The sequence below is a fragment of the Triticum aestivum genome, chromosome 3D (genome assembly GCF_018294505.1).
Source record: "Triticum aestivum cultivar Chinese Spring chromosome 3D, IWGSC CS RefSeq v2.1, whole genome shotgun sequence".
Classification (NCBI taxonomy): Eukaryota; Viridiplantae; Streptophyta; class Magnoliopsida; order Poales; family Poaceae; genus Triticum; species Triticum aestivum.
The window spans coordinates 583717686-583789774 of record NC_057802.1 but is presented as its reverse complement, the minus strand read 5'-3'; the positions used below and the strand labels follow the sequence as shown (position 1 = coordinate 583789774).

The 72089-nt window shown below is 44.8% G+C and overlaps 1 protein-coding gene and 1 pseudogene across 1 annotated transcript; both read left to right on the top strand.

Annotated features, from left to right (window-relative positions):
- Nucleotides 1-29900: 29900 nt before the first annotated feature.
- Nucleotides 29901-47309, top strand: LOC123075629 (L-type lectin-domain containing receptor kinase IX.1-like). Its single transcript, XM_044498186.1, has 3 exons — nt 29901-31309; nt 45560-45844; nt 47063-47309. The coding sequence occupies exons 1-3, from the start codon at nt 29901-29903 to the stop codon at nt 47307-47309; spliced, it is 1941 nt and encodes a 646-aa protein (XP_044354121.1).
- Nucleotides 47310-58872: 11563 nt separating this feature from the next.
- LOC123076581 (L-type lectin-domain containing receptor kinase IX.2-like) lies at nt 58873-63875 on the top strand (annotated as a pseudogene).
- The last annotated feature ends 8214 nt before the right edge of the window (nt 63876-72089 follow it).

Genomic DNA, 72089 nt, shown 5'->3' with positions numbered 1-72089 from the left:
TAAACTTGGGGATGCTTGATACAAATAAAAGATTGCAAAATAGTAGACCAGAAACAAATATGATGGAAAATAGACCCGGGGGCCATAGGTTTCACTAGTGGCTTCTCTTATGAAGGCAAATAATACGGTGGGTGATCAAATTACTGTCGAACAATTGATAGAAAAGCGCAAAGTTATGACGATATCCAAGGTAATGATTATGCATATAGGCATCACGTCCGTGTCAAGTAGACCGACTCCTGCCTGCATCTACTACTATTAATCCACACATCGACCACTATCCAGCATGCATCTAGAGTATTAAGTTCTTTAAGAATGGAGTAATGCCTTAAGTAAGATGACATGATGTAGAGGAATAAACTCAAGCAATATGATAAAAACCCCATCTTTTTATCCTCGATGGCAACAATTCAATATATGTCTCGCTACCCCTACTTTGCCACTGGGTGAAATCATGCAAGATTGAACCCGAAGCTAAGCACCTCTCCCATTGCAAGAAAAACCAATCTAGTTGGCCAAGCCAAACCGATAGTTGGAAGAGAAATACAAAGATATCAAATCATGCATATAAGAATTCAGAGAAGATTCAAATATTATTCATATTTAATCTGATCACAAACCCACAATTCATCGGATCTCGACAAACACACCGCAAAAGAAGGCTACATCGGATAGATCTCCAAGAACATCGAGGAGAACATGGTATTGAAAATCAAAGAGAGAGAAGAAGCTATCTAGCTACTAGCTATGGACCCGTAGGTCTGTGGTAAACTACTCACGCTTCATCGGAAGGGTGGTTTATGTAGATGCACTCTGTGATCGAATCCCCCTCCGGCAGGATGCCGGAAAAGGCCCCAAGATGGGATCTCACGGGAACAGAAGGTTGCGGCAGCGGGAAAGTAATTTCGTGGACTCCCCTAAGGGTTTTGGAATATATGTGAATATATAGGACGAAGAGCTAGGTCAGGGAGTCACCGAGGGGCCCACAAGGTTAGAGGGGTGCGCCTCCCATAGGGCGCGCCCTCCACCCTTGCGTCCGCCTCGTGGCTCTTCTGACTTGGACTCCAAGTCCCCTGGGTGTCTTCTGGTCCAAGAAAAATCATCATGAAGTTTCATTCCGTTTGGACTCCGTTTGGTATTCCTTTTTTGCGAAAATCAAAAATAAGGAAAAACACAGAAACTGGCACTGGGCTCTAGATTAATAAGTTAGTCCCAAAAATAATATAAAATAGCAAATTAATGCATATATAAAATCCAAAATAGATAATATAATAGCATGAAACAATCAAAAATTATAGATACGTTGAAGACGTATCAAATATGCCAATAATACGATTCTTTTTATGAAACATGACCTTGGGAAGGAGAGAAATCTGAAACTTTTTTTTCCAACTTTTGAGCAAATCTCAGGCTTGAAAATTAACTTCCATAAAAGTGAATTGTTCTGTTTTGGAGAAGCCAAGGAGACGGCTACACAATACTCTGACTTTTTGGCTATGCACAATGCAGAGTGGCAACACATGATGAGTGATTGGAGAAACAGTTGAGCAATTGGAAAGGCAAGTTGCTCTCCATTGCAGGACGACATGTTTTGATCAATTTTCTCCTCACAAACATGGTTCTCTACTTGCTCTCATTACTTCAGGTCCAGATTCTTTTAAAGTATAGGCCAACCAAATGGAGCGTCATTTGTCAACCGAAAGACCATGGATGCTTAAATTAGGTGTTGAGGACCTCCGGGTCAAGAATGATGTCTTACTTAGTAAATGTCTATTCAAGCTATTTACCGAGGATGGTGTTTGGCAACTCTATTGTGCAACAAGTATTTAGGCCAAAAAGGCATTGCCCCATGCATATTGTAAGCCCGGTGACTCGCATTTTTGGGATGGACTGATGGTGGTAAAAAACATCTTTTCCGCTTCGAATCTTTCGCCATAAAGGACTGCTCAGAGATACGTTTCTGGGAGGACAAGTGGCTAGTAAATGCCGTTCTCCGAGAATAGTACCCAGCCTTGTATCACATTGTAAGCGATAAGAATGATACTCTTACGCAAGTGATGAGCTTTTCCCCACCAGATATATCATTTAGGAGGGATATGATTGGCCCCCGCCTTGTGTCATGGCAACATCTTTTGTCCCGTTTGGACTCGATTAACTTGATATAAGGGTGGGATGTGTTTCGCTGGAATCTTACTACATATGGTTCCTTCACAGTTGACTCTATGTACCGTGCACCCTCGCACAAAGAGATTTCAGTGGACAATAATAAACAAATCTGGAAATCAAAGATGCCACTAAAAGTTAAATTTTCATGTGGTATCTATGAAGAGGAGTTGTACTAACTAAAGACAACCTTGCCCGACGTAACTGAAAAGAAAGCAAGAAGTGTAGTTTTTGTACTCATGATGAGACAATCAAACAACTCTTCTTTCAATACAGGTTTGGGCGTTCTACATGGCCGGTCATTCAAATAGCATCAAATTTGTATCCACCAAAAAGTGTTGCTAATATATATAGACACTGACTTGATGGAATACCAAATATGTTTAGTATGCTAATACGGGTGAAGCGTCTGCCTTACTATGGTCACTTTGTCTATGTAGAAATGATTGTATTTTAATGGAAAAATCTCTTCTCCTATGCAGGCTATTTACTGTTATACACATTGGCTTTGTATGTGGCCTACTCTGCATCGAACGGAGTACCAATTACTGTCAAGGCGGTGTGTATGCGGTTGGAGCGGGTGGCCATTTAGTTTTTACCCAACATGGGTGGCAACATAATCTCTGAATTGGTCCATCTTCTCCGTTGACATAGGCATAGTTTCGATCTCATATGACTTTACTGTTGCCACTTTGTCATTTTTATATTCTTTGTCAGACTGTTCGTTTGATGGTTGTGTGCATCTTAGCTATGCAGATGCTGGGTGTTGCTCTTTATACTTGATATCCGCTTGATGCTACATTTGAGTTAATAAAAGCGTCCTTTATCGAAAAAAGTGGATTACATCCCATTATCTCTACTTGCTTAAATATCATCTTTTGCCTATTTGCCTTCCTATTTTTGCAATGGAATTATTTGTGCCTGAGGATCTAACTAACTTTTCTTCTATAAATCATGTCTTTGTGATCTGTCATCTATAAATTGTAAATACCCTCATGCATCTCTTGGTTCTTTAACCACACACAGGTTTTCCAAAGTTTTTTTTTGGAGGATTTAATCTGTATACAAACTTTTCCTACAAGGCCTGTTCGATTCATAGAATTGCAGGTAATAGGGATTTTCCTTGGCATTTATTTGCACTGGATTTAATAAGAAATCTTCATCCACTCCAATATGTTGGAAATAGTCCTGCATTTTTCCTATGCACAACCAAACAATTTTTTTGCGGGAACAATCAAACATCTTTTGATCATGCGGTATTCAAGATGATATGACACTCTAATCATTTGTTTTGGAAATCATGTGAATCAAGGAGGTTATATGGCTTACAGTGTCCATGATTCTTGATGTATCTTGGTCAATCTTTCTACCGAAACCTACATATTCTTCTAGTCGGTAGATTGCGCTTCACAACCCGTGAGCTTCTCTCTTTGCTGATGACTCCCATATTATTGGTTTTAGCAGAACTGTGGCAGAATCTGGTGGACAGTCCTCAAAGCTGGTGGGACAACCGAGCAGACAAGGTGAGTCTTGGAACATTTTGTCTTGATTTATCTTTTTATCCACATCTACTCCTAATAGTTATTCTATCTGTTTGGAATTAAGAGGTCACCTAAAGCCCCTGATTTCAAGCACAAGGACACCGGCAAGGCTCTTTGGTTGAGCCCCAAGACACCAAGTTGGTTTACAGGTGCGCTGCCACTTGTGAAAGGAGGTCACCTATCTTTTTCAACATAGTAGTGGACATGTTGACAATTCTGATAGGAAGAGCTAAGGAAAATGGCCAAGTAGGTGGTCTCGTCCCGCATCTAGTGGATGGTGGAGTGTCCATTCTACAGTACGCCGATGATACTATTGAAGGAAATATGCCCTAGAGGCAATAATAAAGTTATTATTTATTTCCTTATTTCATGATAAATGTTTATTATTCATGCTAGAATTGTATTAACCGGAAACTTGATACATGTGTGAATACATAGACAAAACAATGTCTCCCTAGTATGCCTCTACTTGACTAGCTTATTCATCAAAGATGGTTATGTTTCCTAGCCATAGACATGTGTTGTCATTTGATGAACGGGATCACATCATTAGGAGAATGATGTGATGGACGAGACCCATTCATTAGCATAGCAATGTGATCATTACAGTTTTATTGCTATTGCTTTCTTCATGACTTATACATGTTCCTATGACTATGAGATTATGCAACTCCGGAATACCGGAGGAACACTTTGTGTGCTACCAAACATCACAGCGTAAATGGGTGATTATAAAGGTGCTCTACAGGTGTCTCCGATGGTACTTGTTGAGTTGGCATAGATCAAGATTAGGATTTGTCACTCCGATTGTCAGAGAGGTATCTCTGGGCCCTCTCGGTAATGCACATCACTATAAGCCTTGCAAGCAATGCAACTAATGAGTTAGTTGCGGAATGATGTATTACGGAACGAGTAAAGAGACTTGCCGGTAACGAGATTGAGCTAGGTATGAGGATACCAACGATCGAATCTCGGGGAAGTAACATACCGATGACAAAGGGAACAACGTATGTTGTTATGCGGTTTGACCGATAAAGATCTTCGAAGAATATGTAGGAACCAATATGAGCATCCAGGTTCCGCTATTGGTTATTGACTAGAGATGTGTCTCGGTCATGTCTACATAGTTCTCGAACCCGTAGGGTCCGCACGCTTAACGTTCGGTGACGATCGGTATTATGAGTTTATGTGTTTTTATGTACCGAAGGTAGTTCGGAGTCCCGGATGAGATCGGCGACATGACGAGGAGTGTCGAAATGGTCGAGACGTAAAGCTCGATATATTGGACGACTATATTCGGACATCAGAAAGGTTCCGAGTGATTCGGGTATTTTTCGGAGTATCGGGGAGATACAGGAATACGTGAAAGAAGTATTGGGCCTCATGGGCCAAGTGGTGGAAGGGAGGAGGCAGGGCAAGGCAGGGCGCGCGGCCCCCCTAGCCTAAAACGAATTGGACTAGGGGGCCGGCCCCCTTTCCTTTCTCTCCTCCCTCTCCTTCCTTCTTCCCTCCTTCCCTTTGGTGGACTCCTACTAGGACTTGGAGTCCTAGTAGGACTCCACACTTGGAGCGCCCATAGGGGCCAGCCGGCCTTCCCTCCTCTCCTCCTTTATATACTGAGGCAAGGGGTACCCCATAGATATACAAGTTGATCAGTTGATCTTTTAGCCATGTGCGGTGCCCCCCTCCACCATAATCCACCTCGGTCATATCGTAGCGGTGCTTAGGCGAAGCCCTGCGTCGGTAGCATCATCATCACCGTCATCATGCCGTCGTGCTGGCGGAACTCTCCCTCGAAGCTCTGCTGGATCAGAGTTCGTGGGACGTCACCGAGCTGAACGTGTGCTGAACTCGGAGGTGCCGTGCGTTCGGTACTTGGATCGGTCGGATCGTGAAGACGTACGACTACATCAACCGCATTCTCGTAATGCTTACGCTTATGGTCTACGAGGGTACATGGACGACACTCTCCCCTCTCGTTGCTATGCATCACCATGATCTTGCGTGTGCGTAGGAATTTTTTTGAAATTACTACGTTCCCCAACAGTGGCATCCGAGCCAGGTTTATGCGTAGATGTTATATGCACGAGTAGAACACAAGTGAGTTGTGGGCGATACAAGTCATACTGCTTACCAGCATGTCCTACTTTGATTCGGTGGTATTGTTGGATGAAGCGGCCCGGACTTACACGAACTGGTTCTACCGACGTGCTTCGCACATAGGTGGCTGGCGGGTGTCAGTTTCTCCAATTTTAGTTGAATCGAGTGTGGCTACGCCCGGTCCTTGTGAAGGTTAAAACAGCACTAACTTGACGAAATATTGTTGTGGTTTTGATGCGTTGGTAAGAACGGTTCTTGCTCAGCCCGTAGCAGCCACGTAAAACTTGCAACAACAAAGTAGAGGACGTCTAACTTGTTTTTGCAGGGCATGCTGTGATGTGATATGCTCAAGACATGCTGCTAAATTTTATTGTATGAGATGATCATGTTTTGTAACGAAGTTATCGGCAACTGGCAGGAGCCATATGGTTGTCGCTTTATTGTATGCAATGCAATCGCCCTGTAATTGCTTTACTTTATCACTAAGCGGTAGCGATAGTCGTAGTATCAATAGTTGGCGAGAAGACAACGATGCTTCGATGGATATCAAGGTGTCAAGCCGGTGACGATGGTGATCATGACGGTGCTTTGGAGATGGAGATCAAAGGCACAAGATGATGATGGCCATATCATATCACTTATATTGATTGCATGTGATGTTTATCTTTTATGCATCTTATTCTGCTTTGATTGACGGTAGCATTATAAGATGATCTCTCACTAAATTTCAAGGTACAAGTGTTCTCCCTGAGTATGCACCATTGCCAAAGTTCGTCGTGCCGAGACACCACGTGATGATCGGGTGTGATAAGCTCTACGTTCACATACAACGGGTGCAAGCCAGTTTTGCGCACGCAGAAATACTCGGGTTAAACTTGACGAGCCTAGGATATGAAGATATGGCCTCGGAACACTGGAGACCGAAAGGTCGAGCGTGAATCATATCGTAGATATGATCAACATAGTGATGTTCACCATTGAAAACTACTCCATCTCACGTGATGATCGGACATGGTTTAGTTGATTTGGATCACGTGATCATTTAGATGACTAGAGGGATGTCTATCTAAGTGGGAGTTCTTAAGTAATATGATTAATTGAACTTTAATTTATCATGAACTTAGTCCTGGTAGTATTAGCATATCTATGTTGTAGATCAATAGCTCGTGTTTAGCTCCCCTGTTTTATTTTTTGATATGTTCCTAGAGAAAACTAAGTTGAAAGATGTTAGTAGCAATGATGCGGATTGGATCCGTGATCTAAGGATTATCCTCATTGCTGCACAGATAAATTATGTCCTTGATGCACCGCTAGGTGACAGACCGATTGCAGGAGCAAATGCAGACGTTATGAACGTTTGGCAAGCTCGATATGACGACTACTTGATAGTTTAGTGCACCATGCTTTACGGCTTAGAATCGGGGCTTCAAAGACGTTTTTGAAACGCCACGGAGCATATGAGATGTTCCAAGAGTTAAAATTAGTATTTCAGACTCATGCCCATGTCGAAAGGTATGAGACCTTTGACAAGTACTTTGCCTACAAGATGGAGGAGAATAACCCTACTAGTGAGCATGTGCTCAGAATGTCTGAGTAATACAATCACTTGAATCAAGTGGGAGTTAATCTTCCAGATAAGATAGTGATTGACAGAGTTCTCTAGTCACTATCACCAAGTTACTAGAACTTTGTGATGAAGTATAATATGCAAGGGATAACGGAAACGATTCTCAAGCTCTTCGTGATGTTGAACTCGACGAAGGTAGAAATCAAGAAAAGCATCAAGTGTTGATGGTTGACAAGACTACTAGTTTCAAGAAAAGGGCAAAGGGAAGAAGGGGAACTTCAAGGAGAACGGCAAGCAAGTTGCTGCTCAAGTGAAGAAGCCCAAGTCTGGACCTAAGCCTGAGACTAAGTGCTTCTACTGCAAAGGGACTGGTCACTAGAAGCGGAACTGCCCCAAGTATTTGGCGGATAAGATGGATGGCAAAGTGAACAAAGGTATATTTGATATACATGTTATTGATGTGTACTTTACTAGTGTTTATCGCAACCCCTCAGTATTTGATACTAGTTCAGTTGCTAAAGATTAGTAACTCGAAACGGGAGTTGCAGAATGAACAGAGACTAGTTAAGGGTGAAGTGACGATTTGTGTTGGAAGTAGTTCCAAGATTGATATGATCATCATCGTACACTCCCTTTACTTTTGGGATTAGTGTTGAACCTAAATAAATTTTATTTGGTGTTTGCGTTGAGCATGAATATGATTTGATCATGTTTATTGCAATACGATTATTAATTTAAAGTCAGAGAATAATTATTGTTCTGTTTACGTGAATAAAACCTCCGATGGTCATACACCCAATGGAAATAGTTTGTTGGATCTCGATCGTAGTGATACACATATTCATAATATTGAAGCCAAAAGATGCAAAGTTAATAATGATAGTGCAACTTATTTGTGGACTGTCATTTAGGTCATATTGGTGTAAAGCGCATGAAGAAAATCCATGCTGATGGGCTTTTGGAATCACTTGATTATGAATCAGTTGATGCTTGCGAACCATGCCCCATGGGAAAGATGACTAAGACTCCGTTCTCCGGAACAATGGAGCGAGCAACTGACTTATTGGAAATAATACATACTGATGTATGCGATCCGATGAGTGTTGAGGCTCGCGGCGGGTATCGTTATTTTCTGACCTTCACAAATGATTTGAGCAGATATGGGTATATCTACTTGATGAAACCAAAGTCTAAAGCATTTGAAAAGTTCATATAATTTCAGAGTGAAGTGGAAAATTATCATAACAAGAAAATAAAGTTTCTACGATCTGATCGTGGAGGAGAATATTTGAGTTACGAGTTTGGTCTTCATTTGAAACAATGCGAAATAGTTTCGCAACTCACGCCACCTGGAACACCACAGCGTAATGGTGTGTCCGAACATCGTAACCATACTTTATTAGATATGGTGCAATCTATGATGTCTCTTACCGATTTACCACTATCGTTTTGGGGTTATGCATTATAGACAGCTGCATTCACGTTAAATAGGGCACCATCTAAATCCGTTGAGACGACACTATATGAACTGTGGTTTGGCAAGAAACCAAAGTTGTCATTTCTTAAAGTTAGGGGTTGCGATGCTTATGTGAAAAAGTTTCATCCTGATAAGCACAAACCCAAATCGGAGAAATGTGTCTTCATAGGATACCCAAATGAGACTGTTGGGTGCACCTTCTATCACAGATCTGAAGGCAAGACATTTGTTGCTAAGAATGGATCCTTTCTAGATATGGAGTTTCTCTCGAAAGAAGTGAGTGGGAGGAAAGTAGAACTTGATGAGGTAACTGTACCTGCTCCCTTATTGGAAAGTAGTCCATCACAGAAATCTGTTCCTGTGACTCCTACACCAATTAGTGAGGAAGCTAATGATGATGATCATGTAACTTCAGATCAAGTTACTACCGAACCTCGTAGGTCAACCAGAGTGAGATCCGCACCAGAGTGGTACGGTAATCCTGTTCTGGAGGTCATGTTACTTGACCATGACGAACCTACGAACTATGAGAAAGCAATGATGAGCCAAGATTCCGCGAAATGGCTTGAGGCCATGAAATCTGAGATGGGATCCATGTATGAGAACAAAGTGTGGACTTTGGTTGACTTGCCCGATGATCGGCAAGCCATAGAAAATAAATGGATCTTCAAGAGGAAGACGGGCGCTGATAGTAGTGTTGCTATCTACAAAGCTAGACTTGTCGAAAAAGGTTTTTGACAAAAGTTCAAGGTGTTGACTACGATGAGATTTTCTCACTCGTAGCGATGCTTAAGTCTGTGCGAATCATGTTAGCAAATTGCCACATTTTATGAAATCTGGCAAATGGATGTCAAAACTACATTACTTAATGGATTTCTTAAAGAAGAATTATATATGATGCAACCAGAAGGTTTTGTCGATCCTAAAGGTGCTAACAAAATGTGCAAGCTCCAGCGATCCATCTATGAACTGGTGCAAGCATCTCGGAGTTGGAATATATGCTTTGATGAGTTGATCAAAGCATATAGTTTTATACAGACTTGCGGTGAAGCCTGTATTTACAAGAAAGTGAGTGGGAGCACTAAAGCATTTCTGATAAATATATGTGAATGACATATTGTTGATCGGAAATAATGTAGAATTTTCTGGAAAGACCTCGGTGAAGCTGCTTATGTATTGGGCATCAAGATCTATAGAGATAGATCAAGACGCTTGATTGGACTTTCACAAAGCACATACCTTGATAAAGTTTTGAAAAAGTTCAAAATGGATCAAGCAAAGAAAGGGTTCTTGCCTGTGTTACAAGGTGTGAAGTTGAGTCAGACTGAAAACCCGACCACGGCAGAAAATAGAAAGAGAATGACAAGTTATTCCCTATGCCTCAGTCATAGGTTCTATAAAGTATGCTATGTTGTGTACTAGACCTATTATGTACCTCACCAAGAGTTTGGCAAGAGGGTACAATAGTGATCTAGGAGTAGATCACTGGACAGCGGTCAAAATTATCCTTAGTGGAATAAGGAAATAGTTCTCGGTTATGGAGGTGATAAAGAGTTCGTCGTAAAGAGTTACGTCGATACAAGCTTTGACACCGATCTGGATGACTCTAAGTCTCGATCTAGATACATATTGAAAGTGGGAGCTATTAGCTAGAGTAGCTCCATGCAGAGCATTGTAGACATAGAAATTTGCAAAATACTTACGGATCTGAATGTGACAGACTCGTTGACTAAAATTATCTCACAAGCAAAACATGATCACACCTTAGTACTCTTTGGGTGTTAATCACATAGCGATGTGAACTAGATTACTAACTCTAGTAAACCCTTTGGGTGTTGGTCACATGTCGATGTGAACTATGGGTGTTAACCACATAAAGATGTGAACTATTGATGTTAAATCACATGTCGATGTGAACTAGATTATTGACTCTAGTGCAAGTGGGAGACTGAAGGAAATATGCCCTAGAGGCAATAATAAAGTTATTATTTATTTCCTTATTTCATGATAAATGTTTATTATTCATGCTAGAATTGTATTAACCGGAAACTTGATACATGTGTGAATACATAGACAAAACAATGTGTCCCTAGTATGCCTCTACTTGACTAGCTTATTCATCAAAGATGGTTATGTTCCCTAGCCATAGACATGTGTTGCCATTTGATGAACGGGATCACATCATTAGGAGAATGATGTGATGGACGAGACCCATTCATTAGCTTAGCATTGTGATCGTTACAGTTTTATTGATATTGCTTTCTTCATGACTTATACATGTTCCTATGACTATGAGATTATGCAACTCCCGAATACCGGAGGAACACTTTGTGTGCTACCAAACGTCACAACGTAACTGGGTGATTATAAAGGTGCTCTACAGGTGTCTCCGATGGTACTTGTTGAGTTGGCATAGATCAAGATTAGGATTTGTCACTCCGATTGTCGGAGAGGTATCTCGGGGCCCTCTCGGTAATGCACATCACTATAAGCCTTGCAAGCAATGCAACTAATGAGTTAGTTGCGGGATGATGTATTACGGAACGAGTAAAGAGACTTGCCGGTAACGAGATTGAGCTAGGTATGAGGATACCAACGATCGAATCTCGGGCAAGTAACATACCGATGACAAAGGGAACAACGTATGTTGTTATGCGGTTTGACTGATAAAGATCTTCGAAGAATATGTAGGAACCAGTATGAGCATCCAGGTTCCGCTATTGGTTATTGACCGGAGATGTGTCTCGGCCATGTCTACATAGTTCTCGAACCCGTAGGGTCCGCATGCTTAACGTTCGGTGACGATCGGTATTATGAGTTTATGTGTTTTGATGTACCGAAGGTAGTTCGAGTCCCGGATGTGATCGGGGACATGACGAGGAGTCTCGAAATGGTCGAGACGTAAAGATCGATATATTGGACGACTATATTCGGACATCGGAAAGGTTCCGAGTGATTCGGGTATTTTTCGGAGTATCAGGGAGATACGGGAATACGGGAAAGAAGTATTGGGCCTCATGGGCCAAGTGGTGGAAGAAAGGAGGCAGGGCAAGGCAGGGCGCGCGGCCCCCCTAGACCAAACCGAATTGGACTAGGGGGGCGGCCCCCCTTTCCTTTCTCTCCTTCCTCTCCTTCCTTCTTCCCTCCTTCCCTTTGGTGGACTCCTACTAGGACTTGGAGTCCTAGTAGGACTCCACACTTGGCGCGCGCATAGGGGCCGGCCGGCCTCCCCTCCTCTCCTCCTTTATATACTGAGGCAATGGGGCACCCCATAGACATACAAGTTGATCAGTTGATCTTTTAGCCGTGTGCGGTGTCCCCCTCCACCATAATCCACCTTGGTCATATCGTAGCGGTGCTTAGGCGAAGCCCTGTGTTGGTAGCATCATCATCACCCTCATTACGCCGTCGTGCTGACGGAACTCTCCATCGAAGCTCTGCTGGATCGGAGTTCGTGGGACGTCACCGAGCTGAACGTGTGCTGAACTCGGAGGTGCCGTGCGTTCGGTACTTGGATTGGTCGGATCGTGAAGACGTACGACTACATCAACCGCGTTCTCATAACGCTTCCGCGCTTACGGTCTATGAGGGTACGTGGATGACACTCTCCCCTCTCGTTGCTATGCATCACCATGATCTTGCGTGTGCGTATGAATTTTTTTGAAATTACTACGTTCCCCAACAACTATCATCTTCATGGAGCATGATCTGGCAAAAGCAAGAAATATGAATCTTGTGTTATGCTTATTCGAGCAGTTGTCGGGGTTAAAGATTAACTTCCATAAAAGTGAATTGTTCTGCTTTGGGAGAGCTAAAGAGGAACAAGAAGCTTACAAACAACAGTCTGGATGTGGGTTGGGTTCGTTGCCTTTTACATATTTGGGCATACCGATTCACCATCGCAAGCTCTCTAACAAATAATGGAAGTGCATTGAAGATCGATTTGAAAAGAAACTAATTTGCTGGAAGGGCAAACTTTGTCATATGGAGGCTGACTAATTCTCATCAATTCGGTGCTCACGAGTATGCCAATGTTTCTCTTGTCCTTCTTCGAGGTACTAGTAGGGGTACAGAAAAGACTGGACTTCTATCGATCGCGTTTTTTCTAGCAGAGTGATGAGTTAAAACGAAAATACAGACTTGCCAAATGGGATATTATTTGTAGGCCAAAAGACCAAGGTGGTCTTGGCATTGAAAATTTAGAGGTGAAGAACAGATGCCTTCTCAGCAAGTGGTTGTACAAGCTATCTGTAGAGACTGATGCCACATGGGCCCAGATTCTGCGTAATAAGTACCTTCATTCTAAAACCTTATCCCAGGTGATGGTCAGACCAACCGATTCGCCGTTTTGAAAAGGACTGATGAGAGTGAAATCAACCTTCTTCCATAGGAAATTTTTTATCGTTGGTATGGTACTTCCACGAGATTCTGGGAGGATACGTGGCTAGGGGAGACACCTCTAGCTATCCAATACCCTTCTCTCTATAATATTATTCAGCGTAGAGATGCTTATGTTGCAATAGTATTACAATCCAATCCTCTAAATATTCAATTCAGGAGAGCGGGAAAACGTTCGGAAGCTTGGCTCCATCTTGTGAGAAGATTGATGGATGTTCACCTTTCTCAACAGCCAGATCAGTTGCACTGGAAACTAACCAAGAATGGAGTGTTTTCGGTAAAATCCATGTATTTGGATATTATCAACACTCGCTCTATCCCTCGATCTGTGCATATTTGGAAAGTCAATAGTGCCCTTAAAAATTAAAGTGTTCATGTGGTTTGTCCAAAAACAAGTCATTCTCACTAAGGACAATTTGGCAAAATGTAACTAGACAGGATCTCGAAGATGTAGCTTCTGTGATCGTGATGAATCTATCAAACACCTCTTTTTTGATTGCCCAATGGCAACATTTTTATGACGGTCCGTTCACATAGCGTTTAACATTACTCCTCCAAATAGCATCCACACGTTATTCGGGACATGGCTAAATGGAGTTGAGACAGAAATAATGAAACATACCCGTGTAGGAGTATGTGCTTTATTATGGGCTATATGGAACTGCAGGAATGATTTGGTTTTTAACAGAACAACACATATTCATTTCTTGCAGGTTATTTTCCGGGCCACTACATTGATCCGTATGTGGTTGCTACTCACTCTGACGGATGCCAGGGAGCGTATGGTTACTGGGTCTATCCGTTGGGAGACGGTAACGAGGGCTATCTTCAACCGGTTTGGATGGCGGTCATGTAATATGATAGGTATTTAGTTTCCTATCTATCTTTATTCCACCGGTTGTGGCTATCTCATTTTCATATTTTTAGCTCTTTGTTTTTTTTTGAGAATCACCGGGGGAGGAGTCCCTCCACCTGAATATATCACTCAGAGTGGCCATAATGCCAGGAGAGTGATCCAGTTTATAAGGAAAACCGGATCGAAAACCTTAACAAATTGACCCTGTTTATGAGGAAAACCGAGCCGAAAACCAGACAAGTAACAAGTGTTACAAGGAAAGGAGAGGAACAAGACGCCCAACATAAGGAAAGACCTAACTAGCATACTAATAGGACCAGGTAGATGAGGGGTGCGTCGAGGGATCACAATACCAATACTCTACAAACAGCCTAACGCACCGCACCGGCGTGCGTATCAAACCCCACAGCACAACAGAGGAGCATCCACAATCAACGAGTGCCAAAACTTAACACGAACCTTGTGCCAAAGCTTAACACGAACCTTGACTGAGCGCTCCGCCACGGAAGTTCAAGACGATGGCAAGGCGGGGAGGCATCATTGCTTCGTCATTGAGCAAAGGTGAACCAAGATGAGACCAAGAACCCGAGGCTCGCCTCAACAGAACAGGGTCATGAGCATGCATAGAAGCAGGCCGGAGACTGATACGTCTCCAACGTATCTATAATTTATGAAGTATTCATGCTATTATATTATCCATCTTGGATGTTTAATGGGCTTTACTATGCACTTTTATATTACTTTTGGGACTAACCTATTGACCCAGAGCCCAGTGCCAGTTTCTGTTTTTTCCCTTGTTTCAGTGTTTCGCAGAAAAGGAATATCAAACGGAGTCCAAACGGAATGAAACCTTCGGAAAAGTTATTTTTGGAAAGAAAGCAATACAGGAGACTTGGAGTGCACGTCAGGGGATCAACGAGGAGAGCACGAGGCAGGGGGGCGCGCCCACCCCCCTAGGCGCGCCCTCCACCCTCGTGGGCCCCTCGTAGCTCCCCTTACCAACTTCTTTCGCCTATATATTCCCATATACCCTAAAACCTTCGGGGAATAGAATAGATCGGGAGTTCCGCCGCCGCAAGCCTCTGTAGCCACGAAAAACCAATCGGGACCCTGTTCCGGCACCCTGCCGGAGGGAGGATCCCTCACCGGTGGCCATCTTCATCATCCTAGCGCTCTCCATGATGAGGATGGAGTAGTTCACTCTCGGGGCTGAGGGTATGTACCAGTAGCTATGTGTTTGATCTCTCTCTCTCGCTCGTGTTCTTGAGGTAGTACGATCTTGATGTATCGCGAGCTTTGCTATTATAGTTGGATCTTATGATGCTTCTCCCCCTCTACTCTCTTGTAATGGATTGAGTTTTCCCTTTGAAGTTATCTTATCGGATTGAGTCTTTAAGGATTTGAGAACACTTGATGTATGTCTTGCCGTGCTTATCTGTGGTGACAATGGGATATCACGTGATCCACTTGGTGTATGTTTTGGTGATCAACTTGCGGGTTCCGCCCATGAACCTATGCATAGGGGTTGGCACACGTTTTCGTCTTGACTCTCCGGTAGAAACTTTGGGGCACTCTTTGAAGTACTTTGTGTTGGATTGAATAGATGAATCTGAGATTGTGTGATGCATATCGTATAATCATGCCCACGGATACTTGAGGTGACATTGGAGTATCTAGGTGACATTAGGGTTTTGGTTGATATGTGTCTTAAGGTGTTATTTTAGTACGAACTCTATGATAGATCGAACGGAAAGAATAGCTTCATGTTATTTTACTACGGACTCTTGAATAGATCGATCAGAAATGATAACTTTGAGGTGGTTTCGTACCCTACCATAATCTCTTCGTTTGATCTCCGCTATTAGTGACTTTGGAGTGACACTTTGTTGCATGTTGAGGGATAGTTATATGATCCAATTATGTTATTATTGTTGAGAGAACTTGCACTAGTGAAAGTATGAACCCTAGGCCTTGTTTCAACGCATTGCAATACCGTTTACGCTCACTTTTACCATTAGTTACCTTGCTATTTTTATATTTTCAGATTACAAAAACCTATATCTATCATCCATATTGCACTTGTATCAACATCTCTTCGCCGAACTAGTGCACCTATTCAATTTAGCATTGTGTTGGGTGTGTTGGGGACACAAGAGACTCTTAGTTATTTGGTTGCAGGGTTGCTTGAGAGAGACCATCTTCATCCTACGCCTCCCACAGATTGATAAACCTTAGGTCATCCACTTGAGGGAATTTTGCTACAGTCCTACAAATCTCTGCACTTGGAGGCCCAACAACGTCTACAAGGAGAAGGTTACGTAGTAGACATCAGAGACCATACGTAGGACAGCCGAAGAGAAACACCTGAAGAAGAAACACCACCCTCGGTCCTGAGCAGGCCGCACCACCACCACCAAACGCACCACCCACAACCACACACAGCAACAAACGCCGTTGTTTGGGTCTCCAAGACGACGCCTCCAAGGAGGTAGTGTTGTCGAGCACACAACACCGTCATCTGATCCGGCAAGCCCGATCTTGAGTTTTTACCCGGAGACCACAAACAAAGAACTGTAGGTGATGTAGCTCCACGACGGCACCTCCTACGAGGAAAACGACGTCCGTAGACGCCGCTGCCGCCGGCATCAGCATAGCCGAGGCAGGGTTCTCACCCGGAGTTTGAGCACAACCTACAGCAAATACGGAAGCCGACCACCACCGCCGTCGAGCCCTCCAACGATGAAGAAGCACGACGAACCGCCTCAGCCAGTCGCACCTCGCGGAGACCACTGATGGCTAAACTCAACACTAGACGCCAGATCCATCAATGGCAGGCCGGACGCAGAGCCACCGGACGCAACGTGAGCCACCGTGCCCCACCAAGCACCATGTCGGCAAGGAGCAGAGGGGCGCTGCCCGAGGCCAAGAACCACCATGGTTCCGGGTAGCAACCATACATCAGGCACGCCTACGCGCCCCACGCGCGCCACCGCACACCTGCCGGAGGCCAGAACTGAAGCGCCCGCTGCTACCTCTTGAGCACTGCGTTGGTTTTCCATTGAAGAGGAAAGGGTGATGTAGTAAAGCAACGTAAGTATTTCCCTCAGTTTTTGAGAACCAAGGTATCAATCCAGTAGGAGACCACGCACGAGTCCCTCGCACCTACACAAACAAATAAATCCTCGCAACCAACGCAATAAAGGGGTTGTCAATCCCTTCACGGTCACTTACGAGAGTGAGGTCTGATAGATATGATAAGATAATATTATTGGTACTTTTATGATAAAGATGCAAAGTAAAATAAAAGGCAATAAAAATAGCTAAGTGTTGGAAGATTAATATGATGGAAGATAGACCCGGGGGCCATAGGTTTCACTAGTGGCTTCTCTCGAGAGCATAAGTATTACGGTGGGTGAACAAATTACTGTTGAGCAATTGACAGAATTGAGCATAGTTATTAGAATATCTAGGTATGATCATGTATATAGGCATCATGTCCGAGACAAGTAGACCGACTCCTGCCTGCATCTACTACTATTACTCCACACATCGACCGCTATCCAGCATGCATCTAGAGTATTAAGTTCATAAGAACAGAGTAACGCTTTAAGTAAGATGACATGATGTAGAGGGATAAACTCATGCAATATGATATAAAACCCATCTTGTTATCCTCGATGGCAACAATACAATACGTGCCTTGCTGCCCCTACTGTCACTTGAAAAGGACACCGCAAGATTGAACCCAAAGCTAAGCACTTCTCCCCTTGCAAGAAAGATCAATCTAGTAGGCCAAACCAAACTGATAATTCGAAGAGACTTGCAAAGATAACCAACCATACATAAAAGAATTCAGAGAAGATTCAAATATTGTTCATAGATAAACTTGATCATAAACCCACAATTCATCGGTCTCAACAAACACACCGCAAAAGAAGATTACATCGAATAGATCTCCACAAGAGAGGGGGAGAACATTGTATTGAGATCCAAAAAGAGAGAAGAAGTCATCTAGCTAATAACTATGGACCCGAAGGTCTGAGGTAAACTACTCACACATCATCGGAGAGGCTATGGTGTTGATGTAGAAGCCCTCCGTGATCGATGCCCCCTCCGGCGGAGCTCCGGAAAAGGCCCCAAGATGGGATCTCACGGGTACAGAAGGTTGTGGCGGTGGAATTAGGTTTTTGCCTCCGTATCTGGTAGTTTGGGGGTACGTAGGTATATATAGGAGGAAGAAGTATGTCGGTGGAGCAACGTGGGGCCCACGAGGGTGGAGGGCGCGCCCAGGGGGGTAGGCGCTCCCCCCTAACTCGTGCCCTCCTGGTTGATGTCTTGACGTAGGGTCCAAGTCCTCTGGATCACGTTCGTTCCGAAAATCACGTTCCCGAAGGTTTCATTCCGTTTGATATTCTTTTTCTGCGAAACTCTGAAATAGGCAAAAAACAGCAATTCTGGGCTGGGCCTCCGGTTAATAGGTTAGTCCCAAAAATAATATAAAAGTGTATAATAAAGCCCATTAATGTCCAAAACAGAATATAATATAGCATGGAACAATTAAAAATTATAGATACGTTGGAGACGTATCACCCGCAGTGCAGACTGAAGGCGGGGGGATCGAACCTTGCTGTTGCAGCACCACCACCAAGAGCCGCAGCGGGCGCGACGCACACCACCAGACGAAAATCACCAGGCGAGGAGCACGGGCTGCCACCCCGAAGCTCCGGATCAAGCCGCACGAAGATGCCACCACGAGCTGCCACCACCAGATCCACCCGAAGCTGCCACACAAGCTCCAGCTCCAGATCCGCCCGATGCTGCTCCAGATCCGCCCGCCACACAGCCACACGACCGCCGTCCCGCTGGAGGTCGCCGGCGAGGACGACGGGGTACTCCAGCCGCACCTCCGCCGCGCACCAGCCTCCCGCGCGGGGCCCCCACGACCGCTCGCCCTGCACCGCACCAGATCTGGGTGAGAGGGCCCCGGATCCGCCGCCTTGCCGGAGAAGAGGACCTCCGGCCGCCGACGCCGCTCACAGGACGAACCACCCGCTGGCTCCTGCATGAACCAGCCACGGGTGCGCCCGTGCCCTGGAGAAGATGAAGCCCCGCCTCCGCCGCTGCCACACGGCCTTTGACCGGCGGCGCACCCCGGCGGCGGCGAGGGGGAGGACGGCGGGGAAGTGGCTGTCGGTGGCTGCTAGATTCGCCGTCCGTGTCGCCCGTGCGGAGCGACGCGTGGGCCTCGCTGTGTCCAATCGGTCCAAATGCTGTTACATTTTTAGCTCTTTGTGAGCCCTTTTGCTTTTTGAGACTTGGCGACTTTTTTAAACTGTTTGCTTATTAATAAAATAGCCGCATGCACCTTTCTGATGCAGAAGTTGGGGGATAACCTCCTTTAAAAAAAAACCGTTGAAAGGAGGAGGTACCAAAGGAGCTAGAAGGCCGGAGACCCTGCTCTCTTGACCTATCTGAGGTGGCCTTGGCTGTGCGACGTGCGTTGGCTCAGCTCTATTCTTTTGCTAAATACTCAGGCTGTCTCGGTCTGCTAACTTATGCGAGTCCGGTAGAGACCAGTAATCTATCTCTAATAATAAAGCATGTGTTGACTCTGTGGGTTCACCGTCACAATATACTTCTTCCCATAAATTTACGCTTTCAGTTTTTGTCACCTATATTATTATTTTCTACATCCGAGATGGTACTATTGCTTCTTACCATCCAAAACTTAGTGCGCTACTGTCCAAACGAAACCTGATACGTACGCCACAACCAGCTAGCGTGGGCTCAACCCATCAAACAAACCAACCAAACGCAGTCCTGATGGGCCTCTACAGGAGGAAAAAATTAATGGTCTGGTGGGGACCGAACCCAGGACGTTTCTTTCCATCTCTTAGCCTACAACCAATCACGCCATGTATTGCCTGTGCTAGGCCGTCCAGTTGTACGAGCATCAAGCAACCAGTGGAAAAAAGAGACGGCCTATAAAAGAAGGACTCGGGGGACATGCATGGCTCTCCCTGCGAGAAGAGCAACTTAATTATATAGAGCCAAGAGCCATGCATGCCCACAATCACGTCCCAGCCACCATGGAGTTTGACCAGGGAGTCACGATGTCCATGTCCGCCGTATAGAAGAGCTACGCAGCTGTAGTTAAATAGGGTCAGCCACGAGATTTACCTATAAAAGAGCAGCCGCATCAACAAACAAGCAAAGAGAGCGATATTATAAGAAAAAATCCGCTGCACAACACCGGCCGCTTGTAAGAGTACGGGACTCCTTAAAAGAGCAAAAGGTGCAGCCCAGTCCCAGTGTGGGCGGGCACACGACGAGAAGACCTCATGCGGGCCGCTTGCTCAACATTTTTCTTGGTCACTGTCTCCCTCCAATCAGCAAGCAGTACGTGTCTTAAATTATTCTTTTTGCGGGAAACGTGTCTTAAGTTACTATTTTTATTCCCCCCAATGACAGTGCCCTTAATAAGCTAAGCATATTGCCTCGGTGTCAAGGAATTTCCTATTACGTGTGTGTATGCAGCGTGCTCCCATTAAGTGGATCCATTATGCATTTTTTTCATGATTGATTCCGTAATGTACCTCTCCATAAACAACAACAGGGCCGGGCCCTGGTGTATGGCCGAAGCGGCGACCGCCCACGGCCCCGGCCGGAGGAGGGGCCCATGATCTGGTATGCTTGTATAAATAGGAAAGAAAAAATGGAGGAATCGAGATGGGCTAGGCCCAAAGAGTTGATTGCTAGGGATAGGAAAACATGATTAGGTTTGGCTCAGAAAAAGAAAGAGAAGTAAAACGTGATTTGTTGGGAATAATTTAGGGTTTATGGTCTACCCATATTCCTCCGCGCTTATCCGTGGTGCCGCACACACTTCACATATTTGAAGCTAGGGTCCCAAAAATCTCAGGACCGGCCCTGCACAACAAATAATAGCTTTTAAAAGATTAAATTAAGTCCAAAAGTATTGAAATTTTTTACGCTCGTCTTGCATAAGGAGAGTAGGTCGCCGAGTACGCAATATCAAATGGAAGATGTAAAGGAACAAATTAATTTGGTTGAGTTACGAGCTTGATCAAGTGAATTTAAACAAGCGATGCGGATGTAGATTAAGTTTGAACTATCACTACTGGAATTTGCTTATTTGCCGTCTGCCTATTCTTTGCCGTCTGCTGGCGGACGGCAAAGAAGGTCTTTGCCGTTAGCTTGAAAAAACGGACGGCAAAGAACTGGCTGATGGCAAAGAATGTCTTTGCCATCAGCCAATTCTTTGCCTTCTGCTGGCGGAAGGCAAAGAATCTTTGCCGTCAGCTGGCGGACGGCAAAGAGAGAGGTGGGCCCCACTAACGAGCTGCTTAGAAAAAAACCTAACGGCCCCCTTCTTTGCCGTCTGCTAGCGGAGTCTGCTAGCAGACGACAAAGAGCAAAAAAGCGGACGGCAAAGGGGGGCGGACGACAAAGAGACAACCTAACTAACGGCCGTCCCCCCACCCCGCTCCCTCTCTCTCTCTTTCTGTCCTCCCCACCCCGACGACCACTGCCGCACCCGCCAGCAGCCACCTGCCGCCACCGCCACCACCCGCCGCCACCACCCGCCCACCCACCGCCTCTCGCCCCGTCGCCCCGACCACCCGCCGGCCCCCTTGCCCCGTTGCCCCACCGCCCGCCGCCGCCCCCTCGCCCCGTCGCCCCGCACCCCTCCCCTGCGGCGCCCCTTCCACGTCGGCCAGCCGCCCCCTCCCCTCCCCTGCATGGCCGTCCCCGCCCCGTCCCGCCGCAGCCTCCCCCTCCACCGGGCCGCCGCCGTCCCCACCCGCCGCGGCCTCCCCCTCCACCAGGTCGCCGCTGCCCCCACCCGCCGCGGACTCCCCTCCACCGGGCCGCCGCCGCCCCACCCGCCGCGGCATCCCCTCCACCGGGCCGCCGCCTCCCCCTCCACAGGCGATCCCCTGCGCAGGTGAGTGATCTTCCCCCCTTTTTTTAGTTTAGTTTGTTTTAGTTTAGTTACTTTTAGTTACTTTTAGTTAATTTAGTTTCTATTTTAGTTATAGTTTACTTTAGTTTTAGTTTTATTTTTAGTTTATTTTATTTTAGATTAGTTTTAGTTTTAGTTTAGAAGAATAAGAAGAGTAGAAGGAGGAGGAGGAGGGAGGAAGAGGTGGAGGGAGAAGAAGAAAGAAAAGAAGAAGAAGAAAGAAGAAGAAGATGAAGATGAAGAAGAAGAAGAAGAAGAAGAAGAAGAAGAAGAAGAAGAAGAAGAGGAAGAAAGAAGAGGAAGAGGAAGAGGAGGAGGGAGGAAGAGGAGGAGAAGAAGAAGAAGAAGAAGAAGAAGAAGAAGAAGAAGAAGAAGAAGAAAAGAAGAAGGAGAAGAAGAAGAAGAGGAAAAAGGAGAAGAGGAAGAAGAAGAAGAAGAAGAAGAAGAAGAAGAAGAAGAAGAAGAAGAAGAAGAAGAAGAAGAAGAAGAAGAAGAAGAAGAAGAAGAAGAAGAAGAAGAAGAAGAAGAAGAAGAAGAAGAAGAAAAGGAAAAAACAGGAAAAAAGAAGAAGAAGAAGAAGATACCCTGACACCCCGACCCCGACACCCTGACACCCCGACAACCTGACACCACAACCCGACCCACACCCCGACCCCGACCCCGACACCCTGACACCCCGACCCCGACACGCCACCCCGACACCCCGGCACGACACCCCGACACCACACCCCGACCCCGACCACCCCGACACCCCGACCCCGAAAAAGCACCCCGACCCCGACACGGCACCCCGACCCCGACACGACACCCACGACACCAGAGGCCGACGAGGTCATATATTTGTGAATTATGAGTTAGGTCATATATTTGATGCCACTGAACCCTATGAGCCCGTCATTGATTATAGTGATGATGATGATTATGCATTTATTGATGATAGTGATCGAGATTATTAGTAGTGTCAGGTGTTCAATTTTTTTATGTTGTACTTGATGATGATACATAAGTGATATACATATTATTATTCATGTCAGTATTTTTTTATGTTGTACTAATTTCGTTTACTCTTTGTCATGGCAGGTGTTGAAAGATGGTGGGCGCTGGTTGGGAGCGCTCCGAGGCCCGTTCTTCGTCGGCGCATGGTGGGAGGTCTTCCATTCCACACGCACCTCTCCGCCGAGCGTTGCTGGAAAGTATGGCGACACCGCCGGGCCCTTCTTCGTCGACAGCGGTGCCCAGCAGGGGACGAGGTAAGGGAGGGAAGAAGAGAGGAGTTGGAGCACGTGGTCGCGGGAGAGGAGGTAGGGTGACTGCTAGGGAGCCTTCCTCGCCGCCACCCCCAGCTGTTTCACCCGAGCACGTGACTGCTAGGGTGGACTCGTCCGAGGAGGAGGCTACACGGACTGCGGTCCACGAGCCTTCGGCCCACGAGCCTCGGGTCGACGCGCCTTCGGCCCACGAGCCTTGGGTCGACGCGCCTTCGGCCCACGAGACCCCGAAGGAGCACACGTCTGGATGGGGTACCTGGCCGGATGAGCCTGAGGGGCCGAGTGGCCATGCTGATTTTGGCGGGGAGCTGACTGATATTGAGGAGGAGGGGGGCACCGTCTACCAGCGTGGTTGTACACGGCTCCCGTCCGTGTCGGCGACCCGCGAGCAGAGGTGGTTGATTTTCCCTGATGGGGAGAGGTAAGTGCATTTAATCCTTTTGTACCTTCTGCATTCACGTTTCTTCAAATATCTAATGCGTTGGCCTTGTCATGCTGTAGGGGTTGGGACCACCATCATAGTGTCCGCCGGCCCAACTCCGTCCTTGGAGTGCTTTGCCGGCAAAACTTCCCGGGGTTTGTCACGTTGCCTGGTGAGGGTCGGCTTCCAGAGCTTGGATTGAGCTGGGAGCACTACTTGGCTGCCCCGGCCCCGCCGGGTGAGATTATCGACGGTGTCTTGTGCGACACGAGGGCAGATGTGGTGATCAGAAAGTTCTGGGTAATTTCTCCTTTACACATTTAAAAATCTTCAACTAGCTAGTTATTAATTGTACTAATCAATATTGTCTCATTTGATTGCAGACATTCTACAGGTGTGAGGAGGGATACGAGGAGGAGGCGGCAAATGTTATCGAGAACGTCTGCAAGCGCCTACTACAGAACTTACGGCACGAGGCTCGGGTGCAGGCTGTTCGAGACTACTACGCCTTGCGTGGTATCAAGAAACCCAAGCCGGCGTGCCGCGATAAGTTCCTGAGTAAGGAGCAGTACATGAAGGTAATTCTTAAGGCCTTGTACTTACTTCCTTCATTTAGTAATTCATAGCCGTAGTGCCCAAGTTTCTATTTGCTAACTTAAGCGCCTCCGAGATGGTGTGCGGATCGGATGGATTGTTGGGAGGTGTTGGTCAATGAGTGGTGCTCAAAAGAATGGCTAGCCGTCCACAACGCGGCCAAGGACAAACGTGCCCAAATGGAAGGTGTGACATACCATAAAGGCAGCTCCAACTTATATCAGTTCGGGCGGAACTGGGTATGTGGTTTGCTTCATGATTCATGCAATTCATTCATCATGCTAGCTTGAGCCCTTTAATTACTAATTTATTTTGTTTCTCTCTTTCAGGCACGCTACAATAAGGCGGATAAGGTGCCAGAGGTGTACGACCTGTATGCCATGGCCCACACTGCCTCTTTCAAGAAAGTCAAGGCATTCTCTCCGTCTGACCTCGATGATGCAAACAACTTCACCAGTTATCTTTCTCCATTACATTGTCTGTGCTTCCATCAATGATTACAAATGGTAATGAGGAGTGGTGTTGCAGGCTGCTATACAGAGTGAGAGAGATAGAACGGAGAAACTTCTGGCGGAGGCGACGGAGAGGCAGCGGGAGTTGGAGGAGAGGACGACAACGATGTTGGAGGAGGAGAGGGCACGGAATGACATGCAGGCAAGGGCCATGTACGAGCTCCTTGTGGTAAGTTTCTTCTGCAGATTAGCCAAAACATTCATGTAGTGTTTGTCTCATTACTAACTAGTATGACTGAGTCGTCAAAATCAAATGTGCAGTCTGTGTGCGAGAAGACTGGTCAGACCGCTCCGCCGATGCCAGTGATTGCTCCTGGGACCACGGTGAGTTTAATTTGAATGGACATTACTTGCTAGTCTTAACATTTGAGTGTCATCATGCTAACGAGACATTGAAAATGATCTTTGGTGCAGCGTTACTCCAGACAAGCATCGCACGATCCTTCTCCAGCTACCGGCACAAGCCTGCCCGCTCCTACACCTCCATGATCATGGTAAGTTTCTCTAGTGTTTTGCTTAACAAATGCATAAAGACCTAGACTTAGCCTTATTTCCTCCAAAATGCTTACCACAATGACCTAGACTTAGCTTTATTTCCTCCAAAATGACTTAATAAGCTTACTGACCTCCAAAACCATCCATTTTACCTAAGTTAGCTCTAAAACGATCTATACTTAGTTTTGTTTCCTCCAAAATGACCAAAGTTAGTTCTAATATGCTTAGTTAACTAGGTTTGCTCAATAATGACATGTACTTAGCTTACTTATGTCAAAAATGGCATAATTAGCTTAGTTAGCTCATAAACGATCCATTTTACCTAAGTTAGTTCTAAAATGATCCATTTTACCTTAGTTAGCTCATAAACGATCCATTTTACCCAAGTTAGCTCTAAAATGACCCATTTTACCTTACTTAGCTCATAAATGATCCATTTTACCCAAGTTAGCTCTAAAATGAGCAATTTTACCTTACTTAGCTCATAAATGATCCATCTTACCTAGGTTAGCTCTAAAATGATGCATTTTACCTAAGGTAGCTCATAAGCGATCCATTTCACCTAGGTTAGCTCATAAACGATCCATTTCACCTAAGTTAGCTCACAAACGATCAATTTCACCTAAATTAGCTCATAAATGTCATATATTCCTCTTTCTTCTTCATTTTCTTCTTCTTCTTCTTCTTCTAATCTTCTTCTTCAAACTTTCTTATTTCCCATTTTGCAGAATTCATTCACTTCACGGAAGCTAGCATAGATGGAGTGCTTGTTTGGATGAACTATGTTTCTTTTGTATCGATGAACTATGCATGTATGGTAGGATGACACTATTGTAATATGTATGCACTAGTAGAAAAAGGGGCTTTTGGCCTGGTTGGTAAGGCCCTTTAGTCCCGGTTTTTGAACCGGGACTAAAGGGTCGTTACTAATGCCTCTCCCCTTTAGTCCCGGTTCTTACACGAACCGGGACTAAAGGCCGCGGCCACGTGGAGCTCCACCTTTAGTCCCGGTTGGTGTTACCAACCGGGACTAAAGGAAATTTTATGATTTTTCTTTTGAATTTTATTTTATTTTCAAATTTCTGAATTATTTTAACCTCTAATCTCTAATCACCACCCCTCATCACTGCTCAATTTATCCTCTAATCTCTAATCACCCCTCATCATTCCAAATCATCGAACTTCCCGGACGGTCACCCATCCTCTCACTACTCCAGCCTGAGCACGCTTAACTTCCGGGTTCTGTTCTCCCTCGTTTCCAAGTCTGCACTTGTTGTTTTCCTGACAATAGAAAGTTGTCAATCCTATTAACCCTCAGGAATTTAGCTTGAGCATGAATTGACACATTTCATTGTTTGAGTTTGAAACTATAGTTTTAAAAAACAATTAGACCAGATTTAAAAAAACTGAAATAATTATTTAGTAACACTAATATTCTAAAATAATTAGTTTGACCACAGTTTGACCAGATTTGACCACATTTTTTCCAAAAAAATATTTGAAACTATATTTTTTTTTCTGTTACTAGTGGCGCACCTAGCAAATGGTGCGCCACTAGTAAGTTTGAATTTTTTTCGATTTGTTCCACTCTAGATCTTAAAAGCCCCGTAACTTTTTTTCTGTTAGGATTTTGAGGATCTTAAAAGCAGACGGCAAAGAAGCTCTTTACCGATACCTACTTTGCCGGAGCCTTTTGCCGTCCGCGGCAGACGACAAAGGCCTTTGCTGTCCGCCATCCTTGCCTTTGCCGTCTGCCGTGGCAGACGGCAAAGTAGCTGATTCCTGTAGTGTATATGACGTAAGGGTGAGAGCAGACTAAGTCTAACCTATATCTAGACTATATAAATGCATCAACCTCTTATTCATGAATCTCATGGTGTGTAGTTGGTAATAACGTTATTCCTCTCTTAAGTAAATGGTGTAGGTATTGCCGTTTTAAAATGGAATTTTACTCCGCTTAACTACATCTTTTCCATTTACATCATGATTCCAACCATTTCGAAATGGCGCATCGACAATATAAACTCAAATTTCTTTGCCAATAAGTTACTTTGTGGTACAAACCAAATAAACTATAATTATCGAATACGCAACATTTTTCTTGGCAAAATTGAGTTGGACCGATGAGTACTTAATTTAACAAATAAAAAGACAAGTTAGCCATGAAGATTGAATGTTCACGTCCATCGTCAACATCGTGGAGGTTGTGTCTATGCCGGCGGCGACCATAGGTGATTAGGACTTCGACGGCTACGAGATCGATCACTTGGATGATGGAAGACACTACGGTGGATCACAACATATGCCATGAAGCACAAGAACAGGAAGTTCGTTCACAACACTGACCCACGCATCCGTTAATGATAAGGCCCTCAAGCCGACCTCGCCCATGCCACCATGTGTCGCATGCTATTCTTCGTGTCGCCAATGGGTCCATATGATTCATCGTCAACGGCTACCTTCTCTTTGCCCACACCTCCATCTACATCTCCATTGATTCACTTCGACCTTATTTGCACTTCTGTTGGCTCGTCGTTAACGATATCTATTCAGGTAAAGTTTGCTTTCTAGGCTGAGTTCCATAAGATCTCCACGGTTTGGATCGTTAGTGGTGTGTACGGATTTATTTCTCCCTTTGCAACACATAGTTTCTTTTACTATACCTACTAATATAGGGAGAAGTACTTCTGCCCATCCGTCATAATTTTGCGGAAAACCCCCTGCCATTCTTTGAAATTAACCCGCGGTCCTATTTTAATCTATATCTACTCATAAAGGGAGAAGTGCATCTGCCCATCAACGATTTGCTCTTCTTTTTAGAAAACCCTATAATCTTTGGGTTAATCAACCCGCGGTCCACCCACTATTTTTGGGTAGATTTAAATGATTTTTAAAATATCCATATCTTTTAAATCCAACTCTAATTTTCCATGTTATATATGAAAATTGACTAGAAAAATATGTAGAATCTGAATATGATGTTGTTTTACCTGCTAAACATTTATTTAGTGATATTTAGGATGCAGTTTTAATCAACAGTGCACGATCCAGCTTTCCTTCATTCCAGCGTATATCCGGATTGGAAATCAAAACCTCAACAAAATAAGTTTGGAGGCGAAAGAAATCATCTATTACCATGCATGCACGCCTTGGCAAACCCTCCAGGAAAAAAATAGATTCCTCATCTTATGCGGAGAAACAGACACCTTAGAATTGACCACATTCAAATGTGTTATGATTGTGTGAGCACAGCGGTCACCGTTGACAAGGGAAGAAAGAAGGATAAGTGACAACACAGATGGGATGCACCGTGGATCTATTGGAGTCTTCAGTCATGGTTATTGTGTTAGGGACGTGTGGTTTTTTCTTCCGTTGCAACGCACGGGCTCTTTTGCTAGTAAAGATTAAAAAGAAAATGCCTTAACCTCCAGAGCAATCATTGATGGCCTTGTGGGTTGGGTTTGGTTGGCCTTCGTAATGCTAATGCCAGGATGTAAATAGCATTTCCACAAAGTAGATGATATGTATGCCGCTTCATACTTCTGTCACGTGTGTAGTGCTTTCAGGTTCAAGCCCGTGCTTGCAATAAAATTTTCTATAGTGGTAAAGTGGGCCTTGGGCGTTGCGCAGGAAACTGAAGCGGGCTGTGCGTCATTTGGCCTTAGACTAGCCACAATGGAGAGAAACATACACTAGTAACATACACATATCCCTAGACTATCTTACTACCTTCATAGTGGATAGTAACATAAGTATGGTAACATGCAAAGCCTCATTTATTAGGTTATAGACTCATATTATATTGGGACATGTGATGTTACAGTAACTAGCTAAATTACTCAAACTACCTCTCTCCTCATTAACTCATTGCCACATAAGCAAATTTGCTAAGTTGGACTCGATGTTACTGCTGAAGTTACTCCCACTGTGGCTAGTCTCACACACTTTTGGAGTAGAAGTTTGAGCCTGTATCTCCGGGTTACAGTGGAATAGCGGAAAGGAGCAGCAAAAGCCCAAACATAGAAGGGAAAGCAAACGTGCTAGCGTGCAGATGGGTACTTGAGCTACCTATATGCTTGGGAGACTTGGTCTGATGGAACATTGTGCTACTCCGCAGATAGACTTGGTCAGATTGATAGCACATTGCCTCTATTGACCTCTTCTATCAATGGAAACTCCGCCGCCGGATGACAAGGAACCCAAGGTTTTTTCCTAGGGACAAGGAAGCATATAGAAACCCACAGGCAATTATCTAGTCCGACTAGAAGGGCAAATTCCTTTAGTACGTACGTATAATTTTGGACAACTCTCGCTCTTCGGTTTTGTGAAGCTGGGCTTCGGCTACTACGTAGGGGTACGTCTTCTTTTCTCGCCTAGGAGATTGCGCAGGAAGCTGTTGTCGCTTGGCTTATTTAACCCCTTTCTGTTTGACGGCCATCACTAGGGGTCATTTCATGGAGGTCAGGAGCTATATAGGGTGAGCTTGTTGACGAGCTTCCAAACAAGACCCCGCCGCACCAAATGGCTGCTGCTGTGAGCTTTTCCCATCAAATACACACCTGCCTCATGCTCCTCTGCTACTCGATATGGTCTCTGCACCTGCCTTGCCCTACCTCCTCGGTTTATTTCAACGCCAACTTTTCAGACCCCGAAGGCTATGACCCCGGCTTGAGTTTCCAGGGTGATGCCTACCTGGACGCTCAGTCTCGGACCCTCCAGCTAACAACAGCCGTTGAGAGCCCCAACATCCAGAATAGCGTAGGCCGAGTGTTCTACTCGACGCCCGTACCGTTGTGGGATAACGCCACTGGCGAGCTTGCCCGATTCTCCACCTCCTTCACCTTCCGAATCAAGGTAAACGGTACGATCAGCGGCGATGGCTTTGCTTTCTTCCTCGGGAACTATCCTCCGAGCAGTCCAGATCCCCTTGAAGACAGACAGAACCTAGGTCTCTACAACGGAAACGCCAGCACGGTCGCGACCGGCAATGACCGAGCTGTGGCAGTCAAGTTCGACACCTTCTTGAACGTTGGCGTCGACACCAGCAGCAGCCACATGGGCATCGACGTCAACTCCATCATTTCTCAGGTGTACACCAACGTTACCCTGGCTGGCAACAACCTAACATCTGACCTTCCTATGACTTGCCACATAATTTACGGCAACGAATCAAAAACCCTAGCGGCCGTTCTCGAGGTCGGAGACACAACATATCATGTCAACACCAGTGTTGACCTGAGGCTCATGCCTAATGTGGTGGCCATCGGCTTCTCGGGTGCTACCGGTGAGGCGGATGAGTTACACCAAATAATTTCATGGTCATTTGACTCCACCTTGGACCTGCCCAGTGCCCCGGCGCCTGCATGGAGGAGCACTAAGAGTCCACCACCTGCACCGAAGACCCTACCCAAAGGACGGCTAGCAAAGGTAACTGGACCAATCATTGGAGTTATTGCAATTGTGTGCATCTTTGTTGGCGTGCGTCGATGGCAACTATGCACGAGAAAGAAGCATCACAGAGCTCTCGCCGGGGGGCTTGGAGATATTGGTTATCTTAAGTTGGCGCGTGCGACCAACGAATTCGCAGAGGAAAACAAGCTCGGGCAAGGTGGTTCTGCCTCTGTTTATCGGGGCCAACTAGCAAGTCCAAGTAGACCAGTGGCGATAAAGAGATTCAAGCTGGCAGAATCAGGCGAGGAGAGGAAGGCATTTGAGGACGAACTCAGGATTGCCAGTCGGCTCAGGCACCGGAACCTTGTCGAATTGATAGGTTGGTGCTACGGTGGAATGAGGAACCTGGTTGAGCTTATATGCTGGTGGCAGGACGACAGGTACACCCGTCTCTTCCTGCTTGTGTATGAGCTTTTGCCACAAGGTAGCCTGGATCAACACCTACACGGGGGCAATAGTTGGATGCCATGGTCCAAGAGGTATGCATTATAATTCCATTTCGAGAGCATTTCGAGAGCAGGCTGATAGGCGACGAGTCCAGTTTTGGGCGACAACAAATGGAGCGTGTGCTACTTGTCGGGCTCTTGTGTGTGCACCAGGACCCGAGCAGCCGTCCGTCCATCACCCACACCATGGATGCCCTGCGATCGGAGGAGCTAAAACTGGACCTCACTCCCCTGGCGCCGGTGACACTCTCGCTGCCATTGCCTTTGTAGTTCAGGCTTCTAGTCCAAAGAAATACCATACATGTATTCAAGGCATACAGATTGAGTAGCGATGCATCGGAAATATGAATAATGTACTACTTCATCCATCCCAAAATAAGTGTCGTTGATTTAATACAATTTTGTACTAATCAACGGCACTTATTTTATGACGAAGGGAGTAGAAAGTTGGATGTGTGCATCAACTGACCTCGCATTCGAGAGGTGACTAGATTTCTTCGATGCTAGTACACATGTCGATTTTTTAATACGATGTTCAATACATATTTAACTATTTCTTCTGTATTGATATGCTTGTATGAAACTATAATTGATATGCTTGTCTGAAACGATAAATGATAATATCAAGAAAATAGCAACGGTTATAATAACAATACTTTAGTTGACTGATTTAATTATAAACATGAATATACATTGCTTGTACATAAATTGTGCCACCTCTTTATATAGTATAGTTGCATTAATCAATCAGCATAGTATTTATGTAAAATTGAAAACGAAAAATCTTAGTTACACCTTGAGTTAAAAGCATTATTTATAAATGAATCCACCAATCATGTTTTATTTTTTTGCATTTATTTGGCTCATTCGCTGCTAACCATGGCTTGCTTCTATGCTTCATCATTGATAGTTAGCCATCAAAGAAGGATCACCTCATATTTCACTACTAGGGAAAAACCTAGCAGTAGCGCCGGTTTTAGGTATAGCAGTAGCGCGGGTCACCGCACTACTGCTACGGCGCTACAGCTAAAGTGTAGTAGTAGCGTGTGTTTACCCGCTACTGATATACCTGCTTAGCAGCAACGCTGTTGGTAGAAAGCGCCACTGGTAGTGACTAGCAGCGCGCCTCTCTACCCGCGCTACTACTATTATTACGTATTTCTTTTTTGTTTTAGTGTCGTATTCATACACCATTATACAAGTTTTCATACAGTAGCAATTTAGAGATTGTTTTTACACCATAATGAGTTATTACATCATTGGGTGAAAGAACCGTGGATTAGTTTCAAGTGCATGGATCAAAGTAACCATTGGTCACTTTGGATCCATCCACTTGAAACTAATCCGCGGTTCTTTCACCCAATGACATACTAACTTATCATCATCGTCGTCGTCGTCATCATCATAATATCATATAACAACTTGGTCACTAGTTATAATAACAACTCCTTATCATCATCATAGTACTCATAATCACTACTCCTCCTCAGCATCACCATCAACTCTAACCCATTGTAGCACATAATAAAAACTTCTCATCATCATCATAGTCATATATAATTAACACTAACTAATTGTTCTTAATACCTAGGACCTACTCCTCTCTCCTAGGTAAAATACCATAAAACAGATAAATCGGTCCATCTCCATGATGGAGAATGGACATAAACCTATCTCCAACTTGTGGCTTGCGCACATTCATTTTGTCTCCAATTAGTTGTGTGTGCGCATTCATCACTTTGCTCCATTCTTTGATTTTGAGCTTTCCATCATTTGAAGAAATCGAGTATGCAGTATGGTAAGCCTTCGAAGGAGTTGGTCGTAAGCTAACCATATGCATATCACCTTCGGTAAATAGCATGTCAGGCACAACCTCCTTCGGGAGCCTCTGTTCAAAAACGTAATAGTAACATATATAGTTAGCAATCTAGTTTACTTAAGAATAATGTATGCAATGAAGTTACCATCGTTAACAAAATCTTACCAAGTTTTTGGCAATGAAGTTACCATCAATCAATTTATGGACTAGTGGCACGTATCTAGTATAATTTGGGATGATAGAGTGATTGGTTTTGACGGCCTCAACATCTTCTATGAATGAGACAAGATAACCTTTCTCCTCACAATTAAGCTCGGAGTCATAGCTGTAGTAAGTGTTGTCTACAACCTTCCGAGTATTTCTTGAAGATAAGAAACAAGCTGACAATTATAAATAAATAAGTTTAGTACCGACGAACACCAATTTTTTTTAAATGAACAATATAAATTACTGAACTTAACAAATTAGTTTGACAAACTCACATCTAGGCAAAACTGGAGGCATATCCATATCCACCCAGATGTCGATATTATCATCATCATCATCATAATCTTCGGGACGAATATCAAATCTTATTTGCATTCCCTTCTCAAATCCATATGCCTTACAAAGAGTTTCCCATTTAGAGCAACCGAAATGGGAGTGATTGACCGCATTGTACAGCTTAACCAGAAACTCATAACCATGTTTAGTTCTTAAGTGAGCCCTCCTCGTCTCCACATTCTCAAAGTCATCTAAACCTAAACCAAGCTTATCCAATACATATGGTCTAGCATGGCACGGGATGTACTAATCGAATTGAAAAAAATCCAGAAATTACACGTTGAACAAAAGAAGCACAAGTGATGATATTAATTATGATGAAATGCTTGTCATTGCGTACCGTACAAACATCAAAGGTCTCTTCCAGCTTCATGGTGAAAAACCTATCATTTTGCAGGTGAGGAAACCTGTCGCACAAACCCCGGTCATCGTAGCAGTACCCGCACTCCGGGATCGCATCGTCGTCAGACATCTCCTCTGTTCAAAATTCAAAGATTATAACTCGACGGCCAAACCCAAAATGGTGTTAAATGCTCTTTCCGGCGTTTCCAACGCACTCGATATTTCCTATATTATAGCACAAGCCTGCCAAAATTCACGGAAAAATGTGGCATCACCTTTGCTAAAAAAGGACATATCGAGCGCCTGAAATTTGCCGGGATGGAAATCAATCAACACTCCAGCAAAACATGGGCCACTCGGAGGTGTTCCCTGCAAACATGGCCAGTTGGGCAAGCACATATCCTATTTGAGCAACACTAGATATACATGCTTATATCTACATCATATGAGCATTCAAACTTGATGGTCATTGCATTTCAATGGTTGAAAATATGAACAAAAACATTTCAAAATATCTTATATATAATCCTATCATAGCTAAATTTGCCAATATAGGTATCTCTCTCTGCCAATATAGGTCTCTCTCTCTAAACTAGTTCTATTAAACACTTTCTAAATAAACTAGTTCTATTAAATACTAACTAAACAAACTAGTTCTATTAACCACTTACTAAATAAACTAGTTCTATTAAGCACTTACTATAAATAATAGTTCTATTAACCACTAACATTCTATGTACATTCTACAAAATTCTACCTATCTATACTATTAAAAAAATCTACATTCTACCTATCTATACTATCAACTAAATCTATGGAGGGAGGAGGGGCTGTGGATGGAGGAGGGGGAGGTAGTAGGGGTTGTGGAGGGAGGAGGGGCTATGGAGGGAGGAGGGGTTGTGGAGGGAGGAGGTGCTATTGATGGAGGAGGAGGGGTGGCTAGAGGAGGGAGGAGCAGGGGGAGGGACGAGGGGAGGAGGAGAGGCAGCTAGAGGAGGGAGGAGTGGGGCGAAGGAGGGCGGACGGGCAGCTAGAGGAGGGAGGAGGAAGAGGAGAAGGAGGAGGCTTACCGAGGCCGGAGGATGGCGGCGACGCTGGCAGCAATGCGGCGACGGCGGCGATGGCGGGAGGAGGACGGCCGCGACAGTGAGACAAGAGAGTGAGGAAACGAGCGGGCACGCGGGGGGATAAGGCTGCATTAGCAGTAGCGCTGGTTAGGGGAAAACCCTACTGCTAAACTACCTAGCAGTAGCGTGTTTCACGGGAATGCGCTACTACTACACTTAGCCTGACGGCAACGGTGGGGCAATTTTAGTAGTAGCGCTCTTTGCCCTGGCCGCGCTACTGCTATGTACATAGCAGTAGTGCTTTCTTTCGCCACGCGCTACTGCTAAGTAGCAGTAGCGCCCCATTTTATCCAACGCTACTGCTAAAGTTCTGTGTATAAGGTTTTCTCTAGTAGTGTTTGTTTGGAGGATCTTCATAAAAAAATTCAAACCTTAATACCGATGGTTGATATATAAACCTTATGTTCTATTTATCAACCTGCTTCAACACTGATTGTATTGTGATTATTTTATTATGTTAGTGGAGTGGCATGCATCTAGATGGTTATATGGCACATGCAACTGATTTAAGTCTATTCTGAAATTTTGCTTTGTATTTACTCTATATGGAGTTCTAACCGGGTTAAGGATGTGGCTCTTAAATATTATATAGCCAACATAAACGTTTTTTGTTGCTAGGCCATTATATTATGGAGGCTTTGTCATTATGCATGAAATCAGCCACAAACTATATAATAAGAAGTTGGATGGAGTTATTTTCAAGATCAATTTTGAGAAAGCCTACGGCAAGGTTGTTGGTTATTTCCAGAACAAGTCTGGCAGATGAAAGGCCTCTCTCTGATTTATAGAGCTTGGGTTGTAATTTTGTCTAGAAAGGTAGTGCTTCCATTGAAGTACACGATGATGTTGAACAATTTTTTCAATCCAGGAAAGGGCTACGTCGAGGGATCCTTTACACCACGTATTATGTTTAAGACAATGGTTGGTAGGTTAAGTATCTTCATTAATTCTTCACAAAGAGTAGTATCTTCATTAACAATTTAACATAGCCAAGGAGGGTAGCCAGATTAGAGCTCTTATTCCTCATCTGGTTAACGATGGTCTGTTTATTCTTAGTATATGTTCGAACGGAGCCAATACTGTTGTTGTTTATTCCGGCTGGAACACAGGATGTGCGTGCGACGTGACATCGAGCTCCGACCCCCCGACAACCGGCTGTTGGTTTGCATAGTGAAATCTTTATCGATGTGTTTGTTTACGAACTTTCAAAGACGACACATCAAATGACTGTTGTGATCTTTTCCCGCATACTCCCTCTGTTCTGAAACTACAGGTTTTTGGGGACAGAGAGAGTAAGGTGATCTTTAAATCGTCCGCAATCATCCGTACCACGTGGTTCAAACATGTTTTGCCATCTAACGTAGCTCTATAGAGGTCCGTCGACCGGTTTGGACACATTTTTCGCAAACCCAAGACAAACAAGGGATCTTTGCGGGTGTCCGGACCGCTGCCACGTCCACCCACCATAAAATCTCACCTGCCTGGCCCGCGCTTTTCGTCGAACACCTAGCCGCTTGTTGTGCGGCATTCATGTCGGTCCAGAGCATGCATCGGCTGGTATTGATACCGTGCAACATGACCGGATGTGAAGGCGACGACGACGACGATGACAGCAGGTACATCGACGGTGGTGCGGCCACACATACAAGGTGGTCGTCCAATATAGGGTTTATGTTTTTTAGTTTTTAGTTAAATGGTAAAAATATCGACTTTTTTATGTAAATTAAGTCCGAACTTTAATGAAAACGATCGTGTTTGATGAACTTTGTCTGGTTTGTTTAAACTTGTTTTGAAATGTACGCAAATAGCATTAGTTGGCCAGCTCTCCCATCCGTATCAGGGAACTGGTAATCTCTTGTTCGCAGATGGATGCAGTGTCTGATTTACGGGTCAGCATTAGGGGAACTGGTATCCTGCAGCTCTACTACTCGATATGGTCTTTGCACCTACCTCGTGCTGCGTCGCTTACTTGCCGCTCCAACTTCTCCAACTGGTGGCTATGGCGCTCAAGTCTTCGGTTTCCAGGGCGACACATACTATGACGCCCAGCCTCAAATGATCCATCTGAAAAATGCCGGCGGGAGTCCGAACATCCAGAACGGATATAGGCCGATCAGTGCACGTGCAATCCGTGCCACTCTACGACGTCGCCGCCGGCGAGCTCGCCCAATTCATTGCCTTCTTTCACCATCTGAATCAAGGTAAACAGTGCAATCAATGGCGCCGGTTTAACTTTCTCCCTCGGGTATTATCCTCCGAAGATAATTCCCAACCTCCTCGACAACGACCGGAACCTCATCATCTTCAAGTAAAATGTTGGCAGGGTCATGTCCGGCAAATGGCCGAGCCGTGGCGCTTGAGTTTGACACGTACATGAACTTTGAGGTCGACACCAGCAAAATCCCCAACAAAGAAACAAACTCGCACAGCTTCCGAGGGCCTCATCAACTCCATGTATAGTTTGGCCGTGTGCTTTATTTATAAAATAGGATGAAAGTCTATTCTAAATTAAAAAAAAACGCCACAAACATGCTAGCTAGGGTGCTGACGGATACTTGATCGCCGGAATAACATATGCTTCCAACTTGGTCAGACAGCAAATAGTGCCTTCTTTTCTCACCTTGGAGATAGCGCAGAAAGGTGTTGCGGCTTTGTCGTTTGGCTTATATCTTTCTGTTTAACGGACACTACCAGAGGCCATTTGTGACCTGTACACAGGATGTGCGTCCAATGTGACGTCGAGCCCACAATATTTCGAGGTCAGAAGTTATTATATATGATGTGTGTCCTGTTCACGAGCTTCCAAACACACGCCGAAATGGCTGATATGAGCTTTTCCCACCGAATACACATCTTCATGCTCCTCTGCTACTCCATATGGTCACTGCACCTGCCTCGCGCTACCTCGCTTTATTTCAGCTCCAACTTCTCCGATCCCGACTATGACGCCCAAGACTTCAGTTTTCAGGGTTACGCATACTACGACACCCAGTCTCACCGGATCCAACTGACAAGAAAGGGCGAGGGCCCCCTCGCAGGCGAGTGGAAGGCGGCGGATCAGGTGGTGGCGGTGGCGATAGACCCGAGCACGAGATCCGCGGCTGTGAAATATGCAGAGACTTGTCAGAGAAGGGCAGATTTGGAGCAGAGGATTCTGGCAATGTTGATTTACGACGAGGCCACGGAGGAGGAAAGGGCAAGGATGCCCGTCTTCCGCCACTCCCCACCGGCTGCATTTGTGTTGTGGGCGAGGGTGGAGGTGAAATCAGAGGATCCATGGAGGGCGCTGAGGTGGGAGTGCCTGCTGGGGGTCTTGCCGTCGGGCGCTCCACTGCAGCTCTCGCCCTCGTCGCCGGCGACCAGTCGAGATTGATTCGGCGGGCGGCGTCGCCGCCGGCGCTGGTGTTGACTTCTCCGACGAGAAGAGCGAGTCAGGCGAGATTGAGGAGGGGCCGTCAGGTTTCTGCTCAATTCTCAAGTTCTAAGAGTGGATTCTCTTCGTCAGCTTCGGCGAGTTCTGGGTCCAGTAAGAGCAGCAGCTTGAGCTCGAGGAGATCGACCTCGCCGCCGCTGGCGATCTTCGGCTTGAGAGAGAGGGTGGACTCGGGCCCCTGGAAGTTGCGGATCGGAAAGCCCCACAGGTCAGTGGGCCAGGCGAAAAAGATGGAATCGAGACAGCTGGCCGGTTCAGAGGGAGAGACGACTGCTACTCTACTAAAGTGGTGGCGCCTTCCCAAAACCCGCTTCCCAGTGCGCCTCCTGGCCTGCAGGTTGGGTCAACACAGAGAGATCCAGCTAGGGTTCGCCCGAGAAATCCCAGATCCAAACTAGTCTGGATCAGGAAAGACAAGTTTGCTTCACGGGAATTTTCGGCTGCAGACTATTTCCCTGTAGCTGTGCGCGATTCCAAGCACCTGCCCAACCCCAAGTTCTTTAGTTTCTCCCGTGATCACTGGTCGAGGAAGACGGGTAAGATCCCTTACGCTTCTGTGGTCAATCTCATGGGGGGTGGTGGCAGAGACTCGGGCAGTAGAGGAGGAGGAAGATATGATGCTGGCAGGGGACGAAACCCGGGCCGTTCTCCTGCTACCACAACAGATGGTCGACAAGCTGCGACTACTCTGCCTCCTCCTCAGGCTCCTCAGTCTCCACAGGCTCCCCAACCTCAACCCCCGCCTTTGTCAATTTTTGCAAAACCCCCATTGTTTCCGGTGGGAGCTGCTCCAGCCATGATGCAGCCAAATCCCATGTATGGATATCAGGGGGGATGGAACCCTCAGATGCAGCAGATGCCACAGTGGCCCCAGCACCCCAGTTTCTAGTATCAGTACATGCCAGCTGCCCCTAGGTACCATCAGCAATTCAACTCAGCAGGCCAGAATATGCAGCCAGCGCAGACAATGCAATACAGTGGTGGGAGTTCATCTGCAGGTGGTAGTGGACAGAATCAGACTGGTCACAACAAGAGTAAGAAGAAAAAGAACAAGAATCAGAGTGCTGTTGTACAAGATCAGAGTGCCTCTGCACATGAAGATGATCCTCCTTTCACTGTGGATCCAAAATACATAGGAGCTATCTGCTATAACTGTGGCCTGCCTGGTCATTTTGTGGGCATGTGCTCCATTCCCAAGATTTGTTTCATGTGTAAGACCCCTAGACACCATATGGATGCTTGCCCCACCTGGTACAAAGCATACCCAGCAGCTATGTATTGGGGGAGTGCAAATACTGGACTTGGGTTCTTCCACATTGAAACTAGTGATAAAAAAGACAGTGAGTGGCTTAATTTTGGCAATGTGGGACTAGTTCTTGTTGAAAAAGGTGAAATTTTTGGTAAGGAGCTAGGACAGCACTTCTCTGATATGTGGAAGACTAACTGGCCTTTACAGATCAGACCTTATGACAAGAACAAGTACATTGTAAGATTCCCTCCAAACAAAAAGATTAAGGACTTGGTGGAATACCCTTCAATTAATCTAAAGAAGGAAGGAGCGACAATCTCTTTTGCTGATTGGAACGGTGAGCATCCTGTCTATAACAGTCTGATAGAAACTTGGATTGTCATTGATGGCCTTCCACCAAAATGGCTCTCTTGGTCCACTATTGCTCAAGTGGCCACCACACTGGGAGTTCTTGTCAATGTTGACTGGCATACCATCTTCAGAAGTCTCTATGAGAAAGTTAGGGTCTAGGTGGCTGTTAGAGACCCCAGCAAGATCCCCAGAGACAGAGTTGTAGAGATCAATCATGAGCTGTATCTGTTGAATTTTTCTGTGGAGGGAGATGCTGATAATGGGACCACCTCAGACAAGCCATCTGATCCTGATGATAACGATGATGATTCTAACAAAAAGAAACAAGAAGAGGAGGATTTTGATTCTAGCAATGATGACCTATTGGGGGAGGATATGGATACTGGAACTAGTAACACTATCGACAAAGATAAGAATGTTGCTGCTGGTACTGGTTCCAAATGACCAAAGTCTATACAAAAATGTTGCACCCCTGTCCTTGAGAGCACTATTGAAGCTTCTGTCTTCTCTAAAGTTCAAGGGGCCCCAATGACCAAAAGCTATCTGGAGGTTGTCAAAAAGAAGCCAACAGAAAACATGGGAGGTCCCCTTCTAGAGAGATTTGAGGCTGTGGTTACTCAATCCCACACCGGGCATCGACGTCAACTCCATCATCTCCCGGGCGTACGCCAACGTGGCCGTCCCTGGAAAGAACCTCACGTCGGGCCTCCCAATTGTCATGAATATGCAACTTGTATTACTAGGAGGCGAAAGCCACCATATATATGATGTACATGAGGATGCCAAAAGGCAAGAATACAAAAGGCCAAAGGCCATCATCAATATAACTCTAACACCCCCCCCCCCTCAAACTCATGGTGGCTCGACAACACTGAGTTTGGAGAGGTGAAATCTATGTTGTGCTCTAGTCTGTGCCTTCGTGAAGAAGTCCGCTAGCTGTAACTCGGAAGGCACATACTGAAGAGCAATAACATGATCCTGCACAGCAGCGCGCACATAATAAGCATCAACACCAATATGCTTGGTAAGCTCATGCTTCACAGGGTCCCGCGCAATACTGATAGCACCTGTACTGTCGGACAAGAGGGTGGTAGGTGTAGTAACAGAAACACCAAAATCCTCCAGTAGCCATCGTAACCAAGTCACCTCTGCCGTCAGAAGAGCCATTGCTCTCAACTCGGCCTCTGCACTCGAACGAGAAACTGCAGTTTGTTTCTTCGTCTTCCAGGCAATGAGAGAACCACCAAGAAAAACACAATAAGCAGAAAGTGAACGGCGATCCGAAGGATCACTGGCCCACGTAGCATCTGAATAGGCCTGGAGCTGTAACTAGCTGGAACGAGGAAAAAAAGACGATGAGAGATCGTGCCGCGAAGATATCGTAGAACATGAAGAAGGTGACTATAGTGAACTGAAGTGGGAGCGGAAACAAACTGGCTCAGAATATGGACAGGATAGGAGATATCCGGACGAGTGACAGCAAGATAGACAGGACTCCCAACAAGATGACGATAACGCGTCGGATCAGACAAGAGCTCACCATCAGAAGCACGAAGGTTAACATTGAGCTCCATAGGAGTCTCAGCAGTGCGTTCGTCACTAAGAACCGCACGAGCAAGAAGATCCTGGATATACTTTTCTTGAGAAATAGAAAAGCCATCAGAGGAGGAGGAAACCTCAATCCCAAGAAAGTAAACGAAGGGGACCAAGATCAGACATAAGAAATTGCTCACTGAGACGGGCCTTGACAAAGGCAATGTACTCAGAATCATCGCCAGTGATGATCATGTCATCAACATATAGAAGAAGAAGAGTGCGACCACGAGCAGAAAGGTGGACAAACAATGCTGGATCATGAGCACTGGGCAAAAAACCAGCTGCAGTGACCACAGAGCAAAAAACTCAAACCAAGCGCGGGGGGCTTGCTTAAGGCCATGTAAAGAGCGACGAAGATGGCAAACCATGCCATCAGGAACTGAATACCCAGGTGGTGGCTGCATATAAACTTCCTCACGCAACTCACCATTAAGAAAGGCATTCTTAACATCAAGCTGAGACACGGACCAGTGGCGAACAGAGGCCACGGCGAGAAGTGTGCGGACAGTGGTCATATGGGCCACAGGAGCAAAAGTCTCATCGTAATCACGACCATGCTCCTGCTGAAAGCCACGAGCCACAAGACGAGCTTTATAACGCTCAAGAGAACCATCAGAGTGAGTCTTAATCTTATAGACCCACTTACAAGTGATGGGACGAACACGGGGGGGAAGAGAAACCAGGTCCCACGTGTCGTTGCGCTCAAGGGCAGCAATCTCCTCTGCCATCGCGAACTGCCATTCAGGATGAACAATAGCATCTCGATAAGAAGTCGGCTCAAGAACGGTCGAGAGACCATAACGAGAAGGAGAATATCGGTCAGGGGGCGGACAAGGCCGAGAACGAAGACCATAAGTCGGGTGAGAGGAGGAAGACGACACACCAGAAGTAGAGGGCACATCGGTAGACTCATTCACAACACGTGGACGACGAGTATAATGGAAAGGAAAGGACGAAAGAGGTGGAATCACTGGAGGTGGAGACGGGGAATGTATCGGTGATGAAGGTGGAGAAGGGGAAGCTATCGGCGATGAAGGTGGAGAATCATGCGACGAGTGAGTAGAAGAAACCGTAGGAGAGGACGGTGTCGGGTCTGCAACAGCAGGATGAGGAGTAGGAATACTGGGCACAGAGGGAGGTGTATCTGGGAAAGTAAGAAAAGAGATGTCCTCCATAGAAAAAGCCGAGGAGGATGGACGCGGGTAGAAGGGACGAGATTCATCAAAGGTCACATCCCGGGAAATACGCATCCGGCGACCGACAGGATCCCAACACCGATAGCCCTTATGCTCATCACTGTATCCAAGAAAGACACACTCAACAGACTGAGCAGTCAGTTTGGTGCGTTCACGAGGGGCAAGCAAAACATAGCAAACACAACCAAACAAACGGAGCGCTGAATAATCAAGAGAACGACCAGAAAGACGCTCGAGAGGAATACCACCTTGTAGAGCAGCAGATGGCTGAATGTTGATGAGATTGGTGGAAGTAGTAACAGCCTCAGCCCAGAAGTGAGGTGGAAGAGAGGCGGCGATCATCATCGGACGTGCCGTCTCAAGAAGATGACGATGCTTGCGCTCAGCCACGCCATTCTGAGCATGAGCACCAGGGCAAGAGAACTGAGCAAGAGTACGCTGCTCAGCAAGAAATCCTCGCAGCGCATGGGAGATATACTCACCAGCTGAATCTGCGCGAAAAACACGAATAGGAGTGGAAAATTGGGTATGAACCATGGCAGCAAATTTTTTGTATATAGATAAGACCTCACTACGAGAAGACATGAAATAGATCCAAGTGTACCGAGAAAAGTCATCTATAAAGATAATATAGTAGCGATGACCCCCTTTCGAAGCAAAGGGAGCCGGACCCCAAACATCAGAGTGAACGAGATTAAAAGGACGCTCGGACACTGACTCGCTGTGAGGATACGGTAGCTGAATCTGCTTACCAAGCCGACAACCCATACAATCCAACAAAGCGTTACCAGAGATAGACCCCAGAACACCACGATGAACTAGAGACAAGAGACGAGAACCACATAAATGGCCAAGACGATGATGCCACTGCTGAAAAGAGCTGGTAGATGCAACAACAGGGGTTGCGAGACTGGCAAAGGTGGCAGCGGAGGGAAGACGAAGCCAGTCAAGCTCCCAGAGACCATCAGAACGTCGAGGGCCAGCACCAAGTAGAGCACCCGTGCGACCATCCGGAACAGAACATGAATCAAAGTCGAGAATGACCCTACAACTAGAGTCAACAATCTGACCACCAGATATGAGCTGCATGGTAAGTCGAGGAACATGAGCGACAGAGGGAACATGAAATGAAGAAGTGCTAAGAGTGCCTCGACTAGCTACAGGGAGGGGAGTGCCATCAGCCGTAAGAACACGAACAGGAGACTCGACAGGTCGAACAGAGGTCAAAGTGGAAGAATCATAAGTCATATGAAAGGATGCTCCAGTATCAAGAAGAGTAGATGGTGGTTTCTCAGTGCCAGAAGAGTCAGCCACGGAAACTGCAGAACCTGTCGGTGAAGAATCCCAAGCATCAAGCAGGCATCGCAGCTGCGCAACCTCGCGCGCAGACAAGGACACGGCGGGAGAGGTAGAAACACATGTCGACGATGAGCAATCGCCACCTCCTGTGGAAGCCGCGTGGAGAGTCAGCTGAGAGTAGAAAGTCAACGTAGAGCGGTCACCGTCGCGTGCGGAAGCCGCGAGAGGAGTCGACATAGAGCGCTCATCACCGCGTGCAGAAGCCGCGGGAGCAGTCCACATAGGGCGAGAATCACCAGTTGCAGAAATCGTGGGAAGAGTCGCTGAAGAACGACTAACACCATGCAGAGAAGCAGCTACAAGAGGCGCTGCAGTTGTCGAAGGAGTCAATATAGAGCGACCAGCAGCACCGGTGGAAGTCACAAAAGGTGTCGGAGTAGAGCGACAACCACCTCCTCCAAACGGGTGAGTACCAAGCACCGAGGAAAGACGCATGTGTGAGACGGGATCAATGTACGGAATACCGTCGAAAAACATGGGGCAGCGTGGGAGAGGGGTACCCGACGAACACATTGTATCGCCTTTTTCTCTCTCTTTCTTTTTTTTGCAACCACAGACTTCAAGCCAGGCAAACAGAAGCAGACCAACTGGCAGAGTAGCCGTCCGCTTACCAGCAGCCCAAAGCAATTCACGGGCCGTGCAGGGAGTAGTCCGTACGCGCGCACACACAACACACAGGTAGGTGGATCGATTCAGCCCCTGTAGTTAACACACGCAGGTGTGAGAAGTGGCCGGCGGCCGATCTAGCATGGCCGATCTGAGGCATAACCGGCCGAACGCGGACGCGGATGGCACCTGGAACCGGTGGCCGGCCGACGCGGCCGATTTTGGGCGGGGACCCGAGCTGCTCGATCTGGAAAGGCATGCAGCAGATCGCGAAGCGGACGGGATGGGTGGGCAGCTTCGTCCAGGCACTGGAGATGGCGGAATCCAGCGGTCGGCGGCAGAGATCGGCTGCTGGCCTCAGGCCACTGGCAATCCTGAGTTCGTGCTCTTACTAGTCGAATTGATAGGCTGGTGCTACGATCGCAAGAGGAACCCGGTTGAGTTCATATGCTGGTGGTGGGACGACAGTTACACACGTCTCTTTCTTGTGTATGAGCTTTTGTCACAAGGTAGCCTCGATCAACACCTACACAGGGGCAAAAGTTGGTTACCATGGTCCAAGAGGTACGCATTATAATTCCATCTCGAGAGCATTTACATCATTGCATGCAACATTGTTTTTTCTCGATACATAATGAATGGTTACATGCTTTCACAAGCAGGTACGAGATCATCCTCGACCTAGGCTCTACACTGCAATACCTCCACGTAGATTGTGAGCAAGGCCAACAATGTATCGTACACGGCGATATCAAGTCTAGCAACGTGCTGCTTGGGTCTTCATACGGTGCCAAGTTGAGTGACTTCGGATTGGCAAGGTTTGTTCACCATGAAACTGGGTCACAGACCACAGATGTTCTGCAAGGCACTTATGGATATATAGACCCTGTGTTCCTCGACACGAGCCAACGGAATAGACAGTCAGACATATACAGTTTCGGCATTGTCCTCAGGCCCGGCCCTGATGGGGGGGCAGGGGGGGCGGCCGCCCCGGGCCCCCCAACTCCAGGGCCCCCCTCCTGATATGTTGTTGTACGCTGGTGGCTCATAGCTTCTGCCGGAAAGAAATTAGCCCAAGTAATAAGGAAAGACGTAGCAGGACAAGCAAGTACAACATACGCAGGCAATCACGTCGTCCAATCAGTACGATCATGATTCGTGAGGCATGAGATCGCGTCCCTAATTCACTACCCTATTTGCCTCTCTATTCCCACGTCCTGAACTCCCGATCACAAGTCGCAGGCCGCCGACAGATAGTATTCTCCGGTAGATGGATCCAGCCACACAGAACTCACATGCATATCGCCAGGCCATGGCAATTGACAGCGCCGAGCGCCTCCGGCCGGTATCCACTTTCCAGGCCATGGGCGTGCGATGTGGACTGTATGCGGGAACAAGTACATGGACAAGTGCCTCATTGCTGAGCGTCTAATCAAGGACGCCGATGCGATTGGTATGAGCTATATCATCTTACTATTACCTATTCCCCAATCCTTGTATGTAGGTTGCTAATTAATTAATTTACCTCCGTATACATATATGATGCATATCTTGCATGGTTAAATGGTTTGGCGACATTATGCATCTACAAAAAACTGTTGTATAAAATTGATGTCGACCCTATCATAAGTGAATTTGCATCGAGAATTATTTTAAGAGACTCAAACTTATTTATCTATTTATTTTCCTTTGACTTTGCTCGGTAGTTTTGATGTTTTCTAGGATCCGTGAATGTCTATCGTTTGGAGTTTTCGTTTGTGAACATGTATGTCCTCGATAGCAGTGGCAGAGCGTGAACCAAATACTAGGTGGGGCCAAATGAGTTTATAACATAGAAAATGCTAGGGTGATTAGAGACGCCGGAAGATTAGTGTCGCGATTAGCATAAAAATAAGCATATTTGGCAAAATTTCATCTACCAAGGGGGGGCCAGCGCCCGGAATTGTCCCCACTACGCTCCGCCACTGCTCGATAGAAGAATGAGTCAGCCCGTGTCATGAGTTCCCGGAGGCAAGCGGGTGTTAGAAGACACTTTTAAGTTATAATACCTAAAAAATATTAGATGCAAAAATTAAAATTGGGTTATGTTATGACCCTTGTATTAGGGCCCCCTGAATTTTAGTTTCGCCCCGGGCCCCCAAAACTGCAGGACCGGCCCTGATTGGCCTACTAGAGATGGTCTCCGGAAGGGATCCAACAATGTGTCTCCATGATAGGCCTCCCTTGTCATCATGGATTAGGAGTTTGTACCATTGGAATGACATCCTGGACGCCGCAGATGAGAGGCTGATAAGAGGCGAGTCCAATGTCGCGCGTCAACAGATGGAGCACATGTTACTCATCGGGCTCTTGTGCGTGCACCAAGACCCGAGCATACGACCGTCCATCACCCACACCATGGAAGCCCTGTGATCGAAGGAGCTGACATTGGACATTGCTCCCCTAGCGCCGGTGACACTCTCGCTGCCATAGCCTTTGTAGTTCAGGATTTAGTCCAAAAATCAACAAAGTAATAACATATACATGTATTCCTTTTTTTAATTGATACCATAAATATATTCAATGATACATATTGAGTCGGGGTGTATTGGGAATAAGAATCATGTGCTAGAAAGCCGGATGTATGCATCAACTGATGACCCGCACAATTGAAAAGTGGCTAGATTTCCTTGATGCTAGTACAAATGTGGGTTTTTATATTTTATATGGTTTTTAATAAATATTTTAACCATTTTCCCCATACTGTATGCTTGTATGAAACTATAAATGACTATATCTAGTAACAAAAATACAAAGGTGAAAATATTTTCACGCACTCCCATGTCGATAGTAAATTCAAAAAATACTATAAAACCAAAAAAAAAAATTTGGGGTATCAAACTTGTCGATCATTCTACTCACATATGAATTTTCGTGGAGGAATGTCACCCGGTTTATGTGGTAGTGCAGAAACTTCATACATGAGTATACCAGTCGACTATGTATGTTTCAATGAAAGAATGCCACCTAGGAATCTTAGTATCCCTTCAAATAGTTCTTTGCTTTGATTTGTCTGAAATAGTATTGATGTCATTTCTTCATCAAACTTCGTACGCGATTATACCACTCGACCATGTATGTTTCAAAAAGTCAGTTTTATATTATTTTTGTAGTATTTTTTCTTCTGGATTTACTATTCATAAAGGGTTCCCGTGAACCATGTTCCACATATCCGTGTCCTACTTTATTGACCAATTTAACTATATACATAAACATACATTGCTTGTATACATAAATTGAGCCACCTCTCTATCCACCAGCCCCCATATGGCCATATCAAACCATATAGTATAGTTGCATTAATCAATCAACATGGTATTTTTGTAAAATTGAAAAAATTACTTAGTTACACCTTGAATTAAAATCATTATTCATAAATGAATCCGCTAATAGTTAGACATCAAAGAAGGAGCACATCCTATTTTTTGGTGGATCTTCACAAAAAATCAAATGATTGATATATAAACCTGATGTTCTATATATCAACCTGTTTCATCATTTGTTCTATTGTAATTATTTTATTCTATTAGTGGAATGATATGCATTTAGATGATTCTATGGCATGAAGAACTGATTCAAGCCTATTCCTAAATTCTGCTTTGTATGTACTCTATATGGAGTTCTAACCGTGTTATCGAACCAGCTCTTAAATATCATATAGCCAACACAAACGGCTTTTTTGCGAGGCTAGTATATTATGGAGGCTTTTTTCCTGCATGAAACCACCCAAATTATGTAATAAGAAGTTGCATGGAGTTATTTTCAAGTTCAATTTTGAGAAAGCAAACGACAAGGTGTGTTCGTCAGTTCTACAAGCATGCATGGTAGATGAAGGGTTTCTCTTTGATTTGGAGAGAGCTTGGGTTGATAACTTTGTTTAGAAAGCTAGTGTTTCCATTGAAGTAAATGATGATGCTGAACAAGTTTTCAATCTAGGAAAGGGCTATGTCAAGGGGATCTTTTATTGCATATTATGCGTAATACAACTAATCATCAACCGGTGCATCAGTACAAGCTTGTTATTTTCTGTGGCAATTAAATACTTTTTATTTGAATTTATTAATACTTTTTTGATAGATTTGTATTAGAGGGGTTTCATGATTATACATAAGGAATAGTGTTTGGAGCATTTATCGGAAAGAGCATTGGAACCTGATGGATATAGTGCTTGCCATTTAACTTCACTAGACCATGACAGTGCTCATTGCAGACCCTTAATCATTGTTGCCTCTATCCTACTAGGGAGGAATAGTGGTGGAGGGTGTGACACGGAGTTGCGGTAGTGTGTGCGTATCTGTACTGACTCCACCCACACATAAAAACATATACAGTGGATTAGTTATCTGAACCCAGAATTGTGCAATTGCATAAATAAGTAACATAGACACTAGAGGTGATCCCGGACTCTGAGAACGCCTTAGCCCTACTGCAGGTTTCATTGGTTTCATTACTCTCTTGTTCCTTCCTTTCATTCTTATGCACTTTAATTCTCGTCACAAACATTCATGCAATATTTTCACTTACGCATGACTTTTGTTTTCAATTACAATTAACTTGTTGGCACATTTGGATAAACCTCTATAAGGAGCAAAGAACGTTTCCTAGCTCTCTTTGTGATCGATACAATTACTTCAAAAAGCCTACAACTCAACCATGCGGACTTGAAAGACATCATGCTTTTTTTCTGGCACCATTGCTGAGGAGCTAAACACATTTGGGCTTTGTTTTAATCTTTAGTTTATTTTGTTCACTAAGTTATTTTACAGGTTCTAGGCAACCACAGCCGAGTTGGGGCATATGTATCAACTCACAACAATAAAGCTCTGGGACTGCCTATTAAATAAATCTTCACATCTATAGGCCCAAGACCTAATGATGAAACATACAAAGTTTATTTGAGTTTACTCCGATTATTGTAGAGTAAGAAATTTATAGTTGATGGTAGAGAAGATCCATATCAACATATGCAACTGTTTGATGGGAGGAACATCCAATTTAAATGCTTCCACGTATGATGAATGAAGTTAAAGCTTTTTTACTAGACACTAATTGCCAACGATGAAAGCATGGTTATACACTCATCTTGTAGGTACCTTTGCCAGTTGGGGAGAAAAGTTCTAGTGCATTGATGACCCACTTTTACCCTGAAATAACCCCTATGGAGCCACATGCATGACCACCAATTTTAACAAAAAATCCATATCAAAGCCTTGCTAAGTCTTATTTGAGGTACCCTACTTTACTTGATAATTTTCCTCGTCATATTTATCCACCGTGGTTGGTGTTACATTTCTTTTCTGGAGGGGTAAGTGAACAGTGTAAGACGAAACTAGATTTTGCAGCCGGAGGACCTTTTATGGAGGGGGTTAAGTGAACAGTGTAGGAGAAAACTGATTATAATGTTACTCAAGCTTGGGGTTGTTAGATAAAATCCGTCCTAATAATTAGGCTTGAGAATTAGATAAAAAGGGGATATAGAGGAGTAGAGCTTGATTATCATTGTATTAAATCCTACTCCTAGTTTGGAAAGGTAGAAAATACGAGCGGAAATTTTCAATATGACTCTCATGTTGTTTTCCAGATCATAAAAGTTTATACTAGTGTTTGTAGGTACCTAAAGGAAAATGGAATGTTACACCAAGCATACTAGTGTCCTCCATTAAAAAATCTTGTGAAATGCCTACAAAAAAGAAGCCTGCTTACGTTTCACTAGCGTGTTAGCCTGGGAGGATGGTGCAATAGAAAAACCAAAGACTTGAATGAAAGCAAAAGAAGAATGTAGAGGTAAGTCAATGCATTATTAAACCTCATATAGACATAATTAAGGAGCTTGCTATATTGAAAAAGGAAAGCTACAATATTATTCAACTGGATAGAGAACTGACTTCCCTCGTTAAAGGATGCATTAAAGTATGGATGCAGGAGAAACCTATATTGCCATGCTCCTTCGGAGGTACGTCCTACTATGGTTTATGTGACATTGGTTTCTCAATTAATGTTATACCTTATATTTCTTATGGCGAAATACACGATGAAATATAATTTTTAGAAAGAACTTATGGTATTCTTCAAAATGTTCATATTTTTTTTGGTACCTTTATCCATCTTGTCGATCTTGTTGTGCTGGAGATACCTGAAGATTATTTTTTTCCTATTACACTTGGGAGATTCTTTTTGAACACTACCAAGTGCTAACATAGACCACAAAGAGGAAACCATTTCTCACAAATTCAAGCAAGAAGAAATGAAATTCCATTTTTCTAAGTTAAAAAATAAGCCCTATCATCAGGAACCCGAGGAATGCGAGGAGAAAACTATAGCCTAGCTAGCTGTAATTTATTTTGGAACCCAAAAAGACGAACTAGAAATAAGCCTAACATAACAGGAACAAGGGGTCAACGTTCAAGAAAAAATAAAATTTGATTGGATAATGGATTCAACTCCAGTTGAAGATCCACCTACAAATGAAATTTATGAAGTGTTTGAGTGGAAAGGAGATGACAAACTCCCACCTCCTAAACTCAAACCACTACCGGAGGACCTCAAGTACAAATTTTTGGATAACACCAAAATATTCCCTATCATTATAAATGCTAATCTTTCAGGGGGCACGAGAGGATAAACTTATGATAGTGTTAAAAAGGCGACATATGGTTTTCAGATATTCCATGAGTGAAATAAAAGGTACAAGCCCGTCCATTTACACACAAAGTATACCTATAGAAAAAGGAGTTAAAGCAGTTATTGAGAGCCAACGGAGGCTGAATCCCTATACAAAGGATCTGGTGAGAAAAGGAGGTAATACGTTTACTTGACGCATGCATTATATATTTACCCCATATTGGATAGTATATGGGTCAACCAGTTAACTTAAAACCTAAAAAGGGAGGGCTCTCCATTGTACCAAACAATAATAATGAACCAAACCCTACCAGAACTATCATTGGGTACCGCATGTGCGTTGATTATAGGAAATTGAATAAAGAGACCCGCAAGTATCATCATCCACTGCTTTTCATTGATGAGATGCTTGACATGCCTTAACCTCCAGCGTTGTCACGGGTAGCCGTGTGAGTTGAGTTGGGCCTTAGTAATCCTATGCTAGGATGTAAATAACATTTCCAAGTCCATGATCCAAATACATATTTATTCCGCTTCAAACATTGAAATGCCCCGAGCCTTTGTTCCTGTCAATTGTACTACTTCCAGTTTCCACATGGTGGTGCTTTGAAGCAAAGTTATTTTTGTTGGGTGGTACATTTTTCATTTAGTATCTTCCTATTCCGCGTGTAGGGCTGCGTGAGCTGAGCAAATTCCCCCTCTCCCCCACCCCGGCGCGCGGGACAACCCGCACACTTGCCTTCTTTTTTTCAGCTTCTTTCTTTCCGAGCAGTTTTTGGAAGGTTCTCCTCTCGGGGGTTTTCTCTATATTTCCATGTCAGTTCTATCGGTTTTCTTTCAGCCTTTTATGTTTCATTTCTGATCGTTTCTTATTTTCCTTTTCCTTTTTTAATTGTTGAATTATTTAAAATGTTTGATTATTTTGGAAATCTAGGCACATTTTGAAAAAACAAATACCTTTTGCAAATCCATGAACATTTTTAAGTAGAAAAGTTTTTAAAGTTTGCTTGAATAGTTTTAAATTTTGGACGATTTTATAATTTTTTGAACATTTTGAAAATTGATCGAGGGAAACTTTGTAAATCCAGAATCATGTTTACAAATTTAGATTTTTTTTTTTTAGAATAGTGATTATTTTTAAAAAAATTATATTTCTGAATTTACTAACATTTTTTAAAATTTCTTAGCATTGTTTAATTCATGAACTTTTTATTTGGAACATTTTGAAATTTTCATGAATTTAAAATTTTGAGAATATTTATTTTTAATTTTGAAACATTTTAAAAACTTCAACATTAGTCAGTTTTGTGAAAAAACCTGGTTCTAAATCGGTGTGCCTAATCTTGTGTACTGAATACAAACTGGAGCAGTTGACTCAGAACATTTTGTAAGGCTAATCCACACTTTATTTAGTTCATAATGTGGTCAGGGATACAACAAATGTTTTCATTGATGAGATGCTTGACAGGCCTTAACCTCCAGTGTTGTCACGGGTAGCCGTGTGAGTTGAGTTGGGCCTTAGTAATCCAATGCTAGGATGTAAATAACATTTCCAAGTCCATGATCCAAATACATATTTATTCCGCTTCAAAAATTGAAATGCCCCGAGCCTTTGTTCCTGTCAATTGTACTGCTTCTAGTTTCCACGTGGTGGTGCTTTGAAGCAAAGTTATTTTTGTTGGGCGGCACATTATTATTCAGTATCTCCCTATTCCACGTGTAGAGCTAGGCAGGCTTTAGCCAGGCTATGAGCTTCAACATTCATATCGCGCTTCTCATGGATGAGTTCCACCGTCACAAAGTCCTGTGTCTTCCTCTTTGCTTCACGTATGACAGATTTTGACGTCCCATGGTAATCCCCCTTTATGTGGTTGACAGTCGCCATGCAGCCAGACGCCGCCACACCCTACGGTGCAGTGCCTAGCTCGGGGGCGTTGCACCTCTGTCCACCGTGGCAGCCCCTGGGCCCGCACCCAGCAGTGCAGCGCCTCCGAGCTAGGCGCCACACATGTAATGTGCAGCGCCTAACCCTTAGGCGCTGCACTGTCTGTTACTAGTTGCCTGCCCCCCCCCCTCTCCCCCACTCTCCCCCCACACACCCCAACCCCCATAGCATCCGACCCGAGATTTGCCCCCTCTCCCCCTCTCAAACCCTCTCCCAAATCTTGCAAATTTGAACATTTTGTCTGTGGATTTCGAACTCAAACCCTCCCTCAAGGTAATCTTCTCCGATCTCCTTGTTTTGATCCAAGTAATGTTAACAATTTGCTCATTTGTTGCTAGTTTGGGGAAACCCTAGTTTTGTATGGATCTAGAGATTTGCATGGAGATGTGAGATGTTTATTTGCCAATTTCCTGTGATTAGTCTTGTTAGTATGTTAGGGTTATTCTTATGGGTGTTCTTATGTTGGTGCTAGGGTTAGGGTTTGGGTTAGGATTAGGGTTGTTGTTTTTCATATATATTTTAGGGTTTGTACTCCGTGTTAATCCTTGGATTAGTACTCATGGAAGCAACGTTACGTTGTGTTGTTTGAATGCTTATAGGGATGGGAAGAACATGTGTGTTTGTTCATCATGGGGACAAAGACGCCTTCTTGAAAGGCAATATTGAACCGGACCCGGATGAGCTTGACATGGTGTTTGATAGTAGTCCTAGCTATGCGGAGCTCTTGCAACAAGTGAGGAAAGATTTGAATTGGATGGACTCTAGTGATATTGTTGAGTTGGAGGGAAGGCATAATGTTGGTTTTGGAATGCACATCCGTTGGAAGACAATGCGTGTCAACTCGGAGCAATGTTGGGTTGCATACAAGGAGACGGTGGCCGAATCACTAGAAAAGGCTCTTGAGTTATTTGCAACGAAGAAGGTTGATTCAAGTTTGCATTTGGAGGCTCCAGAGGAACCATATCGATAAGGGCATGCATCTGCTCGCGCCACCCATCAGAATCAGTGCTCATACATAGAGGATTCCCCTCGATAGGAAGACCGGCGATGATAGCAATATCCTGGAGAGTCACGGTCATCTCCCCGGTCCGAAGATGGAAATTGTGTGTCTCCGGCCTCCAACGATCAACAAGCGCGGTGATTGCTGCAGCATTGAGGGGTGGCGTCGACCGGCTGACCAACTAAATGAAAGGGAGGAGTCTTGTCTCCCTTACATACGGTGTGTATCGCTCATCATAGCGCATCCCCCAAGGTTGACCCCGTGAGACCGAATCTTCAGAGGTTGAAGCTCCTACAAACAAGCAAATCAGAAAATTACATATGGGGCATTTGTGTTTGAAATAAACACGAAATTCATAATACCGGCCAATTCATTATTACCCACTGCTCCACCGACATAGCGTACGACCGGTGTTGATGGTCCCAGTGATCATCGAGAAGACAAACCATCCTAACAATTTCAAACAAAGCTTTCTTGTCAACACGATTATCTAAAGTACGCCTACTATATGCAAAATTCAAAGCACATGTATCCAAAGCATTCTTGTCAATACAAATATAATTTCAATACAAATAAACAAACTAGGCCTACTTCATGCAAGATTCAATACAAATATCTTTTCCATAGAAATAACATGTCAACCTATGTATCCAAACCATATCTTTTCAATAAAATCAACTAAACTAGGGTTGCAAAATTAGGTATGTAATACATGCAAGATTCTAATACATGCAACATTCTAATCTAACAAGGGTTCCCCAAATCTAATACATGCAAGATTCAATACATGCAAGATTCAAACAAAGGTTCCCCAAATCTTCAAAATAGCATACATTCTATGGATAGAAAGAAGGGGATCGGAGGAGAGTACCTTCTAGGATGGATTGGTGAAGGAATCCACGGACCAAATCGTCAGATCTGAAGGATTTGAGAGAGGGGATTGAGAGGGGGAGAGGAGAGGGCCGTCGCTTCTTCTGTAACTGGTGCAATAGGGTGGGTTAGGGAGGAGAGGGCCGCGGCGGCTGCATCTAAGTCACCGTGCAGCGTCTAAGGGCTAGGCGCTGCACGTTACACGTATGGCGCCTAACTCGAAGGCGCTGCACTGCTGGGTGCGGGCCTAGGGGCTGCCACGGTGGACAGAGGTGCAACGCCCCAGAGCTAGGCGCTGCACCGTAAGGTGTGGTGCCTGCGTGTCGGGCGCCACACAAAAAGGTCGGCCGCGTGAAATAGTTTTGGGAGCAGTTCATTCTGTGATTTGATTTTGTCCATAGGTCAAAATTGTCAAATTTGCCCCTCGCTACTTGCCATTGCTTCCAGTACCTCCTTTTGTGAGCTGTTTTTCTAGAAACCTGAAGGGTTAGTTACAAGGCCACGCTAGCTGCCGGTCAGCCGGCGCTAGCTTTTGGCCGGTCATGTGCTGGCCCCATGATTCAATTATCAACAACGGTTTCCCTCATCATCTCCATCATCAGCAAAATCCTTCAACGGCCCAAGAAAAATTCATCGCCGATCACAACAAAATAGCCACTTCGATAACAGGTCCGACGGAAAAAAAGTCGCCGGTCCCAGCACAAATCGTGGGTTCCAGAAAAAGACGTCGCTAGTTGTAGCAAATGGTCCTGCCCCTGGACGCAAAAAAGGGAGCGATGGCCACCAACACACCCAGCTCGCAGCTCGTTCCAGCTTCTCCATAGCGTGTTGCAGGACCTTATGCTGACTGTTGTAGCTCCATCGCCGGCGGTGGCCTCTGGCTCCAACAAAGTTCGTCGCCGGTTCCAGCATTTTTTTTTTGCCATTCTTTGCAAAGTCCATCGCCGGTTGCAGCAAAAAAGCATCACTATGGAGGATCCCAAAAGTAGTTGCCGATTCCAGCTAAAAATGCAATCGATCGCAGCAAAAAACTAACATGTTGTAGATAAGGGAGGGGGACAAAAGTGACGCGTGGGCCCCACACGTGCGTGGCCTGCCAAAACAGGGACACATGGGTCGCGTAGTCCGTTGGATCAAGTAAGATCCAACGACTAGTGCGTGACCCGCGGGCGCTTGGGCCGGTCAGCCGGATAACAAGGTTTCCCTAGTTACAACGGGCCTAGGTTCCCTTGGTCCAAAAATAGTTCTGGGTCACTCGGCTTCAACAACTTTTTTCATACACTTGGTTTTTTTCGTATATAATTTTTGTATACACGAGAATCATTTTCTCTATACGCACTGAACATTTTTTAAATGCATGTTTAACATTTTTTTCAAATATTTTCCTTCAAAATTATTATGAAAAAAGTTGATCATGTACTTTAAAAATGTTATTCAGCATTTAAAATGATTAAAAAAAACTATTGAAAAATGTTAATAAAGCATTTGGAAAATGTTAAATTTGTATTAAAAATTATTGATTTTGTATTAAAAATGTTAATCAAACAGTTGAAAATGTGAAATATGTATAGAAAAAATGTTCCCATGTATTCAAAAAAATCTTGTGTTCTTTTAGAAAATTTGCATTGTTGAGGAAATCGTTAACTGATAGTTGCTCGGTTGGTGGGCGAGTAGGGGATTAATAGCCTAATCGATAAATCAGTCGGCCAATTAATCAATTAGTCGAATGATTTATCAGTTTATCAACTACTCGGTGACCATAGAGTAGAGATTAATCGGTAAGTTAACTGGTTAATCAGACAAATTCTTGAACAGGTAAAACTGTTAGACTTGTATTTAAAAAATGTTGATCAAGCATTTGAAAAATGCTAATGTATATAGGAAAAATACATGTTGATCAAGCATTTGAAAAATATTAAATGTATATAGGAAAATTGTGGACCAAGTATTAAAAAATGGTTAATCTTTTATTCAAAACAAATATTAATCAATCATTTCTAAAGTGTTAATATTGTATTTGAAAATGGTAATCATACATTTAAAAATGATTAAAATGGGTATCTAATTTTTTATGAACATATATTAAAATAATGTTGATCATGTATTTGAGGAATGTTAATCAAGCATTTGAAAAACATTAAAAACGTGTATAGATTGGTTTTTCACAATTTATTCAAAAGCCAAGAAAGAAACAAAGGAATAGAAGAAAACTGCTGAAAGTCAAGAAAGAAAGAAAAGAAAAACTCAGAAAGAGGACCAAAAAAGAAAGAAAAGCAAAATAACCCTGAAAACTGAGAAAGAAACAAACAAATACAATGAAGAAAAGAAAACTAAAACTAGTGAAAACCATGAAAGAAATATAGAAAACCGATGAAAAGCCAAAGAAAAAAATTAGTCTAAAGAAAACAGTGACAAAATAGAGAAAACTGATAAAAAAGAAAAAGGAAAAGAAAACAAAAGAACGGAACCATTACATTAACTACCACAAGCGCTCTTCTCGATCTTTAAGCGAAGTCGAAAATGCTTGAGCCGAGACCGATGGAACACTCGTTATAGGGCAAGATATAGCCTTTGCGGTCACACTGCTCGGGATTCGTACAAAGAGGTGCGCGAACGGGAGTTGCGCCGGCCCATTACCTAACTACCTGATACTGGGTTTTGAACCTTCTAAAGGTTCGGTGTGGTTTTCCCCCTTTTTTGTTGTCTTATTCCCGGTTTTTTCTTTTTATTGTTTGTTACTTTTTCCATGTTTTATTTTGTTTTTTGAAAAAAATCATAATTTTGAAAGAATGTTAGTATTTTAGTAATTTTAAATTTTGGTATTCTCAAAAATACTTACAATTTGAAAAAATGTCCATGCTTGCAAAATAATGTCTGTATTTCAAAACATATATATTAAAAAACATTCTAACCTACAAAAAAGTTCAGAAATGCAAAAAATTCTTGTTTTTTAATAAATCAAAATTGGAAAGAATCGTTTTTAAGAAATATCAAATTGTAAAGTAAAAATTTAAAATAATGTTCATGTTTTTATAAAGTTATCAGAAATTGAAAAAACGCGTTCCAAAAAGTTGCATTTTGAAAAAGTTCATGTATTTTAAAAATCTTTGAAATATTCGAAATTTTTTTAAAATTTTAATGCCCCCAAAACAAAGTTTTCATTTTTTTTTAGAATAACCGAATGAGAAAATCATATGGTAATAAAAAGCAACTGCTACAAACTGTATAATGCAAGTGTACCGGCCCATCAACACGCGCCCTGTCTACAAGAATAATGGTTGATCTCAACAAGATAACAAAGGCCAGGATCATGCGACGAAGATGTTTGTGACGGTGGATCCGGAAATGCTTATTGTGCAACGACAAATCATGAAACGTGAACCGAGCTCATGACACTCCATTCCATAGACGAACGAACTTGGAGTTGATATATCAACATCGATCATGTAGCAAGCAGGAAGGGAAACCAGCCAAAGCAAAGCTAAAAAAGATGGTCTGAGATGGCCATTCCCAAGTACATCCTGTACTACCAGTACTTCCTCCATTCCCTTATATAAGACCACAAACTTAAATTACAGGTATTAAGGTAAAATTCAATGATTGCTTTGCAAGCTAACTTTTCTTCTCGTTAACTGGGATCATTAATATGCCCGCATGCATGCAAGAAAGAAATGAGAAAGAAGTAGCACAGTGTCATTATGATCACATGCATGCAGGTATTAAACAAGTTGCTAGTACGAGAAAACATCATTAAATTTTGCCTCGATTACTGTTAGTGGTCTTGTATAGATGCAGTACAAGACCACTAACAGTAATCGAGGCAAAATTTAATGATGTTTTCTCGTACTAGCAACTTGTTTAATACCTGCATGCATGTGATCATAATGACACTGTGCTACTTCCTTCTCATTCCTTCCTTGCATGCATGCGGGCATATTAATGATCCCGGTTAACGAGAAGAAAAGTTAGCTTGCAAAGCAGTCATTAAGTTTACCTTGACACCTGTAATTTGAGTTTGTGGCCTTGTATAAGTGAATGAAGGGAGTATTTATTTTCTCACCTAGGAGACAGCGCAGAACGGTGGTGAGGCCTTGTCGTTTGGCAATACCAGAGGTCACTGTGACATGTACACAGGATTTGCGTGTAGCATGACGTGGAGGTCCGAGTGCTCCCCGGCAGCTGGCTGTTCGTTTGCATCGCCAAATATTCATCCAAATATGCATTGCCAAAATATTCATTCAGATCGATCACGAGCCAATATATAAGCTGGGATGTGCTTGTTCACGAGCTTCCTTGCAAAGCAAATGGCATCCCCGAACCCCTCGACAACGGTCGCAACCTTGGCCTTTACCAGAAAGACGTCGGCAGGGTCGCGACCGACGAAGACCGGGCCGTGGCGGTCGAGTTTGACACCCTCAAGAACCCTGAGGTCGACCACAGCGGCAGCCACATGGGCATCGACGTCAACTCCATCGCCTCCCAGGCGTACGGCAACGCGACCTTGCCGGACAGGAACCTCACGTCGGGCCTCCCAATGACTTGCCATATCAGCTACGGTAACGACACCTAGATCCCAGCAGCCGTTCTCCAGGCCGGCAACGCGACCTCCTACCATGTCAACACCACTGTTGACCTGAGGGATCACCTGCCTAGTGTGGTGGCCATCGGCTTCTCAGCTGCTACCGGACGAGGAGTCGAGATACACCAAATCATGTCCTGGTCGTTTAACTCCACCTTAGATCCACCGACGCAAAGCTGCAAGGTTCTGCCGCCGAAAACCCCCAAGATGTGGTGGAAACTACTAGTAGAGGTAATAACTGGAGTTATTGCAATTGTGTGCATCTTTGTCGGTGTACGTGGATGGCAGCTATGCACGCTAAAGAAGCGTTACAGAGCTCTCGCCGGGGGGCTTCCACATTCTGATTATCACAAGCTGGCGCGTGTGGCCAACAGATTTGCAAAGGAAAACAAGCTCGGCGAAGGAGGTTCTTCCTCTGTTTATCGGGGCCAACTGACTAGTCCAACAAGAGCAATGGCAATAAAGATATTCAAACCAGCGGCATCTGGCCAGGCCCGCCAGGGGAGGAATGCGTTCGAGGACGAGCTCAGGATTACCAGTCGGCTGAGGCACCGGAACCTTGTCGAATTGATAGGTTGGTGTTATGACGGCCCAAGGAACCTGGTTGAGTTTATATGCTGGTGGTGGGACGACAGGTACATGCGGCTCTTCCTTGTGTATGAGTTGTTGCCACGGAAGAAAATCTTATACGACCTGGGTCGTGCGCTGCCGAACGTGAGACCCTGTCTAGCGCCTGACACCTGGAGAAACGAATCTCAAAGCAACATGAATCCCGTTTCCATTCCCGACTTGCAGCCGCCCCGTTTTCCAAATCCCTAATCCCTTTTCCTTCGCCGCCGCCCTACGCTCGCTCGCCGCCGTCGCCGCCGCCGCAACTTTTCTGCTCACTCTGTCGCGGAAGTACCGAGCCCGTCTCCGCTGCTCTCCCACGCCGTCCACAACCATGCTCATCGACGCCCCGGCAGCTCGCCCATGGAGGCGCAACTCCTCTGCTCGCTGCGTCGCTAGCCACTGGTGCTCCTTCCACGGCCATGCTCCTCATCCGCCCCGCTCACGGCACCACCTACTGCTTTACTCCGCCGGCTGTGGCCTGGCAACTCGGCGTTGGAGTTGTTACCTGCTGCTGCTGGCTGCATCTTGACACATGGTGCTGGACACTGACGAAAATGCAGAGCTTGATGTTCTGTCGACACTGACGAAAGACGGGCAACATGCATGATGGCAAAAGGAAGATAGAAGAAACAGCAAAACGATCGGCAGATCTCCGGCTCGATTTACTGTTGTGCATGCCTGTGTGGATCATGATTCAGTGCTTTCTACAAATGTATGTGAGATGTTGTTTCAGTCATCAAAACAACAAAATCAGGAAGTCAAGTCAAGTTGTTTAGGATAGCTGATGTTTTGTTCATTTTTCTTCAGAATTTTATTCTGAAGTCAAGTAATATAGGATGGCTGATGAGATCATGGAGCTTTTCTGTATAAATGAATTTATGTACTCCCTCCGTCCCAAAATTCTTGTCTAAAGTTCCTGGTATTTGCAGATTTATTGTCCTACTTGTTATATTTGTGATCAACTGAACAAAACATCCCAGATTTACAGCTCTAATCAAGCACCAACAATATACAGGGAAAAAAAACTGCCTTTGTTCAGTATTGTACAGCTCTAATCAAGCACCAACAATATACAGGGAAAATTCTTATTGAGTCGGCGGTGCCGCAAGTGCAGGCGCCCACGAGCATGGTCGTGGCCGTCGGGGACTAGCAGTTGGCTACTTCTGACGGGAGTGGAGCACCACCAGCAAGGAGTCACGCCCGGCCGGCATCGAGGGGCATCCCCGTGGCCAAATGTGGAGAGCAGTTACGACGGTGCCGTGAGTACTGCCGGCGGGGATGGAACGCGCCGTGCTGGGGTGGTGTACCTGGCGTCGAGGAGCACACCGGCGGCGATGTGACGAGCAGGCTGCAGCTTGGGTCGTTGACTCGTTGGAGAGATTTGGAAACGGGGAAGTGGGGAACGAGATGCTGCTGCTTTAGGATTCGTAATGCCAGGTGTCGCACGCGGGAGAAGGTCTCACGAGCAGCTGTATGCGACCCGGTCGCATAGGATTTTTTCCCTGTTGCCACAAGGTAGCCTTGATCAACACCTACATGGGGCAACAGTTGGTTGCCATGGTCCAGGAGGTACGCATTATAATTCCACCCTGAGATCATTTTTACATCGTTTAATCCAAGTTTAGTTTTCTTTCCTTGACACATAATGCATGATTACATACTTTGAAAAACAGGTACAAGATCATCCTCGACTTAGGCTCTGCACTGCAATACTTTCACGTAGATTGCGAGGAAGGCCAACAATGTATCATACATGGTGATATCAAGTCCAGCAACGTGTTGCTTGGGTCTGTTAAACAAGGGATTTGTGATTCTGGCGTACCTCAACCGAGGCGTCCTGCACATGTATTTATACGCATGAGACGATGAGTACAGATCGATCTCTAGGATCGTAACAGAGTCTATCTACGATATCTACAAGTGGTTACAATCCTAACTATTCAAACGTGGTGTACAAGGAAGATACAATCGGTTGTTTAACATGCCCCCTTAATAGAACCGGAAAGATTGAGATTGTGCCTGAAGAACCGAAGTTGATGTACACCAATTGGTTTAATTAGGCCATCTGCTAGCTGATCTTGCGTAGGGATGAACCGTATTGATACGTCTCCAATGTATCTATAATTTTTGATTGTTCCATGCTATTATATTGTCTGTTTTGGATGTTTTATTGCATTAATATGCTATTTTATATCATTTTTTGAGACTAACCTATTAACCTAGTGCCCAGTGCCAGTTGCTGTTTTTTTCCTTGTTTTTTGCCTTTTCAGAAAGGAATATCAAACGGAGTCCAAACGGAATAAAACTTTCACGATGATGTTTCTTGGACTAGAAGACACCCGTACACTACTGGAATCAGCAGATTTGCCGTCTGCCGACTCTTTGCCGTCAGCTAGCGGATGGCAAAGAAAGGCTTTGCCATCAGCCACCGGAAAACGGACGGCAAAGAGGCAGCGGACGGCAAAGGAAGGTTTTGCCATCAACATATCTTTGCCGTCCGCTAGCGGACGGCAAAGACGCTTTGCCGTCTGCTAGCTGACGGGAAAGAGGATGGGTGGCGGGCTTACGAGAACGACCTAACGGCCATTTTCTTTGCCGTCTGCTGGCGGACGGCAAAGACGCTTTGCCGTTTGCTAGCTGACGGCAAAGAGGATGGGTGGCGGGCTTACGAGGACGACCTAACGGCCATTTTCTTTGCCGTCTGCTGGCGGACGGCAAAACTGGCGGCAAAGACGCTTTGCCGTCTGCTAGCTGACGGCAAAGAGGATGGGTGGCGGGCTTACGAGGACGACCTAACGGCCATTTTCTTTGCCGTCTGCTGGCGAACGGCAAAACTTCTTTGCCGTCAGCCAGCAGACGGCAAAGAAAATGACCGTTAGGTCGTCCGTTTCCCCCCGGCCACCCCACTAGGTACGCTCTTTGCCGTCTGCTAGCAGACGGCAAAGAGCTGTGACCTACTAGCAGAAAAGGGGCCGCGCCCGCGCCCGTGCCCCCCCCTCTCTGATCTGTTCGTCCCCTGCCCGAGCCGCCGCCACCCCTCACCCCTGCCGCCGCCCCGAACCCGCGCCGCCACCCCCGTCGCGGCCGCCCCGTGCCACCCCCGTCGCCGGCCACCCCGCCCCGGCCCTGTGCCTGAGCCGCCGCCCCACGCCACCCCTGTCGCGGGCCGCCCCGCACCGCCCCGACCCCATCCCGAGCCGTCGCCGCCCGCGCCGCCCCGCCCTTCCGGCCGCGCCGCCCCCGTCCCGAGTCGCCGGCCGCCCCACACCGCCCGACCCCGCCCCGCCGCCGCCCTGCCCCTCATCATGGTGAGTTTTTTTCCTGTTTTTTTAGATTTAGTTTATGTTTGTTTAGTTTAGGTTAATTAGGTTAGTTTAGTTTAGGTTAGTTTAGGTTAGTTTAGGTTATTTAGGTTAGTTTAGGTTAATTTAGTTTATTTTAGGTTACATTTAGTTTATAGTTTTGTTTAGGTTTTTTTCCTGTTTTTAAGAATAATCAAGAAAGATGACAGAAAAAGAAGAAGAAGAAGAGGAAGAAGAAGAAGAAAAAAGAACAATAAGTAGTAGAAGAAGAAGATGATGAAAAAAAGAAGTTGAAGTTGAAGATGGAAAAAAGAAGTAGGAAAAGGGGGCGCCCGGGGACGAGCGGGTTAATTAGGGGGTTCCTCGGTGTCGATGGAACCCTAAATAGCAAGTATATCGTCGGTGCGAGATACATGTGTCCATCGGTGTCGAACACTACATCCATGTCCCACAAGTGACGCCGACGTCCGGCGTCCCAAAGCAACTCTTCTCGGCGTCGATGGCGGTCGAACACCATCGCAAATTTGTCTGGCAGCCTATGCGATGACGATTAAAAGGGAAGTGTTGAAACTTGGAACACCCAAACTGACTCAGGTCGGTTTGGTTGTTTGAAATTTCAAAATTTGGCTTTAATCCTCATCGCAGAGGCTGCCAGACAAATTCGCGATGGTGTTCGACCGTCATCGGCCACCAGAACTATTGTTGCCGGACGCCGGGCGCCGGCTTCACTTGTGGAATGTGGATCTAGTGTTCAACACCGAGCGCCACATGTATCTCGCATCGATGAGACTTGCTATTTAGGGTTCCATCGACGCCAAGGACCCCCTAACCCGCTCATCCTGTTTTCAATATTTAGTTAGGTCAACGGAAGAAACAAAATTGCTATGTTACTCATCTTTGGATTTAAATGTGCAGTTATTTCGTCGCTGCGATGGTCTAGTGTTCGACAAGCTCCGCCCCTGCGTTCGTTGGTGAGCACAAATGACATCTCCCGATGAAACTTGCTAGCTATAGGTGTCAATCATCAGTATGCGTAACCACTATGCGTCTCCCGTTCGAAAGGGTTACATCTATAAATATGCATGCATTTGCATATTTATAATCGTGATTCTTTTGAATTATCCAACGTTATCCATGGACAGCCCGAGTATGTGTAGATTGGGTTCGTTTTCCCATATGCTCTGCTCCGGATCCGATGCAGAATTTCGTCAGTGCCTCCTTGTTGTTCTCCGGGTACACATCCTCTCTGCTTATTGCCGAGACGTGTATCAGGAGAACAGCGGGGAGGTGCTGCCGAAATTTTGCGTCGGATCCGGAGCAGAGCATGGGAAAACGAACCCAATCTACACATACTCGGGTGGGATTAGGACCTATCTTTACCTATTAGCGTGTAGGTTGCATGGACGTAATAAAACTGACAAACTCCATTAACTGATGGATATGGTTTGCTTAATTATGTATATATTTCTTGTGTGTCCAGTAGAAAGTCAATATGAGTGATCGTGCATGGATGTACACCGGTTACACTAGTCAGAAAGTTTGGACCGAGGAATGGTTAACAAAAACCAAGGGGTTTGTTAGAGCCGCATTTGCAAATGGCCAGGAATTAAGCTGGTGCCCCTGTGCCCGTTGCGACAACTATAAAAAGAGGGACGAGCTTGAAATGAGTAAAGACCTGCAGAAGTTGTTGGGGATCGTTGCAGAAATTAAAAAATTTCTACGCATCACCAAGATCAATCTATGGAGTTTACTAGCAACGAGAGGGGAGTGCATCTTCATACTTTTGAAGATCGCGATGCGGAAGCGTTGCAAGAACGCGGTTGGAGGAGTCGTACACGTAGCGATTCAGATCGCGGCAGAATCCGATCCAAGCACCGAACAACGGCGCCTCCGCGTTCAACACACGTGCAACCCGGTGATGTCTCCCGCGCCTTGATCCAGCAAGGAGGACGGAGAGGTTGAGGAAGCAGGCTCCAACAGCAGCATGACGGCGTGGTGGTGGTGGAGTGGCAGTTCTCCGGTAGGGCTTCGCCAAGCTCACGCGGAGGAGGAGAGGTGTTGGGGAGGGGAGGGGCTGCGCCTTGGATGTGGTGCGACTGCCCTCCCTCTACCCCTCGGGTGAAGGGGAAGGGGGCCGGCCCCCTCCAGATGGATCTAGAGGGGGGCGGCGGCCAAGGGGGAGGGGGCTTGCCCCCCAAGCCAAGGGGGCGCCCCCTTTAGGGTCCCCCCCAACCCTAGGCGCATGGGCCCTAGGGGATGGCGCCCAGCCCACTTAGGGGCTGGTTCCCTTCCACATACAGCCCATAGAGCCCTCCGGGGCAGGTGGACCCTCCCGGTGGACCCCCGGAACCCCTTCGGTGGTCCCGGTACAATACCGATAAACCCCCGAACCCTTCTAGTGACCGTATGATGACTTCCCATATATAAATCTTCACCTCCGGACCAATCCGGAACTCCTCGCGACGTCCGGGATCTCATCCGGAACTCCGAACAACATTCAGTAATCACATACAAACCTTCCTTATAACCCTAGCGTCATCGAACCTTAAGTGTGTAGACCCTACGGGTTCGGGAATCATGCAGACATGACCGAGACACCTCACTAGCTAATAACCAACAGCGGGATCTGGATACCCATGTTGGCTCCCACACGTTCCACGATGATCTCATCGGATGAACCACGATGTCGAGGATTCAAGCAATCCCGTATACAATTCCCTCTGTCAATCGATACGTTACTTGCCCGAGATTCGATCATCGGTATCCCAATACCTCGTTCAATCTCGTTACCGGCAAGTCACTTTACTCGTTCCGTAATGCATGATCCCGTGATCAACTACTTGGTCACATCGAGCTCATTATGATGATGCATTACCGAGTGGGCCCAGAGATACCTCTCCGTCATACGGAGTGACAAATCCCAGTCTCGATCCGTGCCAACCCAACACACACTTTCGGAGATACCTGTAGTGCACCTTTATAGTCACCCCAGTTACGTTGTGACGTTTGGTACACCCAAAGCATTCCTACGGCATCCGGGAGTTGCACGATCTCATGGTCTAAGGAAATGATACTTGACATTAGAAAAGCTTTAGCAAACGAACTACACGATCTAGTGCTATGCTTAGGATTGGGTCTTGTCCATCACATCATTCTCCAAATGATGTGACCCCGTTATCAATGACATCCAATGTCCATGGTCAGGAAACCGTAACCATCTATTGATCAACGAGCTAGTCAACTAGAGGCCTAGGGACATGTTGTGGTCTATGTATTCACACATGTATTACGATTTCCGGATAACACAATTATAGCATGAACAATAGACAATTATCATGAACAAGGAAATATAATAATAACCATTTTATTATTGCCTCTAGGGCATATTTCCAATAGAAGTTTGGTTTTACGCCTGGTTACACGGTCTGGACATTACATGGTGAGTCTGCCCAACGTGCCAGAGCCGAGGTGGTTCGTCGTTGCACCGACGAGCATGGTACCGGGACCGCAGACATGGTGCAAGACTTTGACGATGCTCGGGACTCGGGCGAGGAGATGGAGGAATCTGCAAAGTCCTTCACTGAAATGTTGGAGTCCTCAAAACGTCCTCTCCACGAGCACACTGAGCTTTGTCAGCTGGATGCCATCTCACAAATAATGGCTTTGAAGGCTCAATTCAACTTGGGCAGAGAATGCTACGACGCGATGATGACAGTATTCAGACGATTTCTACCCAAAGGCCATGTGCTACCTCCAAACCTGTACCAGTCAGACAAAATCCTCCGTGCTCTTAAGATGCGCTATGAGAAGATACATGCCTGTGAGAAAGGATGTGTCTTATTTAGGCTTCAGTATGAGGACTTGAACTATTGTCCCATTTGCAATTCTTCCAGGTATGTTGTGGTAGACAACGGTATGGGTGAGAAGACGCAGACCAAAATACCCGTTAATGTCCTTTGGTATATGTCAATCGTACCAAGACTTCAACGTCTTTTCATGGTCGAAGAGACAGCCAGACAGATGACATGGCACAAAACGGGCAAAAGAACCGAACTAGATGCGGATGGGAATGTGATGATGGTGCACACATCGGATGGTGAAGCGTGGAAGCGCTTCGATGCATTACATAAGGAAAAAAGGCAGATCCAAGGCATCTTTGAGTCGCCGTCAGCACAGATGGGTTCAGTGTGTTTGGTCAGATGGCAACCCCATACAGCTGTTGGCCCGTGTTTGTCATTCCACTCAATCTCCCCCCCCCCCCCGGGCAGATTATGCAAAGAAAGAACATTTTCCTGACGTTGATAATTCCAGGGCCCAACTATCCGAGGAAGAATATGAATGTGTACATGCAGCCGCTTAAGGACGAATTGCAAGAAGCTTGGGATAATGGGTTCAAGACATACGACGCCTTTAGCAAAGAGAACTTCATAATGCGTGCCTGGTACATGTACTCGACGCATGACTTCCCAGCGTATGCGCAATTCGTTGGCTGGTGTGTGCATGGAAGGTTCCCGTGCCCCACATGCAAGGGAGCTCTTGAGTTTCGTTGGCTGATGGCAGGGCACAAGTATAGTTGCTTCGACTTGCATAGACCGTTTCTACATCCTGGCCATAAGTTCAGGAAAGACAAGAGGATCATCGAAATCTCAATGTCTAGCTAAAAGGCTTTAAATAAAAGCGCTTGTTGGAAGACAACCAATATTTTTATTTCATGTTTTTAGATAAATATATCATCTAGCCTCTGGTTAGATGTGTTTTCATGTTTTAATTTAGTGTTTGTGCCAAGTAAGACCTTTGGGATAGTTTGGAAGATTGTTGATTTGATCTTGCTGAAAAACAGAAACTTTTGCGCTCAGTGAAACAATTTTGAAAACTCACATAAACGTGCTTTTGACCTGAATTTTTTACCAAGATTTATATACAGATTTCCCAAGTTGTTCTAATTGTTCAGAATTTTTGGAGTTACAAAAGTATACGAAGTTTCTTGATTACTACAGACTGTTGTGTTTTAGACAGATTCTGTTTTCATTGTGTTGGTTGCTTATTTTGATGAATCTATGGGTAGTATCAGGGGGTATGAACCATGGAGAAGTTGGAATATAGTAGATATTACACCAATATAAATAAAGAATGAGTTCACAATAGTACCTAAAAGTGGTGATTTTCTTTTCTTATACAAACGGAGCTTATGAGTTTTCTGTTGAGTTTTGTGTTGTGAAGTTTTGGGTAAAGATTTGATGGGCAACGGAATAAGGAGTGGAAAGAGCCTAAGCTTGGGGATGCCCAAGGCACCCCACGGTAATATTCAAGGCCAACCAACTGGGGACGCCCCAGATGGCATCCCCTCTTTCGTCTTCAATCCATCGGTAAATTTACTTGAGGCTATATTTTTATTCACCACATGATATGTGTTTTGCTTGGAGCGTCTTGTATGATATGAGTCTTTGCTTTTTAGTTTGCCAGAATCATCCTTACTGTACACACCTTTTGAGAGGGACACGCATGAATCGTGAATTTATTAGAATATTCTATGTGCTTCACTTATATCTTTTGAGCTAGGAAGTTTCTGCTCTAGTGCTTCATTTATATCTTTTTAGAGCACGGCGGTGGCTTTATTTTATAGAAATTATTGAAATCTCATGCTTCACTTATATTATTTTGAGAGTATCTAAACAACATGGTAATTTTCTTAGGTTATGAATTTAGTCCTAATACGATGGGCATCCAAGAGGGATATAATAAAAACTTTCATATAAAGAGCATTGAATACTATGAGAAGTTTGATTCCTTGCATTTGTATTGAGATATAAAGAGGTTGATATTAGAGTCATGCTAGTGAGTAATAGTGAAGTTGTAGAAATACTTGTGTTAAAGTTTGTGATTCCCGTAGCATGCACATATGGTGAACCGTTATGTGATGAAGTCGGAACATGATTTATTTTTTGATTGTCTTCCTTTGTGTGGAGGTCGGGATCGCGCGATGGTTAACTCCTACCAACCCATCCCCTAGGAGCATGCGTGTAGTACTTTGTTTCGATAACTAATAGAATTTTGCAATAAGTATGTGATTTCTTTATGACTAATGTTGAGTACATGGATTATACGCACTCTCACCCTTCCACTATTGCTAGCCTCTCTAGGACCGCGCAACTTTCGTCGGTGCATTAAACCCATCATATCCTTCCTCAAAACAGCCACCCTACCTACCTATTATGGCATTTCCATAGCTATTCCAAGATATATTGCCATGCAACTTCCATCGTTCCGTTTATTATGACACTATCATTGTCATATTGTTCTCATATGCATGAGGCATTCATAGAGTCATATTTTGTGCTAGCATTGAGTTGTAATTAAATAAAAGTGTGATGATCATCATTATTAGAGCATTGTCCCATGTGAGGAAAGGAAGATGGAAGCTATGATTCCCTCACAAGTTGGGATGAGTCTCCGGACTTTAAAGAAAATAAAAGAGGCCAAACAAGCCCAAATAAAAAAAGAGGCCAAAGAAGCCCAAACAAAAAAAGCAAAAAATGAGAGAAAAGAGAGAAGGGACAATGTTACTATCCTTTTTCCACACTTGTGCTTCAAAGTAGCACCATGGTCTTCATGATAGTGAGTCTCCTATTTTGTCACTTTCATATACTAGTGGGAATTTTTCATTATAAAACTTGGCTTGTATATTCCAATGATGGGCTTCCTCAAATTGCCCTTGGTCTTCGTGAGCAAGCAAGTTGGATGCACACCCACTTAGTTTATTTTTGAGCTTTCATACACTTATAGCTCTAGTGCATCCGTTGCATGCCAATCCCTACTCACTCACTTTGATATCTATTGATGGGCATCTTCATAGCCCGTTAATACGACAAGTTGATGTGAGTCTTTCTCCTTCTTTTTGTCTTCTCCACAACCACCTTATTCTATTTCACCTATAGTGCTATATCCATGGCTCACACTCATGTATTGCGTGAAAGTTGAAAAGGTTTGAGAACATAAAAGTATGAAACAATTGCTTGGCTAATACCGGGGTTGTGCATGATGAAATATTTTGTGTGATGAAGATGGAGCATAGCCAGACTATATGATTTTGTAGGGAAAACTTTCTTTTGCCATGTTATTTTGAGAAGACATGATTGCTTTATTAGTATGCTTGAAGTATTACTGTTTTTATGTCAATATTAAACTTTTGTTTTGAATCTTATGGATCTGAATATTCATGCCACAATAAAGAAGATTACATGGATAAATATGTTAGGTAGCATTAAATTCTGTTTTTATCATTTACCTACTCGAGGACGAGTAGGAATTAAGCTTGGGGATGCTTGATACGTCTCCAACGTATCTATAATTTTTTATTGTTCCATGCTATTATATTATCTGTTTTGGATGTTTTATATGCATTAATATGCTATTTTATATCATTTTTTGGGACTAGCCTATTAACCTAGTGCCCAGTGCCAGTTGCTGTTTTTTTCCTTGTTTTTGCTTTTTCAGAAAGGAATATCAAACGGAGTCCAAATGGAATAAAACTTCCGCGATGATTTTTCTTGAACCAGAAGACACCCGTAGGACTTGGAGACGAGGTTAGAGGAGTCCCGAGGCGACGACAAGCCTCAGGGGCGCGCCCTAGGGGGGGCGCCCCTGGCTTGTGGGCCCCATGGGAGTCCTCCAACCCTAATCTTTGGCCTATAAATTCAGAAATATTCCCAAACCACCAGAAGCGTCCACCAAAATACTTTCCCGCTGCCCCAAGCCTCTCACCTCATGAGATCCCATCTTGGGACCTTTTTTGGCACCCTGTCGAAGGGGGATTCGATCACGGAGGGCTTCTACGTCAATCCTATTGCCCTTCCGATGAAGCGTGAGTAGTTTACCACAGACGTACGGGTCCATAGCTGGTAGCTAGATAACTTCTTCTCTCTCTTTGATCTTCAATACAATGTTCTCCTCGATGTTCTTGGGGATCTATCCGATGTAATATTGTTTTGCGGTGTGTTTGTCGAGATTCAATGAATTGTGGATTTATGACCAGATTATCTATGAATATTATTTGAATCTTCTCTGAATTCTTATATGCATGATGAAATATCTTTGTATTTCTCTTTGAATTATCAGTTTGGTTTGGCCAACTAGATTGGTTTTTCTTGCAATGGGAGAGGTGCTTAGTTTTGGGTTCAATCTTGCGGTGTCCTCACCCAGTGACAGAAGGGGTAGCGAGGCACGT

Excerpts from the sequence above, each read along its gene's own strand:
- LOC123075629 (XM_044498186.1), top strand. The coding sequence starts at position 29,901 with ATGGCTGCTGCTGTGAGCTTTTCCCATCAAATACACACCTGCCTCATG. Across the intron at positions 31,310-45,559 it reads TGGATGCCATGGTCCAAGAG|GTACGAGATCATCCTCGACC; the intron begins GTATGCATTATA and ends TTTCACAAGCAG. Across the intron at positions 45,845-47,062 it reads ATATACAGTTTCGGCATTGT|CCTACTAGAGATGGTCTCCG; the intron begins CCTCAGGCCCGG and ends GGCCCTGATTGG.